Source organism: Mercenaria mercenaria, chromosome 12, assembly GCF_021730395.1.
Source record: "Mercenaria mercenaria strain notata chromosome 12, MADL_Memer_1, whole genome shotgun sequence".
NCBI classification, from domain to species: domain Eukaryota; kingdom Metazoa; phylum Mollusca; class Bivalvia; order Venerida; family Veneridae; genus Mercenaria; species Mercenaria mercenaria.
The window spans coordinates 78,754,426-78,826,514 of NC_069372.1; positions in this window are offsets into that span (position 1 = coordinate 78,754,426).

Here is a 72,089-nt window from a genome sequence, read left to right on the forward strand (position 1 = left end):
TACAAAGTGGTAAGCGTTTTCCGAATAAATTCCTATGGGTGACTGGTATACGCTGCTGTTTTGTATGCGGACAGATATACAATTTTATATTTGTATATAAATACTGTTTACAAATCCTTGAAAAAGCTACATAACATTGGAAAATGAGTTTCCAGTTGTTTCGTAATGAATAGATGATTTTGTAAACATACTGATTCCATGTCAACGAACAATTCCTAAGTACTTTCATACGCACATATATATTATCTGATAACAAATATATATGCTTGTTTTATTAAAAAGATTTTTTTAAATGAATAGGTTGTCTGCACATGCGTTTCGTACTTTATACAAATGCATGCTATAAAAAGCTATTACTCTGATGCTATTTTTCGAAAGAAATGTTAATGAAAAAGAAACTATATTGCAAATCTTAATATCTTTTAACATAATGTCTCTTTCTATACAAAGTATACAAATAAGTGTGCTCGTAGATATTATTGGAAATAAGCTCTCAGGACTTCGTTGCTATGAAGTAAATCAAATAAGTCACAAGTCGTGTTCATACTTCCTCTATTCATTGGCTCTTGTTATTTTACAAAAAGAACGTGTTGATGAATATCTCATACCATACCGTGGGAAAATTGTTACCTTCCAAAACTTCAGTGATAACAGTTGTAAACTTTACAATTCAACTAGTCATGTGATCACGTTAATGTGTTCATGGTTAGATGTGATTATGTCTGTGGAAAGACTTATAGCCGTGTGCTTTCTGTTGAAGAAAAGAGACAGGTGCCACGGTAGCTATTTGACGTATACATTTTAATAGGGCATCTCCTCATGCTTTAGCATAATTATACTCTAGACGATCAGAATAATATCCGGGACTGTTAGCAAAATACAAATATAATAACTTTCAGGTTTTCGTCAGTCGATATTCTTGAAATTGGACACATTAAGAAAAGGAAGATAAATTCTGTTAATTTGTTATATCTTGAAACCGGTTAGAGATATCGATTCTATGTTTACGACAAGTTTGTTGAATGTATCATATAAAGGATGAGATACATGTATTGTAAAAACATGTATTTTTCTTTTATTTTTGAAAATAACCACCCTAACTTTTCCACTGAATTGAACTTTCTATTCGGATATGTCTAGTTCTGGAACAAAATTTAGGGTACATTTTGTTAATATTGCGTACAAAAATGCGTAAGTAATCGTCTTTGCTTCGGTGATATTTGAGGAAAATCATTTTCAGCCAAATGGTCCCAAATTACGTTTAATAAGATAATACAATCGCAATACCCTGCAGCTTTAATGTTTATACAAGAAGAATTAGAGATGCATTATTTATCAATGATTGATTTTTAAACAAGCAATGAATAGATCGGTTTGTTAGTAAATATAGAATACATTCACTGGCTGATATAGTACTAGAGATCAATCATTGACACAAAAAATAATCCTACCTTGCCTTTACCTATAAACCTTATGACACAAGTTAAAAGGAATCATGAAGTAACTGTACGGTTAAAATGTCAATTGTCATGGTAATTACTGAAGAGTTTTTTCTTATTTCTATGCATGTTACATGATATGATACAAATAACATTATATCTACATTTCCGTTTAAAATGTAGATCCTTCTCTTGAGAAGAAACACTTATGGTTGACATTTCACACTGGACTCAACAGGTAATGGATCAAGGGTACTAGTACTGTCAAAGGCATCCAATTACCAGTAGTGCGCTGCCACCTTAGGCTCATGCATATTCATTACAAATACCCTATGCCAATGTGTGTTCATGCGTCTATAAGTCAATCTGTTTAAAATGCAAGATATTAACAGCAGGCCGACAAGGAACAATACCTCACATAGCGTATTAACCAGTGCATTACATTTGATAAAGTAGACTATGTAATTAATTGGCATTATCAAACAATAGACTCCCGCCAAATAATGAAATAGTCGCTTGTCACGTGACGTTTGTTATCTTGAGATATATCTATGCAATTTGGAAATGCTTCCTTCATTCATTTTTTATCTTTTTCATAGTGTTCGGTTTAGATGCATATATGTAAAACTTTGTGTCTACATATATGCAGGTGTGTCAATCACGTGAGGAAAACTTCCGGGAGTGCTACCTCGGCTATTAAACATCTGCAACATGGTGTTAAAGTCAGATTTTCTTAAAAGACAGAATATTGCATATACGCTAGAAGGAATTTTTGCTAAGCCAAATCTTGTGTTAGGCAAAATTCCGAACATCAACTTAGGCGCATTCCATCTTATATCATGTTTTACAGGTAACAGCAAGATGAAGTAAACAGAAATTTGATCAAGTAGAAGAAACGTTTAATGTTAATCATATTACGCAAAAAGTTAAAGTGTTTCAACAAGTATAAAAAAGATGTATGTAACTTATTTTCGGAAACATGTACATGTAACTTGTTTTAAGTAGGTGCATATTATGATATATTAATTATTAAAAGCACAGGAAATCATTTTATAGTGTTTGAAGCTGACGAGCACAGATACAGAAATGTAAAATTTGCCGATTCATATTCATTGATATTTTATTTGGGTTTAAACTGCCATTCACAGAACATTGCTTCAGGCGGACATTATCGGGTTGGTTTAAAATGTAATTGATCATCCCCGCTTTAGTAAATCGACGAAAGATAACAAAAAAGGAAAATCGAACTTTCAGCACACACTGGTTTTTGTTTGTTTCTTAGTTTAATATGTTGTTGTTTTTTTTTAATAGTTTTGTCTTCTATCATCATCGTCTTTCAATAATATTCGACCGCAATATCTGTCTGTAAATCAGAATTATAACAACGTACTTCAAGTTTCCTGTCACAGATGCCTTTCTCTTTTTTCCAATTCTTAAAACACATTTCGTTATAAGAATATCGTAGACACCAGTTATAATCTAAACTGAGAAAAATACAATATGATGCTTTATGATGCAAGTTTTAGACAATGAACATACAAAATCCCGTTTCGTGCAAATGAGTTATTTTGTGGATTAGACAAAAAATGTAGTGGGGCAGTTTGTAATCTTTCAGTTTAGCTGACGATGAAATTCGTTTGAAGAACTGTAACTTTAAAATATTTGTTTTGAAAATAATAAAGAATTATTTAAACAGAAAGTAAATGGTTATATACAGTCTTCAAGGATATCTCGAACAAATCCGTATTAAAATCTGTTTGATATGAAATAGCTAGTACAAGCAATACTTTAATTACATGCAGGCTGATTCCGTTCTATACGAGCCGACAGACAATTAATTAAGTTCAATATCATTTAATTAGTATTTGAAGACGGTACAAACCAATAGGTATGCCTTTAAATAGAAAACATATTCCCTTATACTAAATGGAATTGGTTTTGAACATGCAACTGATTAATCTCTTTTGTACATTTAATGCATCATAATGGTAACTTGAATCTCGGAAGGACCTCATTAAGGATAATGTACGTAAAATGTAAGAATGGTATAAGCCAACAATAGCGATGAAGTAATTTGTTTAAGTTAATATCATTTAAAAAACATATCACATATAACCTAGTGACCTGCTTTTTCCTCTCCATGAACGTGTTGAAAATCATTCCGATAATATTGTTATAATACTGCTACATTCTACAAACTGACAGGTGGACAACCTAAGGCTGTGTTTATACCACTTCATCTTCTAACACAAATTTGTATTCTTAATTTCAGTAAATCTTTTTTCCAGTATATTTCAAAGATTTAAAATAAAACTAAATTTCAGTATTTCAAAGATTGAAAATACATCTAAATAGATATCGTTCAATGTAGAAATAAAGTGGATCTAAACTTATTGCAATACAAAGTACTCTGCATGCTACTACATTAATTTAAGAAAACGATGAAACAGTTAGCACTGTCTTGGCGTATGTGGTGTATAGACTAGTTTCGATCGGTTAACGATTTGATCCGATTTACACTCATTCAGTCGGGTAGTGTTGTGCGCATCAATTTGGTACACCTGCTGGACATTCTGAATGGCCAGATCGAAACTATCACGTGATAGGGAACAATATGAAAGTACGATGATGCAGGGCGGCTCAAATTTCCCAAATTAATTAACTAAATGATACCTGAAAAAAACAACATAATTTCTTCTTCTTTCTTTTTTTGCAAAACAGATAAGTATTTTATTACAAACTTGTATTCATAAAAGACTTTCCGTGCTGTTATGCATATCCTTACATGACAAAATGTACTCTTAATAAGTAATTGATTATCTTGGTCTCTGGGTATTTCTATTATTGGTACTGAGACAACAAAATAGACTTTCACTTCTTATTAGGTCAATTGCATGCGTGTTGTGTTTAGCATTTTACGCAACAATTTTCCAGTCACATAAACGACTTATCTTCTTATGTACTTGTAGCACTGAAGATTGAATCCCGAACTGTATAGTGCTGCCACACAGGTAGAACACGTTACATTATGCTAAGCGACCTATGACCTCCAGCACTCGAAATAGGTTTTCTACAAATAGGCTACTGAAGCAGTTTGATGTGACCATAAGAAAGCGGCAAAAACTTCTATGGGCACGTTATAATTTACGGTCTGATCTGGTCTGGCCTTTCCTTGCCTGGCCTGACCCGATGATCAAAATTTACGACCGGACCAGGCCAGTGGAGGCCATTGTTTTCAATGTTCAAATGTTTTAATGAAACCGACATTGGCAACTACAAGTGTTGCATCTGGAACTGTTTTATTTTCTTACTCATTTAATCAAAAATGTCTGTCATTTTAAGAAATTCACTTTCGGGACTATGTCTGATCCAAAATATTTATACCGATACTGATCCCAGAGGGATTCGCTGTAAGCAGAGGGGTAAAATAATTGCCATTTCTCTACAGAAAGGACAGATGAAAGCGTACCTTGTCTCAATGTTCATGTATTTACTACCTGTCAACTGATTTATACGAGAGGGTCATGATGGCCCAAGGTCGCTCACCTGAGATACACTGCTTGCTTCAACAGTTTGGAAGATAATTATGCAAAGAAAAAAAAATGTCTGTAAAATTATTATTAACCAGTATATTTATACAATCTGTGTAAAGGGTCAGCAGTCTCTGACAATGAATTTAAAATTGTGCCTGTTGGTTCTGACAAAAGTATTTTTAAAGTTTGCAATATACACATATAGGGAAGACTTGATCACACCCCCTGACAACAATATATTTTGACAAATTAGAATAATTTGCATAATCTTGATAGAGGATCGCACAAGGCCCATCTATGTGAAATTATTTTAAAATCGGGCCAGCAGTACGAATCAAAATAATTAAACATTCTTAGCAGAGGGTCACATCTGGACCATTTATGTGAAATTATTTTAAAATTGGGTCAGCGGTTTCATACAAGAAAATCTTTAAAGTTTTCAATATACTTATTGGGAAAAGTAACCACTGATCTTAGCAGCCATGTTTTATGACGAATAGGAAAAACATGAACAATCTTGGTAAAGGGTCACACAAGCACCATTTGTGTGAAATTATTTTAAAGTCAGGTCAAGCGGAGTTTTGATAACTACGTAAACAATATATTGACATTCACATATGCACATTATGTTACAAGAAACTAAGCCATTACAACTATTACAGCTCAAATACAAAAGCGTTAGCAACTATTCCCGTTAAATTTCATTTTCTATTAGTAAACTGTTGTTTTACAAATAGCAATTTTTCATTAATTTCATTCTAACAGAAAGCAAGTATCTTATAAAAGTGTATATCACGTTCCTGGTTAGATGAAAATTTGTTAATGCAATCCGTCGTTCTAAAAAAGATATATATGATATTAGTTCGGTTTGATTTGAAATAAGATATATTTACAGAGAAGTGATGTTACTTTAATACGTTCACGAGCTCGCAGCGCAAAAAATGCGGAATTTTGTCTTGCTAAGTGGTAAACATATTCCATATTCACGCAAAGCATTCAAGTTCAGTCGATTTTATGATTATTTACGTTGAAGTTTGCAGTTAGCAACAAATTATAATCTCAGCGCGGGAAATAGATGCAGGTAAACGAAGTTTTAGTCATGCATATTTTGCCTTTACAAGGACGCACACAACAGAATGTTCCATTTCATTTTTGTAAAGTAAAGGAAGTCTTCTTTTAATCTTTACAACATGTTTATCGTGGTATTTTTGAAACAATTTGTAATATAAATGAGAACTCGTATATTTATCATATTCAACATGGCTACATATATTAATCTCAGTCAAGGACATCGGTTAATATCCCTTGTGGAAGCCCTTCAGTTTTTTCGCTGCCCATGCATGACGAATTATTTTTTATCCATTAACTATTACATGTACAGTGTACAAGTAGATCAGCGAAGATGAGTAATTTGACATACGCATTATATCTCTCTGACAAAACACAGTATCTTTTGATAGACTGATTCGTGCACTAACTCCATAACGGTGATTCCATTAATTTCATTTCAGCATTATTTGAAATTGAGGCATCATTTTATGAATCTCAAAGGTTTGTAATAGAAAATTCTAGATTTAGAAATATTTATTACTTTGGAATGTCAGTTAGTTTGGGTTTCTCAGCTACTTGTAATTACTCAGTTCAGAACTGTACATTAAGCTTCATTTTTATTATTAATGTTAAATTGCCAGTATTGCTTTAAATTATAGCAGTAATCACCCTTTTCTCGCAAAGAAGTCTAGAAGAGTTTTCACATTTACAGAAACCCTAACGATAATTACAAAGTGAAGTTTGAAATATCACTGTATGTCTAACCTTTAAAGCCATAGCTTTTCAATCTGATTGAGAAAGTTGAACAAACTTGACGAAAATATTTGAAGACAATTTTCGAATAAAAGACATTTTATTGAAATACTGCACCATTTTGTATACAATGATGAGCAAAGGAAAATGAAAAGTCGCATAATAAAACTTTAGAATGAAATGATTTATTTTTGCTAAGTGGAGCGAATTGTACTGAATCCACCCATTATTTTATCAATGGACCGTATATAACAGGGAATGACAGCAAGACGCAAAATCATCAGCCATTTTAAAAGAAAACAAGAATAAATTTATAAACGACTGATGATATCATCATTTCGTTGGCCGATGAGTTAGCGTCCGACCATACACGTCTGTCATACCCACTTCAACTAAATTATCAGTATAAATGAAAACTACAACACAGTTTAGTGGGAAAAGGCCGCGACTTTATTTAAAGATTTCTCATGGCAACTGGCAAGGTGAGATAATGTTTAAAATGCACATACTATACAAACAGCTAAAGATGTATATTGAAAATAACCGAATTTCATTTGCCCCAGCGACACTGCAAAGGTACAAACAAAATACATTAAATAAATAAGATAAAATTTGAATCAATTGAAGGAACAGTTATCCCCAGCGATGGCTGCAAAATTTGGGAAATACAAACTGTACATAAAGTTACTAGATACCAAACGTATCTTTCTTATAACAGAAACCAGTAATCAACAATTTTACATTTTAATAATAGAACAGCAAACATGCGGCACCAAAATATAAATGTTATTCAAATATGTACAAATGCTTTATGAGATGCCGTCATATCAATTAATATGCATGCCACAATCGAATATGTATATTAAACAATACAGTTAAACGTTGAACAAATTCGATTGTATATTTCTCAAACGGATTACGAGCTGCCCACGAAAAACCCCCTCCCCGATTTGAACTAGGACAGGAGGAAACGTGTTTCCGTAGCCAATGTATAACACATTGAAATGCTCAGACTATTCCTCGAAATACTGAAAAACGGAACGAATTCAAGCATGCTAAAATTATAAATCAATATTCTATGACTATCATTTTTCTGTTACTATTTCGTATAGTTGCCATGCTTAACTTTGCAAACTTGTGGGAGCAGAAGAACACCAAAGTGCATATACACTTTATATAAAAGTGTTATGAATTAATTTGAAATATTACAGTGTTCGTCATAATTAAATGCATCGTATGATGGAAAGATGCAGGGGACAGAGATATACAAATAATATTGGTACACTTTACTCATGACACCGACCATTTATGCAACTAAGGTCCTGAAAATAGGTCCACACTGTGAAACGAAGGCATGTATTCACGTATAGTGGGGGCAAGTAAAACATGCGACCCAGATGTCTATAGCAGACCAGCCATTGAGTAAAGTAACTGAAAAACTGAAATCATGTCGAGTCGCCAGACTACTAAATCCTACTGCCTTTAACCTATGACGTTATCTAATGACACAAATTGAGGTGCAACTTCGACGTCAGGCAATGAGACAGCGACTTAGGCAGCACACCCGACTAGTTATAATTAACTCGTATTTAAACAGTATTCTACAAATGCCTTGGCCATCAGTCCCCGACCGAACTATTTAGTGGCTTCTAGCCAATTTCGACCGAGAGATCGTAAGCATTCATTAAAACACAAGTGCAGACCCACAATTAAGACCTATACGCCGACAAACTATGACAAGACTTCTGCCAACGCTGGTTAGGCTCATGGCATTTTCGTCGAACAAATATAAACCATGGTCGGTGGTCGACAGTTTTTCAAAGTGGCGTGCCCTTAACCAAGGCTAATAGGCTATTTCCTTCACTACATAGAACACTTATTCAATTTACTTGATACCATTCTGAATTAAAATATTACTTCCGAATAATACTGTTACTTTAAAATTAATGCATATGGCCTTGGTACTCCTCTACTCCCATCGTGCATTTCAAATTAGAATCAATATTCAATGAAAACGTTATAAAGCCGCGACAAATAATAACGTTAACATGTATATATATAAACATATATATATCAGTTTGAGTTTCTGACGTTCAACATAACATTTACGACCAACATTTACTAACAGCACTAGCACTAAAGTGCCTGAACGTATGTGTATTCCATTTCATTTCTAAAGTAGTTCTCATAGCAATAATCTCACATAATCCATGTCATTATTTTGATACATCCTCTCAAAGAATGATCGAAAACTTTATTGATACATCCTCTCAAAGAATGATCGTAAATTTCATTAAATGACCAAATTATTGACCAATCACTGCATAGCTGTGTGTTGTTTGTGGGAATACCACCTTCTGCTATTGTCAGTTCCCTTATGGCGTATTCTATGTTCTGAAACAGATCTATTATGCAGGAACCTGAAAAATAGATGAACAGCAGCAGCAAAGACTTCTGATTCACAATAAAGTTATAAACAATATTCACAAATATGGGCATGGGCGGGTGGGATAAATTCAGTGAAAATGTTTTCCATTGCTGACGAGGATTGAAATGGCCATACAAACGTGGCAAACCCAAAAACGAAATTCACGCTTTTTTCATTACAAATAGCGTTCAAAATACGAAGGGAAACAACTAGCGCACGACTAAATACTAAAATACTGTTCTCGTCGCGACCTCTTTACTGGAACAGGGGTCCATGAAAAATAAACAGGTTTATTATGCACAAAGGGCAACATAAAACCCATTATTTTATCAATGGACCGTATATAACAGGGAATGACAGCAGCCATTAGCAAGACGCAAAATCATCAGCCATTTTAAAAGAAAACAAGAATAAATTTATAAACGACTGATAATATCATCATTTCGTTGGCCGATGAGTTAGCGTCCGACCATACACGTCCGTCATACGCAATTCAACTAAATTATCAGTATAAATGAAAACTACAACACAGTTTAGTGGGAAAAGGCCGCAACTTTATTTAAAGATTCCTCATGGCAACTGGCAAGGTGAGATAATGTTTAAAATGCACATACTATACAAACAGCTAAAGATGTATATTGAAAATAACCGAATTTCATTTGCCCCAGCGACACTGCAAAGGTACAAACAAAATACATTAAATAAATAAGATAAAATTTGAATCAATTGAAAGAACAGTTATCCCCAGCGATGGCTGCAAAATTTGGGAAACACTGTTAGCAATAAACATTATCAAAGAACCAATTCGATTTGAATCCTTATTTTCCGTCTTTTATTATTAATCACCTATAGTGCCATACCTGAAATGCACTTATGTGTGTTGAAGGGCCACTAAAATTATTATTTTATATACGTATATATACATTATAAATAAATAAAACTGCTTAGTAAAATAATAATTGCCCCAAGGTTAATATCAAACGTTACTTATATCATATCAAAGTAGAAATTCTTTTAAGGTTTAGCAGTATATTAGAAAAACATAGAACTTATTTAGTGAACGAACAACATCCCTTTGAACAACACATCTGTCAAATCATTTTTTTAATCCCGTAGAATTGGATACTTAAATATTCTAAATGATATGTCCCCCTACAAAAAATAATGCCATTTGTATATAGATAAAATTAAACAATTCAAAAAAGAGATTTAACCTAGTTGTGTAAATATTAAGCGCTCGTACATTGTTGCAAATGCCCCAAACGAACATGTAACATTTTTTTTTTTTTTAACAATGATGAGGTTTTAAAGGCGCCGAAATGACTAAAGTGTGGCCCCTTCACGCAGGCCCTTTTCGAAATTTAAAATATTTATAAATATGAGTAAATTGGCAATAGATTTGTAGAATGAAAAATGTTTTATATGCTACATCTAATTTTCGTGTAAAACAATTATTACTTTCTATGATTTGATGATATTTAGTTGTTTTTTTTTTTAAGCATGGACCTAACTCATCCGAACAAAATGGTCGAATTCTACCCGTGTATAAATGTAAACATCTGTTTTGAAGTGACATCCCTCAATTTTTATTATTATTATTATTATTTAAACACGAAAATGTACTTTCATTATTTAATAATGTAAATGTGCCGCATTTGTGGAACATTTGTTAAGCATGTTAAACATACAGAGAAATAAACATAAACGATAGCAGAGCAATTTAAATGTGATGTAAAAAGGGTGGTATAAATTATTTAATATTCTATAAGCGTTCAAAGTAGATTTTAAACATACGTTTATGTTTCTCATAAATATTTCAAATTTTACAAAATTAAAGCATTTTGCTGTCCTCATGGAGGCAAGCCCCTTTAATGTGATTAGAAAAATGGTCATGATAATGTTTCATTTAACAGCTAAATAAATAAAATGTATATATCAGGGGCGATTCGACCTAGAGAGTTATTACCATTTGTTTATTAGTATATAAACATGTATATAAGATACTTGCCTCTTCTAAAATAGAGATGTTTCACTGCAATAAATGGCTGCAGATACAAATGAGCCGTGCCATGAGAAAACCAACATAGTGGGTTTGCGACCAGCATGGATCCAGACCAGCCTGCGCATCCGCGCAGTCTGGTCAGGCTCCATGCTGTTCGCTTTTAAAGCCTATTGGAATTGGAGAAACTGTTAGCGAACAGCATGGATCCTGACCAGACTGCGCGGATGCGCAGGCTGGTCTTGATCCATGCTGGTCGCAAACCCACTATGTTGGTTTTCTCATGGCACGGCTCAAATCATCTTGTTACACGAATGCTCATCTAGATTTTTTGATCGGACGTCCATCAACACCACAGGTGTACAACCCATACAGACAATCACTGGAAACATGGCGACAGTAGGAAATTTGTAAACCGTTGTGCCAGTCGGTGGAATCTGTGATGACAATTATTTAGCCAATGCCGCTGAAAAATATGAATGAAACAGCAGCACAACGGATGTAAGATTACGGTAATGATCTTATATGTGACACTCCTTGGAAAACAAAACTCACGAAGAGAAAAGGACCTGTAATGTGGCAGGAAGATACAATCTGGCTGTCAGACATGCGTACCATGGAAGTGTAGTTACCCAAATCATTTCTGATACCATATAACAACAACAATTTGTTTTACAATTTTAACTTTTAATGTTGATCTGGAAGTATTTTCCTTAAATTAGCACGAACAATAATGAAAGAGATGAATATTAAAACTATCTATGACAATGCACTTGAATGCTAACTGGACAGGTCAAGATACTATGCCCGAATCATGCAAAAATACCAATTAAACATAAATCCAAACTGCTTTGCCCTTACGTGCGGAACTCAAATTAGCTATAAACACAATTTTCTTGTACGAATTTTGCTATTTTTTAACTAAATCTACTTGTTCAAAGGACCAAGGACCAAAGGATACAGTACATTTACTGCGTATATAGCTATATCCCAATCACAAACCTGCACTGACCAAACAGACGGATACTCTTCAAGAGGGTCATCTTTGGTTGTTAGAGGTTTAGCAAAGACATTTTTTTTTTACTTTTTTATTTATTTATTTTTTATTTTTACTTTGCAACTCTCGACGTTGGGGAAGCTGTCGCAGACGACAACTAGCCGACATTTTTTTATTGTCAAGGCTCCCTCTAACAGTTAAGGGTTATTATTAGACCCCTTAAACCAATATAAAGCATGTACTTGTGCCCCCACAACAGAAGTACATAGCTGCACAGATTATGAAGACGTGGCTGCAGGCAAGTTTTCTGCCAAACCAGGGATATAAACTAGCTATATTTATATAGGGGCCCGGACTGTCCAAAATAAATGTTAAACGTCGTGTATATGGGCATTTTATACAACATTTTGCAATTTTGGGGCCCAGCCAAAAATATATTGCCAAGGGCTACTGAGCCGCGCTTATTTATATCTCTGCTAATGTACGTTTACACGCTTATAATCAGCCTATATATTTATCATTACATACTCGCACTGGGCAGCAGTATATATGATTCTTTCTTTTTCTTTTTTTTTCCTATTTAAGCTAAAATCTCATATGGAAGCATTCATGCTGACATTTCAGTCATTACACCAAAGGTACAATAAAGTGTACAATAGCTCAATGCTTTAGCCCACAGCGCCGCTGTGAAAACTTATGAAGAACGAAAAAAAAACTCACTGCGCTCCATTAATAATTTGCCCATATATATATATATATATATAGTCGAGAGAATTAATTAATACGAACTAAATCACCACCACAATATACCAAACCAATTACGGCAAAGCGCCTAGCAGTACAAACGAACACGCACATGCCACAGCAAGTCCACTAACCCAATAAGATTAGTTTCGATACTGCTTTATATACGAGCCCGAATTGTACTACACATTCGTACTGGTTCAACATTTGCATATATATACTCAAATCTCTGTTTTCATGTCTCACAAATCAGTAGTGACTTTTTAGTCTTTATAACTGATTGGGACCAGAGAAGCTATATTTTCTCTCTCTGAAAGTTAACAGGATCTCGAGGATACATTGAATATACATAGATAATTTGCGTTAAGGGATATAATTATATTCAGAACAGTTGACTTTCCCATACGTGAGATCCGCTAGGATACAAGTTCGCATTATAAATTATTATATAGTAGAGAGAATTAATTAATACGAACTAAATCACCACCACAATATACCAGACCAATTACGGCAAAGCGCCTAGCAGTACAAACGAACACGCACATGCCACAGAAAGTCCACTAACCCAATAAGATTAGTTTCGATACTGCTTTATATACGAGCCCGAATTGTACTACACATTCGTACTGGTTCAACATTTGCATATATATACTCAAATCTCTGTTTTCATGTCTCACAAATCAGTAGTGACTTTTTAGTCTTTATAACTGATTGGGACCAGAGAAGCTATATTTGCTCTCTCTGAAAGTTAACTGGATCTCGAGGATACATTGAATATACATAGATAATTTGCGTTAAGGGATATAATTATATTCAGAACAGTTGACTTTCCCATACGTGAGATCCGCTAGGATACAAGTTCGCATTATAAATTATTATATAGTAGAGAGAATTAATTAATACGAACTAAATCACCACCACAATATACCAGACCAATTACGGCAAAGCGCCTAGCAGTACAAACGAACACGTTATAATTTATAATGCGAACTTGTATCCTAGCGGATCTCACGTATGGGAAAGTCAACCGTTCTGAATATAATTATATCCCTTAACGCAAATTATATATATATATATATATATATATATATATATATATATATATATATATATATATATATATATATATATATATAATAGAAAATATTAAAAATTACTCCTGGACAAGTATATAATAAATAAAAAAGAAAAACATCCAATGGGTTTTCTCTATCTGTATTTCTGTCCACCTACCGGTTTCATATCATAATCATCAGAGCAGACATATAAAAAGACATTTTTCTATCAATTGAGCTAGCCGGATGCTGTACTTGTAAAAATTAAAATAAAATAAAACGGGCTAAAGAATGGAAAATAACTAATATATATTTGAATGTTTACACTTGCTTTCACAATATAAAAATATTACGTGTGGTTCAAATTAAACATGCAAGCAGCATTTGCAACAGCCCTAGCAGACCAGATATTATGTGCAAGCCCAATCTAATGGTACTTATTGGTACATATCTCTGCCCATATACATATACGCAAATAGGACATTACTTTTTTTATTTTATTTTTTATTTTATTTCTTTTATTTTTTTTTATTTATTTTTTTATTTTTTTTAGCGCTTGGCCTATAGTTCCCTCTTGGAGCTAACCATTGACCTGTTGACTACAATATGATCGCATTTTCAATCATTCTTACAATATTATTAAGATTCTTTCTATCACTGAATTCTGAATTGAATGTAATGAACTTGAATAAAGAATACGACTCACCCCGTTCACCATTCATTTGTAGCTGCCGTCAATGCAGATGCACCTTGACCTTTACTATTCCAAAACACCACGCTAGCTGCTTGGTCCACACCCTTCTTCTGAAGATCTTTATAGCCCTACCAATCATATTCCTTGATGTTGTGGATAACTTCTCACGACGGTATTAATTTGCATTCTCTAAATCTTGTAATAAACAACTTCTACATATACTAAATGAATACCACGCAATCATAGCTTATATGCAAGATAAATTCAGTAAAAGTCTATGTTTTCCATTGCTGACGAGGATTGAAATGGCCATACAAACGTGGCAAATCCACATTCGTACTGGTTCAACATTTGCATATATATATTCAAATCTCTGTTTTCATGTCTCACAAATCAGTAGTGACTTTTTAGTCTTTATAACTGACTGGGACCAGAGAAGCGTAGTGTCCAACTGTAAACGGGTTGAACACTAAACATGCGGTATGTCTCAAAACAGTTGGGTCGTAACCTCTTTTAATAAAACGTTTGATAATCTTTTCGAATACATTTGGAAAATTACCATGACCCAAGATCTTACGAAGTTTGTAAACCACATCCCCATAAAAAACGGGTTTAGAAATACCTTCTCGCAGAAGTGTCTTTAAATTACTATTGAATTTTAAAACTAAATCAGAATTACGATAATGAAATTTAGTAAAATATTTACGCAATTTGTAATAACGGTAGCCTTGCTGAAGAAGTTTACTTGTAATATATTGATTACGTTCATTGAAATGCTTGACATGACTACACGCTCTGGCAAACCGAATTAATTGAGATATATATACCCCATAAGATGTAGCCTGAGGTATATCCCCATCCAAATGGGGAAAATTTACAATACTAAAATTAAAATCATCCCTCTTGTCATAAATTTTGGTATGTATAATATTGTCATAAATAGAGAGATGTAAATCTAAAAATGAAGCATCAGTATCCGAATTGTTAGTTTTAATTAGCTGAAGCTCCCTAGGATAAATAGTACCCACCAAATGACCAAAAAATGGATTATCCATATTAAGAATATCATCCAGATAGCGTGATGTATTATTAAATGCAGTTATAATATCTGCTTGCGTATCTGGAGAAAGGCTCAACATAAAGTCTCTTTCATAACAATATAAAAACAAATCTGCGACAAGGGGTGCACAATTTGTTCCCATGGGAATACCAGCAACTTGTCTAAAAACTGCATTCCCAAAATAGAAAAAGTGGAAACTCCACAGGTCGCTCAACACAACAAAAACGAAAATGTTGCAGGCTCGATTTGGTTGAGCCTGTTCATGGACGGTAATGGAAATGCATGCTACCGTCCACGCCTTCTAGCTCCGGGTTGAGCAGAACTCAACATTTACACATGCTAAAAGTACAAAATAAACAATTTAGAGACATCCGCAAATGTGTTCATACGGCGGTGCACATGGAACCTTCAATGCTACACTAGTGTGTAATTCCATGAAAAGCGGCGTATGGTCCCCAGTTAAAATAATGGGTTTGCCCTAAACGAGAAAACAATGAGCAGAACTAAACAAACTGGAATTAAGAAAGGGGATCTGAGGGTATGGAGCCTGCATATCACAGGAACTGCCAAAAGACAAAATTAAAAAGCAGGCACCATATCCAAGGGGTGATTAAACAATACCCAAAGCTATGAAAGCGGGAGTATTGGAACCACCCAGGCCGAAATGTTCATGCTGAGAAACTAAACAGTACCAGTAACACGACATAAAATTCGTGCTGAACGATCTGAGAAGATCGAAATATAACAGCCCTGATCTGATGTAAATGTTGTTCAATAAAAAGGAAAGGGCTTTACAAACTTCGTCACAGGTCCACATAGTATAATGTTTAATAATATTGCTAGTAAAAAAAGCTTTATCAAAATTGCAAGCGATAAATGTAGCATTCTCTCTGGCAAAAGTCTTTTGAATTAGGGCAGTTAATTTGTCATTTATTAAGTTATGTGGTAAAGTGGTATACAAAGTAGAAAAATCGTATGTACTGACTGTAGATACCTTGTAATTATTAATTTTCAACTTATCCAGGATTTCGCCAGAATTTTTAATCGACCAAAATAAGTGTTTACCAGAGGTTTCGTATACTTTATCGCAGTATCTTTCCACGTGGGCTTTCACAGCAGTTAGACATGATGTTAATAGTTTTGAAATATTTGTAGTTGTACAAGAGCTTGAATTAGCGATAAAGCGAGCTTCATATGGTTGTTTATGCAATTTAGGAATCCAGTACATGGTCGGTAGTTTAATTTGTTGATCGTCTATACGAACTTTTAAATTAGAAACTTCAGTGATGTGATCAGTAACCAATTTGTTTTCAACAGAAGGACTCAATGTATAAGTTTTAGTGCTATTTAGTTCGTTTTGTAAAACATTAATATAATGCAGGCGTCAAATGATGGTAATATTGTTGGCCGCCTTGTCTGCTGGAACTAAGACATACTTAGAATGAAATTCTTGGATTTCCTTTTTCAAATGTCTTAAAGTAAACTTGGGTTTTGGTGGAAGTAGGTGTACATTAGTTTGATAAAATTTTATTCGAGAATCAACAATGTTAAAAATATTTCGTTTCCAAGACGTTAATGCATTGGGATCAGCGTTCTCACGACGACACCATTTAATACAGAAGGTTTCAATGGATTTTGTAATGTGACCACGACAAGCATTAAAATCAATAGTTGAAGAAATTCTGTATTTAGGTCCTTTAAAAAATAAATTACGAATACGTTTGTCTTTAATAATATCAAAATTACCAGTGATGACATGACCTGCATCTGAATAGCAAAATTTTGAGTTTTTACATTCGCAGTAAGAAGGAGTATTTGTTTGAACATCTAAGTCGGAAACAATTTTATTGTAATTGAAAAAAACATTTCTTACAGGTGTTTTATATTTATAACAGATAATAGGAACTTCGGAGTTTCTGAAATATTTAGGCACAGAATCAATGACACGTTTATCCCGAAATATACTAGGTACATCGATGAAGTCAATACCTTTGTTCATGAAATATATTTTAAGAAAATGTCTTGAATACGTTTTGACCAAGTGTTGGTACGGATTGATACGGATTACTACTTTGAGGTGGACGGATAGCTCAGTGGTTTGCACACTGGCTTTCCAATCCTGAGGTCGGGGTTCGATCCCCGGCAGCTACTCGGGAATTTTCAGAAACGCTTTTCAGTGTTCTCACCCAACTAGAGGTGTACTGATCAGGAACCCAGGCAATCCTTGCGTGTATCAGTGCTATACACTGGGCACGTTAAAGAACAAGGCTGTCTATTCGAAACGAGCTAGGCTAAGTTAGCCGGATAAGCCTGTATCTGATTTCTGATCTCTGTCGTGGGGGCTTTGTCTCACTCTGTCCCTCTGGTCAGATCGCTCTGTGTCTGTACTAGTAGAGGATGAATTATGCGCCCTGTGTGACTGCATGTGAACTATGTAAAGCGCCTTTGGCGCTATATAAATCTGGTATAATTTAATGTACAACGCCGGTGAATATACTACGTGTAAAATTAGGCGTTTAATCAAATAAAGCAGTTTCAGTTTCAGAGGTACAGCTCAGATACGGATCGATACGGATTACTACGTTTCTATCCATGGCTAGATGTAGCTGTCTGCGCCGTATGTGTGACTGGGGTATTAAGTTCCTTTACATCTAGGAGTCACTCCTATCACTTGATAGTACATTAAATATATAGCACAAAAGTCCCTTTTCAGTTATTTCTGTGAGTCATTCTAATGCTTCATCATTCCACCAAGTACATCCACTGACCTACCAGAAAAATCATAGTATATTCCTTCATGGCACTTTTGTTTTCTCGCTATCCTGATATGAAAACTGGCACCAGGTCAATTTTCGAGTTCAAGGGGGAAGAATGTTTCGGATGACCTCTACTACTCCAATCATCCGCTATGAAGATGTAATCCTGTAAAATACAAAACAACCCTTTTTAAATTCTTCAAAAGTCATGTTTTAACGGTTCAAATTCAAAGATTTATTGGCAGAAATCAGCCATCATAATACTAAAGCACAATAACTATGGCTATGCGAAAAATGTTATTCTTCTAGGTACTATTTTAGCCCTCTACGACTCGGAGTTGAATTTCCTGTGGAATGATCCCTTTACTTTGTTTTTTTGAAAGAATATTTCTGCAGGAACTACCAAAATTTCTGTTCACGGCTTTCTAATAATGTCAGTTTCACAATGTATCCGTGTTTGAGCTGACGATATAACAAAGGTGTGCATGTATTATTAAAATAAGGTTGTTTCACGAAACCTGTTTATTCAAACAAACGACAAGTCCGTGCAATGTTCCAATGTTCTGAAAGTTGTCATTTTAAACGTTTATTGAAATAAGCAACAGAATTCTACAGGTACGGAAAGTCACAACCTGTCTAATTCAAAAACGACAACAGATATGCTTGGGCAGTTTTCAAGGCCTGATATTGACATAAGCAATAACTTTAACATCCTTCGAAGACAGGTTTGCAACAACAAAATTTGATAAATTGTTTATCTCTACAACAAGGTAAATCGCACGCCAAAATAAAGTTGTGATATCAAAGTAAATACTTCATGATATATGCTAGGTATTTTTGATAACAATAGATATTTGTATTTTGTTTAATCTTGTTATTGACAACTGAAAACATGACTTAAGCAAGAACTTTCAGATACACAAAAAAGGGAAACATTGCTATAACAACTTACATAGGCTTTCTACAACATAGTTACCCATTGAAAACAATAGCAGCAAATTATTTTTACGACACAGATTAACAACACATTTGCATATACGTACACATAAGACATCAATTCATTTTAATTTAGACATACGTTTAAGCAACCGAATAAAGGCAAAAATGAAATCCATGTTCCCGGAAAGCAGCCCTTTGAATATAGACAGAAACCTTTAGTATATTTATGGTTTATTTACCTACCGGACAAACTAAAACAACTAGACAAATGATAAAACACTGCTGTGGATTTTAATCATTTTAAATTTGCACATGATCTGCTTTAAATCCAAACCACGTTTCAAACGTTACAGTGACAGTGTAAAAATAGTTTCGCGGCAAGGTGGACCTCTAACACAAGTAATGGAAACAAAGCAAGGTTATGTATAACACTGAAATAGCTAGATGGACTAATAAAAAACGTGTATACAATGGCTTTACAGAACATTTGTAAATGTCGATGTAGATATAATTGTGTTACTCATTTTTTATGCCCTCGAAGGGAGGCATATTAGTTTTCAACTGTCCGTCCGTTCGTTCGTTAGTTTGTTCGTTCGTTACAACGTTAACGTTTTGCATGAAGGCACTTTACTCGCGAACCACTGCACCCAGGACCTTCACATGCGTATAGTCCTTATTGAGTACACGATACCTACTGACTTTGGGGTCACCAGGTCAAAGGTCAAGGTGCTGCGGGGGCATTTGTCACCATTAGTGACAGCTCTTGTTCTGTCTCTGAATTGACACCTTTTATCATAATAGGATGTGCGAGACGTTTTCAATCAGACTGATTAGTTCTGTTGTTTCACCCAGTAAAGCTTAAAAGGGATTCCCAGTTGAACAAATCTAATAATCGACATTACGATAAGAGCCTTAAATTCAATTACAAGCGTAGTTTGAACACAAGCGTCTCGTCTTGAAACAAATAAAACTATTATCATAAGTAAGGTTTAGTAAGAGTCCACCAACAAAATTAAGGTTACATTTTACATTTCCAAGTGTTTGATGGTGTCAGAAGACTCAATGTGCCCTCTATTGCATTGTTACACTCATGTGCTGCCACCTTGGAAGAACCATCCACCCCTAGCCGGATGACTTTCTAACATACAGAATTCTACATTTGCCGCAAGGTTTCGAACCCACATCATTATGAGGCAAATGGTTTGAAGACAGTGAAATTTACCAATCAGTCAGTGTCACTTTGCGTCTTGTGTTTTGACAAAACTCTGTAGAAATTTATCTTATCTTGATTTATACCTTAAAAGTGAGAATAATTATTCAGCATAAATGTTTCTACATTATATTTGTCTCACGAACCTGCTTCAAAGCTATTAATCCATACATTATGGCCATTTGTGCCATGATAAACTGTTAAACATTTAGTGATTGTGTTAGAGGCGATCAAACAGAATAAGCAAATAATCGGAAACTTTAATATCCAACTAACACAGACAAACATATTGATGTAACCTAATACGAACACTAAAGAAACTTAAAATAAATAAGTGGGACGGTACTCCTGTGACGTTGACATGTGAGCCATTGATCCTAAAATATTTAGTATAAATACCCGATTACTGTGATCTTTACTGTAGACATGTTGACCATAAAAACAATAGAGGTTCTTAGTCATCTTGTATTCGGAAAAGTGTAAAAACTCACTCAGCGCCGGGACGAAAACATATCAGAACTTAAGTAAGGTCCCTGTGACTTTTACATTTGAGCAACTAGCCCCAAACTCACTAAAGATCTTCCGCGTGTAGTACTTAAACATAAGCGAGATTAGGGTGTTGCATCAATTACGATCAATACAAAAATATTGCAAAACAAAATATTGCAAAACATTTGTGATGCATTTATGTTTTCATATTTTATTTTCATTAGCAAGTGCAGGAAAAAGTTTAACGATTCGCTTCTAGAAATAAAAGACAGCGTTATCAACGCAATACATACAATAGAATTTCAAGACAAATCCATGACTCGCGGTTCTTGCATCTGAAGACAATTACGTTCAGTCATGTTTTGAAAATTAAAACGCTCATTGATATTGACCGGTGCATCTTAGTTAATTGTTTCACCAATACCACATTTTAAAATACCATATTCTATAAACAGTCGCACTGTGGGATAGGCGAGAAACATTGCGTTACTGGTGATTACGAATTTAATTTATATGACAGTTCTATAATGACGCTAGGCCGCTTTAATGGTAGTGATGTTGCCTAATAAACGATAAATGACGTTTATGTTCCACTGTGTTTGAAATTCAATACCTTTCTACATTCAACTATGATATTAATTGCATTAAAACAATACAGGAAATACGAATATACGATATAATGAAAATTTCCAAATTGCGAAAAAAGTCAAAAGAAACATAATGTAAACAAAACTTTAAGAAATAGTTCATCCTGACAGCAAATCAATTTTGCTACCTTTAAATGTGTCCAATTTTAGTCGGTAGGCCAACATTTACCAGTGTACGTTATGACAGGTTGTTAGCCTTAATTCATTGAAAGCGTTATCTACCGAAAATAATATGCCATATTGTGTTGCTGAATCCGTCTAAAAGAACGGACTGGTCACTGCACGTTCCAATGTTTTAATCTTCTATATATATATTGTCTTGTTAACACTTTCTGTCAAAATATATCCTTTCCTTCTTACTTGCACACTGTGTTCGTCATTTTAAAGTAACGATTCCACAATTACCAAATATACGGTATCTAAGTTTGCCGGATAATAATGCAGACCAGACTGACCTTGGTATAATTCAACAATAATGAAAACAGCAATTACGATACTGTAAACCTAGAAACATTCGCGTACACTATATTTCGCGTTTTTATGACGACAGACGATTTAGCGGAATACGCCGGTCGCGACATACGCTAAAACTTAATAGCTTAAGCACATAAGAAACGGTCGCAGGCCTATTATCCTTATCCTTAACACATTTTTAATCTACCGTACTTTGTGATCGTGAGTGAAATTAACGTTTCCCAATATACCGTTTGTAATCAATAATCGCTGTATAGTAGTACAAGAAAGCAGACCAATATGTCTATACAGATTTTTTTGTGATATCAATTTTGATCAAACAAACACATGCATTTTGTTCCTGTGATAACTGGACCATGGCTGAGAATGGTAACAGTGTTTTAAACAATGAAATTTATTGTTTGATACGGAAAAATATAGCCATGGTGATTGAAATAACAGGTTCAAACAAATATTTTACTATTGTCAGTGTGTCACATAATTTTCGCTAATATAAAATGTTTGCATATTCATATATTATTGTCCCATATACGATGTATTTGTTTATATCACATCTTTGCTTAAATTATTTGATCTGTGATATAAGTATATAATATAAATATATAAGAAATTTCTACATTTCTAAAACAACACTATTAATAAAACAATCATGTCAAACTTTTCAGGTGCCAAGCATGTTTCTCTAACCGGCTTAGAAGATAAACGGCAAATCACAGCATTGTTATCATGTATAATGAAAACTGCAAACTTTCGCGTTTTCATGGTAGCTGACTGGTTCGCGGCTACAAAACTTCGCGGATACACATCAACCGCGAAAGTCGCTAACTTAAATAGCGCGAAACCCTTTCTAGGTTTACAGTATTTGCTTCAATTTAAAGAACATAACAAGAACTCAGTGACAGAAAGTATTGGAAGAATAAATACTTCATATTCAACAAACAACTGAGGAATACGTATTTCGGTACATTTATTTATTTTTTATTTTGTTGGGTTTAACGTCGCCCTGACACAATTATAGGTCATATGGCGACTTTCCAGCTTTGGTGGTGGAGGAAGACTCCAGGTGCCCCTTCGTGCTTTACTTCATCACGAGCGGACACCTGGGTAGAACCACCGACCTTACGTAAGCCAGTTGGATGGCATCCTTACATAAAGAATTCAACGCCCCGAGTGAGGCTCGAACCTACATCGATGAGGGGCAAGTGATTTGAAGTCAGCGACTTTAATCACTCGGCCACGGAGGCCCCGTCAATCGGTACATCGTCATTGCTTGGAAAATGATGCTAACAGTTCAAATGCAAATGTCAATAAATCATTTTATCTATAAAACTACTTAGAACACGTTAGTTATCATTTCTGTATCAATCATTACTGTATATGGCTAATTGTTGGTATATGGCATGATAACAGATGTCATAAGAAGTACACACGCAAGTGGGTAATGAACATAGATGTATCATACACAAAGCGGGCCAAACAGCTGAAGTACAGAATAAACATGTTATAGGTGGAAAAACGAATCACGCGTAGTTCTTCAGAAGCCAAAAAATATATTTCGTCAACAACTTTGTATCAGTTTCGACAAAAGAGATGATTCTTAAAGATGTGCACACAATTTGGTGGAGAAATTTGAAATCGTATAGTTCTACTATGATATTTGTTACTCTTACAACTTGTCATAAATCATGAATTATGTTGACGTCTCTAAACTGCATGCATCATTCGCTCAATACGGTTTATGTTTGTCATAATAAACGTAATATTTTCAAACATATGGCGAAAACGTTTGAATATAAACGCCATGACGATGCGTGTCAGTAACCGCATTGTCTTGAAGGTAGTTGATTTTGAGCATTGAACTGTAATTATTTACCGATTAGAATAATGTTTGTGTGTTTGTTTTGGATTTAACGCCGTTTTTCAACAATATTTCAGTTATACACCGGCGGGCAGCTAACCTAACCGGTGTTCCTGGATTCTGTACCGGTACAAATCTGTTCTTCGCAAGTAACTGCCAGCTTCCCCACATGAATCCTTGGTGGAGGATGAATGGTGTCAGACACAATGTCTTTTATCAAATCGTCATGGTGAACAAACGCCCCGCCCGGGGATCGAACTCACGACCCCACTATCCGTAGATCTGCACTCTCCCTATTGAGCTAAATGGACAGGCTGCTTAGAACAATGATAAGTATTTTACGGCCTTTATGTACTTACGGAATATAAGAAAACGGCTGACGATAAGTGATTTTATGGGAAGGTAGACCGTTGCAAAATTAATTATCACTGCCATTTTCAAATAAAAATTTAGTTAGATTTGTAATAACTATTTGTCCATTTTCCTTGAAAATTTGGTTGTTATATATATTGTAGCTATCCTAAAATCGTTCATATTTCAGTACAAAATAGTGAGACATTGTTTCGAGAACTAAATTGATGTTAAAACACGCGGCCTCTATATCTAACATTAGAATCCTGGTAATCTGTTTTTGTTTCTATTCTAAATTGCCACAGCTATAACAGAAACCTCTTGATATTGATTACGTAATTATGTAATAATGTTACAGACGATTATCAAAATGAGCAACTGAAATACGTTATATTCATAAAGTATTCATGAGCTATATTCATAGGTATAAAACATCAAATTATATTTATTCAAATGTTGCATTTCAAGGGAATGAAGAACTTGGTTATTCAGACAAATCTTATACAGATACCGCATTTTCAAAATGACTGTCCGAAATATGTTCCCATACATACATATAATATATCTGTCTAAGTAATCATTGCTGCAACAGATGTCATCTGATTTAACCAAGATGACACCACTTTTAAAATGCCAGAAAAAGACGTTTAAATAATAGAATTTACATGCTGCTTTTATTTCTTTTAAAAAAAAAATATTCTCTCAATTTTCATTCAAACGGTTTTCTATCATGACGGATCTGTTTTTCAGATTTTATTTACTTCGCGGCCCTAAAAAGTCGCCCCAACTTCATCTCAGTGCTGTTATATTTTCTCGTCCTTCGAGAACATTGATTTCAACTCATTTAGATTTGAAAATTGAATACTGTTTAAGCCGGTGCTAGTGAGTCTGCATTTTACACTATTTGCTTCCGAGGGATCTACTTTTCAGATTTTATTTACCTATTAGAGTAACGAGCAAAGGAGAATCGATGATATAATTAATGTGTCACTGTCATCTAACAGTCAATTAAAATACGGAATTCTGTTTTCAAATTTAAAAGATTCATATAGTTCATGTTTAAATGCGATTTGCTTTTCTGAGTGTCGCACTTCACTTGAATTTTTACGACGTCGTTTTAAATATAAAGCCCTATCTGATTGCATATAGAGCAGTCTGTCTTACACAATTATTCGATGATATCATATGAAAAAATAACTTATTTAGATAATTATGGTAATTATTAAATATGTGAAAATGTAGTTCGGGTGGGTGGGGTATTTTAACCCATTATTTTGATAGAAATCATCACAATTTGGCATAAACTGTTACAGCAAGTCTTTCATTGTTTAAGAACATTTACACTACCTTAATTTCAGTGTACAATGTATAAAAAAATCTGCATTTTTCATAAACCAGGTTAACTAAAATGAGTGTTTAAAGCGATATCTTGTCTTAAACGATCCAAGAAAGAATGTGGTTACGGCTTAAGTAAATAAATCTCTATCATAATCTGGGTTATGAAAATAAAAACACAGAGCTATTACAGGCCCACTATGACCAACAAACAAACATGAGATTGTAGCAGCTAAAACATTTAATTACCGGAAGTGCGGTCAATTAACTTTGAATCTGAACTAGCTATCTCCACTACATACCCAATACTCTTAGAGAGCTCAATCAAATTTAACTCATTGTAGAAATCTATGATTTCATCCATGGTTAACTTGTCAAACACTTGTCAAACTAACCCTTAACGCCATTCAGTATTTCTATACTATTTAGATACTTACCTTAGATGCACTTTACACAAGAGAAACAATCCATTTATAGATTGAATGAAATAATTCAGTGAACACCGTCCTGTAGTTGTGATGTGAGTGAAAAGGAACGAAATAATATTTTTTTACCACAGTCTGAATTTATTTTCTATGAATTTCTAAATATTTTCCCATACTCTGACGCGTCGTTTCGAAACATTAGATATTTCTTAATCAAACGTAACATATCAGCAGTTTATTAAGACATCATTTTACATTTTTCATAGATCTACCATGTTTCTATAGAAATTTCCTTATTGTAGAACTTGTTCAAAATGCAAATCAACATAGTAATAGAAATAATACTCTCCTAATTACACTCCTGGGTCTTCAGTCGGGATAATAGGTTACTGGTCCGGCAAGGTCGTTAAGATGTGTAAAGAAGAAAAAAATCAGGAAAAGTCACAAACAATAAAGTCGACCTTTTTATGCATTTATTCAATTTGTTTGTGCTTTGAGTGCCATTAGGTAACTGTTATTGTCAGCTGAATAATAATGACTCTATGAACAATTACTGTATGATCAATTATTTTCTTCACGTTAATGTTTTTATGACTGAGAGAAGCACGTCAAAAACAAATAATTTTAACACCATATATAAACGGGTTATGTCAATTATTGAGAATACACAGGCGGACAAAAGCGCACTGACGTCTTCCTAGAAAATTTGTTTAACGGCTGTTTTTTTTTCTGTAAAATGTTGAGGCTGACCCCGAAGACAATACCGAACAGACGGACAGACAGATGGACACCGGCGTCATAACATAATACGTCCCTTCGGGTGTATAAAAACGTGTATTATCCCCACATAGACTTAGAGAACATAGCTTCATATTATATAAAATTGTGAACACAGCACGACTGATACACTTCCTGTTAAGACATATTTCTTTGGTCAGAAAAGTATAGTAAACAGCCATATATTTGAAGGAGCGTTCTGCATTACTAGGATCTGTCCGTGTCGTGTCCCAGTTCACGAAATTATGTCCTTATGACAAGGTGGGTTATCATACGTGACCAACTACAGTTTACTTTTATGTTTGTGTTTTCTAAATGAAGAAAGAATGTTTTGAAATACTGACTGACATTTCTTTAATATTGTTGTGCAAAAATCACAACTGTATTCCGTTGTCATTACAGTAGACTTTTCTCAAGAGAAAGAAATTTTGGTGGAGATTTTCCAGACATGGGTGTTAATGTGTCCATACAACAAGTAAATTAAGTAATAAGAGTTTTTCATTAACTTTATTAACGTGCGAGAAACCTTAGATTAAATTGACTAAAGCCATCGAAGCTAACTAAGATGTATGGTAATTATACAAAAGCCGGTAAAAGCGATAACGAAACTTCTTTATTAAAGATCAATACAACTTGCAAATACATTTGTCGTAAAAAGTCGCATAATACATTACACCAATATATTTAGAAGGTCAAGTATAATCTGAAAGGCTCTAAAGAATTAAGAAACATTCATCGTTGTAGTGCGCATTATATATTTGCAATTTATGTATATTTTTGAATAATTATTTTATTTTATTTGCATTAGGAACAATTAACGATCTTTCAAACTATTATCCCCGCACAAAGAAGTTCCGCAGGATTATTGTGGAATTAGTCTGTCCATATGTCCGTTCAGTTCCGATTAGTAAGTTAACTCGAACACCACAATATCTTGACGTGATAATCAAATGCACTAGTTTAAAAGTCGATCACTGTCTATAATGCTCTCCTTTATGTCCAATGTTCGTAAGTATTTACTTTTTAGACAGTAATTCTAGATCTTGCATAGGCAATTTAATGTAACTTGACAGTATAATAATAGACTGAAATGAGGCACACTGTCAAGCACTGGGATCACAATTCTGTTTTTAATGATATAGAATTATCACCCTTTCTGTATTTAAGTTTCATACTTTTTAACATTTCGGCAAACAATTTAAATGTAAGTGTACTTCTTACCTTGATAGATGGCAATGAGACTAGTTGTACAACACAGTTATCATAACTTCATCTTCAGTAGTTATAGAATGGTCTCTTTTTTGTATTTTTAAAACGAACTGAAGGGCAACTAATAGAACATGATTCTATTATATTGTTAAAAGTCAATGATGTCAAATTACTTGCCTCTCACTAACGTGTGTTCGAAGCCTTGCTTGGCTGTACAATTCTTTATGTAAGGAAGCATCCAGCTAACCTACGAGAGATCAACCGATCCACTTAGGTGCCCGCTCACGCACAAAACAATGCTCGGAGGGAAGGAACTGTTTCGCATATAATATAAAGTTGGAATAAATTGCTATAATATGACCTAAATCATGATTTAAAGACAGCAAAAGGAGCATTAACTCTTTCGGTATTGCTTTGAATACATTTTACAACTTTTACAATATCACTGATTCCATTACACAAAACAAAACTAGATGTATTGCGTCTAATGCTTATACTATTAGGTTGCTTCTAATTTATGCGTCAAGCCTGTATGTGGCACAACACAGCAGAAAACAAACAAGGATAAATATCCAACAGGGAATACCACGTTCCAAAAACGTTGCCTCCCAAAACGTTAACCAAGCACGCGGATGCGCATAGGACAAACACACACACACAGAGCAAACGCACCAATACACACTTTCACACATAGCAGACACACTAGGACAAAACGAACAAATAAAGAAACACAGTGGGGCACCGCCTTGGAACGGTCGGCGGCAAAACCACCACTTCGGAGCTTTAACCGGTTTATGGTGCGCACCTAACCTCACTTTTATCCACACTATGTTCCAAAGACACGGGACAGTGCAAATAAAAGAAATTCCCGTCAGGTGAATCTTTAACACACTGAAATGGAAACAAAAAGGCAACACTTCTTAACATTAACGCTGTTTTTAACGGCGCTGGAAAACTGTCTTACACAGCATTGTTTAATAAGGCATTTCTGCTGCAAAAGACCTCTAAACGAGCGTAACTGGTATTGTAGATCCGTATTATATATTTTATCAAAACATGCCTAAAATACTTTTATAGCTGTGCTTCGTTCCTGATAGTATAATTCTCAATTTAAAAAGAAATTATTATGCTAAACAATTATAATATTCCGGTACATATAGTAAACAAAACCAGAAAAATACGTTTTTGTGTACACAAGAAACATTATTGCTAGTTACGGACATACTTTTCCCCAGAGCTTTGTTTATATAATTATGATTCACTGAAATGAATTTACTTATTACTATTCTTACTTATTACTATTCTACTTTTAATTTCTATTATTCATTTATTCATTAATACGGATTGCAATGAAAAGTGTCTTTCACTAGAAACAGTCGCCAATGGAAAGGCCTGTCTCTCGGATATAAATGTTCGTAGTAACTCAGCAGATTATAGATATCACGTAGACAGTTACCCTCAAGCCGGATATTCCCAAAGCAACTACCTAAAGTGAACAATTCTAATATTTTCGTTACAATAATGTAAATAACAGGCTCGAAACTAGGTCAAGTATAAAAGTGTGAATAAAGTTTTTTTTTTTTTGTTTTTTTTGTTTTTTTTTGTATCAGCTACCAGCCATCTGAAAGTTCAATGGCTCTACCTAGCAATCTGCACCTGATTTCATCCTCCATTATAGTTAAACTCTACCAATATGACTTTATGCAGTGCTAGGCGACTTGATTTGTGAAGCACATATCAATAGCTTTCACAAGCAGATTCAATCAAATCAACTGTCCACTTAGTTCATGTATTAATTTGACATACTTTATCAATGTATTTAAGAACCATACGTAACCTACTGCAGGTTCTCGCTTGTTGAATGGCGACTGTTCATTGAAATCTCGTTTCTCCTTAAATACTAGACATGTGTGCTTGTCTTTAAGTCTGACAAGAGGAAATAACTACAGGTAATTTTCCTGCATAAGGAATCAGTTACATAGATGTTTTGAACCACTGCTTCTGTCATGACAGTAGTTGATGTACTTGTAAGTTTATCTTGACGAAATTTGCATTTGGCACAACCTCTTTACGTGTTTGAAGTCTACGGAATACTAATGAAAGGTCTTTGACATCTTTATTCATGGTTTCCTACGAAGAAAGAAAAAAATCTGAACAGACTTTGCCTCTTAAGTAGCGTGTCAGAAATTTTATTGACACACAATTTCCCTGTTTGTGAACTTAAAGTATGTAATTTATGACCACTTTCTCAAAATATTCATAGCAACACTCCTTAGGGCAAATACCCTGTCAATAGTAATAAAACAAGTCGAGATATTTAACCGCCATTTCACTTCACCACCGTATCAACTGTATCAGATGACCATATTGGTACAATCTCTGACATGATTATAATTATAAGAGATTTCGAAAGCCGATAAAGTTAGACCGAAACGGATACTTGTATCATTCTGCTTGGTTTCTAGATAAACTAAACAACCCATATATACGTATGGCAAATATTTTGTCCATTCTTAAGTCAGAGGTATTTGTACCCATTAAGGATTACGTGTCACTTACGTTTGAAAAATAAAACAACAACATCATCATCATCATCATCATCATCATCACTACATGCCTCACTCTAAAACAGTATACTCGTGATCTGATTAAAATACTGTATATACACAGTCATAAGGGACAACTATTTATATCTACGATAGACTAAAAGTCTCTCTTTCTACACTCTTTAAAAACTTATTAAACAAAGTCTGGCTTGCTTTAAAGCCCTTCCTCATGTCCCCACTCCCTCTTGCGTAAACTTAATTACGGTATATTGAGGGAAGCGGGTCCAAAGTAAAACAGTGACATGAAATACGCTGTGGTGATAGGCATATTGTTTTTGGATCTGGAACAACATCAACATGATTGTGCCTAATTTTGTACAGCATGCGTGCTGAATTGTTTTCCATTGGAGTTCATGGAGCATATTTGAGACCGGGCTTGTTCGTTGGTTGTCGTTTTTGCTGCACCATGTAGCTCTTCGCTGAATCACCTACAAATGGCTGATGTTGCTGTCATATAGGGGGTCCACACAGTGGACGAATACTCTACCTTGGGACGGACAAATGTCATCCATGTAGGCTGTTGATTTGGCACAGAGTGGAATTGAGCGGATATTCATGCGGATTGATGCCTTGTTGGTTTTTTCGTGGTGCTTTCTTATTGGTTTTCCAACAGATATCAAATGAGATGGCGGCTACGCGATATTTAGCGCCTTCTGTAGGTTTTTATCCGAATATCATAGATTGTGTATGTAAAGTCGAATAGGTTTGTTTGTTGGTTATGTGGATAGCACACTTGTTGGAGGTTAAATGACATGTACAGTCTTGCAAATAATCAAGATCGTGTTAGAGTTAACTTGCGTCCTTCTGGCTTTTGAGTTGTCTGTACATTAGACAATCATCTGCAAAAAGGCAGGTCGTTATTGTACAATGTGAAGTGAACAGTTCGAATATAATTGCCCTGTAGGAAACCAGACGAAACTGGGGAGTCAAACTATTTGTTGTGTGCGACAATGCAGGAAATTGACGGTCTGTGAATCAAAACTGCCATTGACTACGTAGTAATCAAGATTCTGTAGTCAGTAGTAATAGTGCCTTTACTAAAATCTTGAAGAATAGCGCCTATTTGTTGATTTTTGTTGATTCTTCAGCTAGGGCATTTATGGTGAGAACAATTTAAGTATCACAGGATTTTTTTGTTTTTGAAAGATAGGTTTGAAATCAGTGAGTATATCGTTGGAAAAGCGGCAATGGTTAGAAGTTAAGACGAGATATTTCATGGCTGAGCAGCCTTGTGCGGTATCAGCCCCTGTAATAAGGTTAAATGCGCATTTCTATATGATGTAAGCTTAGTGGATCATTGCTAGACTGCAGATTGAGACAAGGAGTATCATCTGCATTGAAGAGCACAGATGACAATTGCTCGTGTAGTGTATCAGCTTTGTTCCTGGCTGTGATAGGTAAACAATCTTTCTTCAAATGAGAAACGCCAGATTCGTCCTTCCGGTATTTGATATATTTCCAGAAGACTTTTAGGTTCTTGTTGTCCTCACAGGCTGTTCTACAGGCTTTCTGGGCTATACGCATGTTGGCTGCATACTTTTCCAAATCCAAAGGGGAGTTTGACTTCTTATTGGGGTTTCAGTCTAGTTATACGGTTTCTGTTTATCCAGGGGTGATGAAATCTCTGGGCACTTTTGTGTGAGGGCACTTTATCGTCCACTACTTCTTTTTTTGAGCTAAAGGAGGTAGTTTACCATGTCACCTGGGTAGATTCAAATTAATTGAATTGTAGCAAGTTATTGTATTTCGTGTAAATCAATGTTATAACTGTTACAATCTAAGGTTCATTCATCTCTTATAATTTTTATCCAGGTTTAAGTACATGACACTCAACAGTTATTTTATATTGAAACAAGAAGGAAAATGCGGTTATTTAACACTTTTTAGTGTTTTTTTTTTTTTTTTTAATTTTACTGTTACCCATTTTTAGCTGATACTTTTGTTAGAACGTGCGTTAGCTTTCTAAAGCTTAAAATGTATATGTCGTAGGGCTTGCATTTTCATGGTTACACATTTTTTCTCATTTTTGAACAACAATGTATGATAACAGGTCTTTTGACGGCTTCAATACCATTCTTTTTATGACCAAAACGGAATATTTGGCTACTTATATAAGGAGAATAGCAAATATTTACATGGTATCCTATTATCTTAAGTTTTAAAGTAACCATGGCAACAGAGATGTTTAACATATGATACATCTTGCTTTTTATCATAATTTCTTAGAAAAATATAATTTTTCTCGTATAATACAGCTTCAAGACATTTCATTTTCAATGTAAATAATATGTTCGCTTCATTGACATTTATTCAAACAAATATCAACACATTAAATACTTACAACAGTACTCCTCATTTGACTGTTGTATGGAAAAGTCATTGTTCGTGCAACTATTATTCTCGAGGATAATGTTGAATCACTAATAAAAATGTGAAACTGTGGTCCTGTCATGGACCAGTGCCAAAGCCTTTAAATTTTACATTTACGTATTTAGAGCACGGGATTTGTTTCCATGGTAACATGAATTTAGTTCAACATATCACTATTGGCTAATGAAATATGAACAATTTTAGAGCATAACATTCGAAAGGGCTTACAATGATACTACCAAACAGTTTGAAAAAGTTCTTTCAAGTGCTTCTTAATGAGAAAAAACAAGGATAAATATCAAACAGGGAATGCCAATTCCAAAAACACAGTCTCCCCAAAATGAAACTCACAGCACGCACTTGTGCACACTATCAACACACACACTCGCATACAAAGCAAACACACGAGGACAAAATGAACAAATAATGGAACATGGTGGACCAAGTGGTACCATTAGAACAATATTGGGAGAGGACCTTCAGGTGATGTTACAAAACTTAATAGATATCCGTCAGGTGGCTTATGACTATAAGTCGTTTAAATGTGTTTCTATTCTCAACTAGTTTCCCCTTGAAAGGGACCAAGCTCCCCTGTTAAAATAAATGTGTGAGAGGACCTTATAATAATGCTATAGATCAAGTCTGATGAAGATCCATCAAGTGGTTCATGAGAAGAAGTATTTTAGAGTATTTTTATTTTTAGCTTTGACATGCCCTAAAATGATTTGAACAAAAATGGGAGTAGGCCTTATCATGATGCTACAAACCAAGTTACAAATGAAGATCCATCAATCGTTTCATGAGAAGAATTTTTTTAGAGTTTTTCTGTTTTAAGCTCAAGCAGCCCCTAAAGAGGACCAAACGCCCCAGTTGGTACAAACTGTTGCATGGCTCTCTGGCTGTGTAACGAGTGCTCTGTGCATCCGGAAAATCTACCTTAAGGTTTATTTTGTTTTAATGAGGACCTTATAATTATTTAATGGATCTTTTTGGGGTGTTCATGCGAAATAGGGTCGGCAAATACACGAATAGCGCTAGCAATTCATATTTAATTTGCCGATCCTATTCTGTCGTTCGTTTCACATGAATTCCGAAAAAAATCATTTCTGATATTAACATTATATTTCTTTTCAATTTGTAAACAAGAATATATTATAAATTGTACACATTTTGTTGCATTTAACATTAAAATCTGCTTTCAGACCATTCTGTTCCCCGGACGGAACAACTTTGACATCATCTAAGGAACTTTCTCCCTGCCTATACGCGGACATCGTCAAAACAGAGGCCCATTATTTCCAAACAGTGTTTTTGTTGTTCATACAAAATGAACGTCATAATGTTCAATGGAAATGTATAGGGCGAATGTAAATATTGATGTTACATACCAAGTTTGATTAAGATCAATCAAGTGATTCATAAGAAGAAGTCATTTACACTGTCATGTTTTATCCTAAGCTGTTTAAATGGCTAAAACAATTGAACAAACTTAATAGAGGAACATGCCAGAGAACTACCGACCAAGTTCGGAGTTATTCTGACCAGTAGGTATAGAGGTATAGAGGATATGTTATTTGAAGGAAAGTGGATGAACGGACGGATGTCGTACGGATGCTGAATGGACGCTGAACGGTGATTCACCACAAAAGCTCACCAAAAGCACTTCGTGTTCAAGTGAGCTAAGAAAGCTAGATTCATTTATTGCTGAATCTGCGTCTCTCCAAACTTACTGAATCTTATTTATTTACGATACTGTGTTTAAACAATTGGTATCTTTTATCGTGGTATATCTGTTTTGAAATGTTAGTAAATATTAAAAAGCAACCAACCGTTTAACGTTTTTTACCTGGCGGGGATAGCTTTTATTTACACTGTCTTGTGACTTTGGAACATGGTGGGGGTAAGAGTGAGGTAAGGTGCACCATAAACCGGTTTAAACTCCCCAGTGGTGGTTTTGCCACTGACCGTTCCAAGGCGGCGTCCCACTGTGTTCCTCTATTTGTTTGTTTTGTCCTTGTGCGTTTATTTTGTGTGTGTAGTGTGCGAGTGTTGTTCGTGTGTGTCTTTGGGGAGGCTGCGTTTTTGGAACGTGGCTTTCCCTGTTGGATATTCTTTCTTGATTTTAGGCATCCGGGTCGGGAACGACAGGCCGAAGGTTTGAGTCCCACCATGATTCGCTCTGCTGTGGAAACTTAGTTAGCAAATTAATGAATGATAACATATTACTTTCCTTCTTGCGCCTGCTTTACGTGTACAAACCAAATGTGCCTAGTAAGTCAAAATCGTCTCCCACGTGTATATACTTAAGCATTTGATAAATTTGAATTCTATTAGCAAGAGAGTGATTTAAGCTGGTACTAGAGCCGTGAGTACGCAGCTGTTTTCATAACTTCTCACGAACAGACTCAATCAAAATGCGACACTAACCGCTTATTGTTCTTATCTCCGCTGAATTTTTATTGTACAGTTCGATTACTAGATCATGCGTGTTTACACGTTTTCAAACCAAAATTTCTCTACTTACAAAATGACCTTTTCACTTTTTGATTATGTTTTGTTTTAGTTTGAGTTCACGTTTTTCTTATACAAGACACGCTAAAATATGGAACCCTGAGTTAGGGTTACAAAATGCAATCTTTAATGTTTACAAACACGATGTTTACAAAAATGTAGTAAACCCTTGTGTCTAGTTGTTTACTTTGTATTCGTGTATACACTGTGTCGATGAAAAAAGTGTGAACAAACTGATTAACTTTACATAAACCTTATACAAAATACAGAGTAACACATACCTACAGAGGAGTAGTGAAATCTACAACTCGCTCAAATAGTAATTGTAAATGTACTGTGATTCATATAGTTATTAACCCCTTGTCCAAGTAAATGGGTAAATAATTATAACTCAGGTTTAAATGTAAATAATGTATCTGGAATAATGCACAGATCCACCCGACATACTTGAAAAGAGATATGTATAAGTCAAATGTATATATCCGCTAGTAGAATGCCTGATGTAAGTAATTATGTATATTGTGGTTATATAATACTGTCGCTATGGATAAGGCTTTATGTTTTCTTTTCTAAATTTTAACACGAGGAATTATTTGATGTTGTGTCTTTTGTTACCAGAATGAAAGCTAGAAATAACTTCAATTTACAGATTCCTTAACTGAGAAAGACATTTACATAAACTGCTATATGGCTCTATTGGATCTTTCTTTGTTTAATGAACTTCAAGGTAAACAACATGTATATGTATGGCATCAGCATCCATATATTATTAAAGAATATCCATATATTGTATTTAATAACTTAATTTATATAGCGTTTACAGAGTACGCATGAATTCGTTTCTCTTGTTTGGTTAATGATGCGAACGCATTTTCTTGGCTACCATTAAAATAGAACATTATTTATTATCGCTCTTGTTAGGAATATTTTGTAGATGCATGCTTGAACGAAAAATGAATGTGATATGATATCAATATTGATAAAAGTGAATATTTTCCGGCAATTCCATCCTTTTCAACAAATAATCGGTACCAGGGTATACACGTGGAAGACGATTTCTGACTTGTATAATCACCCATTGGATATGGTGCCTGCTTTTTAATTTTGTCTTTTAGCAGTTCCTGTGATACGCAGGCTCCATAACGTCAGATCCCCTTTCTAAATTTCAGTTTCTTTAGTTCTGCCCATTGTTTTCTCGTTTAGGGCTAACCCATTATTTTAACTGGGGACCATAAGCCGCTTTTAATGGAATCATTGAAGGTTCTATGTGCACCGCCGTATGAATACATCTGCGAATGTCTCTAAATTGTTTTATGTACTTGTAGCATGTGTAAATGTTGAGTCCTGCTCAACCCGGGGATAGAGGGCGTGGACGGTAGCATGCAATTATACTACTGCCTATGAACAGGCTAAATCAAACCGAGCCAGCAACATTTTCGTTTCTGTCGTGTTGAGCGACCTGTGCAGTTTCCACTTTTTCTATTTTAGTTTGTGTAAACTTGTAGATCTATAGATCTGAAGGGCCTGGGCCATCATTTATTACTTTTACCGATCACGTTGATGATATGATAACATTACAGTAATTGATTTTTACGTTTATTAGTATATAATCTGTTGATGTCGGTGAAACTTATTTTTTTTATCTCTGTCCAAAATGCAAGATCACTGGGTCCTGAGTTCGACCCTCGGGCGGGGCGTATGTTCTCCGTGACGATTTGATAAACGACATTGTGTCTGAAATCATTCGTCCTCCACCTCTGATTCATGTGGGGAAGATGGCAGTTACTTGCGGAGAACAGTTTGTACTGGTACAGAATCCAGGAACACTGGTTAGGTTAACTGCCCGCCGTTACATGACTGAACTATCCAAAATGTCATGAAAAACATGCAACCAGTTATGGTTGTTTTACGCAAAATAGGAGGTCTTCAAACAGCTCCTATTGCAGCTACCAAAATGCATTCGTTATCTTAAAAGTAAACAAATTCCGGCATAGCATTTTGTGCTAAACAAAGTTGTTCGTCAGTGAAAATGATATTTAACTTAGGATAATCCTGAAACATTAACATTCGAAAACGACAGATTTATTTTTCTTTTAAACGACGAAGACTTAAACTATATTATTATGCAACAAAATGACATTTTTGTCACAAAATTTTCGTCATAAAATACGTGTTAGAAAAGAAAACCACACACATCAGACAAATATGAGCCGTGCCATGAGAAAATCAACATAGTGGGTTTGCGACCAGCATCCGCGCAGTCTGGTCAGGATCCATGCTGTTCGCTAACGGTTTCTCTAATTGCAGTAGGTTTTAAAAGCGAACTATGTTGGTTTTCTCATGGCACGGCTCATATATTGTTGTGTCGTCCAGGATGAAGATAATGATTTTTGATATAGTGTAAAAATCGAAATAATATAATTATCCAAATTTCTCTCGAATGAAAACAATGTTTAAACTTAATTTTAAATGACACGTTTACGTCGTCTATCGGATTAAATTTGAACTATTTTGTTTTTGCTTTGTTAAAGTTGCCTTTAGTATGAAAAATCTTAAATCTCTTTCGAAACGACGAACAAAATCGATAGTGTACATATATTTTTAAAATGTGCTTACGTTCCATTTCTTTTGGTACTTTCAAATGCTATTGCAAAATATGTATCATAACTGTGATCGACCGATTTAATCATATTGCACTAAACATGTAATTTATTGATTATGAGGATTTGGGAAAATTTACATTTCAAGTTCGCTAAGAAGTCTTTAAAGGCTTTTTCAACAGATTTTTTATTTGATAGTTTAAGTTTGTTTGTTTGTTTTGGGTTTAACGCCGTTTTTCAACAGACCCCGCGATCCGTAGACCAACGCTCTACCTACTGAGCTAAGCGGGCGGGTTGATAGTTTGAGTGTTGATAAGCAATATCATATCTTTTGTATTCAGCGATAATGAAAATGCTAAATAAGGGAAATGAATAGAAATAAAAACTTAATACATTCATCATATATTACCTAGCAGACATTAGTTAATTGTTGAAGACGAATATGCTTAATAACTGCGCCCTAAAGTTGTTGTGCATAATTTAAAAATGCAATATGAATCGTATTGTAAAATTAAATCTTTTTGACTACATAACATTAAATGCTTACAGCTCAATTGCCTGCAAATCGATAATGAATTAAGTACGTTGAGATTTACAGGCATAACTTCACGACATTAAAATGTCATTTTCGGGCAGGCAATTCTCAGCGGAATGTTTACGCAGTCAGGGAATTTGTATTATAGCACTTTAGAATTAATTCCTGATTGACCTTATTTACATTTGCGCTGTTCGACCTCAATGCGTTAGATTGTTGACTTCGCACTCTGTTGAGGCTAAATGTTATTTTGTGACACTGTTTAGACTGACCATTTTGAGTAAATCATGAACACAAGTTTAATGTTAATATTAGATGATTTATGTATTGTATAACCATGGAAACTACCTGCATGACTGTATATATGTACATGACAAGAGTGTATGTTTGCTTATTAAATTTGTTCAAGTATCATATTATTTCCAATTGGTTGTTATTTGCATCGACAGCAAGTTCGTTAAGCAATTCTTCTAATAGTATTTAAAAAATGAAAACGTCAAATAAAATAATGTGAAATATCGACTCATCCTAAAAGTATGTAAACATCTTATGTATCTAAAATCATTTCCAATTAGTACAAAGAATTCTGAAGAGGCATTTTGACATCTCAAGATCTAAGAAAAAATGGAGTGAGAAGTATAACCCCAAGTATATCAATACTTGATCATTTTGATAACATTTTGTGTTTTTCTCTGTATTCCTCACGATTTACGCAATTTTGATTCAAGTCAAATTCGAAATCGGAATATTAGTGTCATTTAGTACTGAAACATTAGCTTTATATTCCATGTGAACACGAAATGTGCTTCTCGTAGTTTTTATTCAGATTAGTCATTGTTCAAAGCATTATTGTTCTTACCACAAATTATGAATTGTCCTGAAATTGATAGATCTGCGGTACAATCAGACTAAGATTGTATCATGTTATTTCATTGGGAAATTTTCATATGGGAATTTTTTACGCACCATAATGCTTATGTGATACTTTTAAGCCATATGGATACATAGCAAGTCTTTCACTGAGGTTTTTTGTGGCCCACATGAGTTGTGGGGGCATATAGATTTGGTCTTGTCCGTGCGTCCGTTCAAAGTTCGTGACGCACCTAGCTCAAAAAGTATTTGATATAAATTGACGAACCTTGCACGAGTCTTCATCATGATATGAACTTGCGCACCCACTATTTTTCGTCTGGCTCCGCCCCCAATTTCAAGAGTTATGGCCCCTGACGTAGTCAAAAAAGCATATTTTCACCTTGTGACACGCCTAGCTCAAAAAGTATTTGATGTAGATTCATTAAACCTTGCATGAGTCTTAATCATGATATGAACATGCGCACCTCCTATTTTGCATTTGGGTCTGTCCCCTATTTTCAGAGTTATGGCCCCTGAAATAGTAAAAGTTCACATTTTCACCTTTTGACACGCCTAGCTAAAAAAGTATTTGCTGTGGATTCCTTAAACCTTGCATAGGTCTTAATCATGATATGAACATGCGAATCTCCTATGTTTCATCAAGGTCTGTCCCCCATTTTTAGAGATATGGCCACTGATATAGTAAAAAATACATATTCTCACCTTGTGACACGCCTAGCTCAAAAGGTATTTAATATAAATTTATTAAACCTTGCAGTGAGTCTTCATCGTGATAGGAACTAGCGCACCTCCTATTTTTCATCTGGGTCAGTCCACTATATCCAGAGTTATGGCCACTGAAATAGTCAAAAATGTACATTTTCACATTGTGACGAACCTAACTCAAAAAGTATTTAATATTAATTGATTAAAGCTTGCATGAGTCTTTATCATGATATGAACTTGCGCACCTATTTCTCATCTGGTTCAGCTATCCCCCCCACCCACCCACATCCAGCGTTATGGCCCCTGAAATAGTCAAAAATGCACATTTTCACCTTGTGACGCGCCTAATTCAGAAAGTATTTAATATTAATTTATTAAATTTTGCATGAGTCTTTTTCATGATACGAACTTGCGCATCTCTTATTTTTTGTCTGCCTCCGCCCCCAAGTTATGGCCCCTGAAATAGTCAAAAATGCACATTTTCACCTTGTGATGCACCTAGCTCAAAAAGTATAAAATAATAAATGGATGAAAACTTGCATGAGTTTTTATCATGATATAAACTTGCACACCTCTTATTTTTGGCTGACAGTGCAAACTGCAGGAAAATTTTAACCGCAGAGTCTATCATTTTTGATCATGTGTTCATATTACGTTACACAACTTTCAATATAAATGTTACAGCTAACACAAATGAAACGCCCTTGATTCTTCTTTCGAAATAAATAAATTTACAAAAGTCGGAAAAAAATAATAAATTAGCCTGACAACTCGAAACCAGCTATTAGCTTTCCGAAAAGTAAAACTTTTACCTTATTCTTTAGAATGAACACAAAATTTACTAAATGAACTCACAAATCAAAAATAATACAAAAATCTATAAATAATATAGACATATATAATAAAAATAAAATGAATTTTTTGAAGATTAATTAAGAAAGTATTTTGGTTATATCAATATAGAAAAGAAATAAACTTGTCACTAATGTATTTGTTGTAAATGTGCTGTATATATTGGAAATAAAAATATATTACAAAAAAAAATCTAGCAAAAAGATATCTTACCTCGATCGAGCAAAATTAATTTCTACAAAGAATAGAATGAAGTGACATTCTGTCAGTCAGTATTGCCGTTTGTGTCATGGTATAGAAATATAAAATGTGTAGGCGGTCGGGTAGCTCAGTCGGTAGAGCATTGGAACGGTATTCATAGACCCCGGGTTCGAATCCCGGTCTGGCTGCACATTTGGCGTCCAACATGGGACCGTGACGTCATTACACTGATTAGTCTTCGACGTCTGTAATTGCTTATATATAAAGTACGCGCTGAAATTCGAGGACGAGGACGAATTTCAAAATAATGGGGAAATATGTCACGGTTTACAGCTTGAATATTAAAACGGGGCAGCCGGGTAGCTCAGTCGATAGAGCATCAGAACGGTATTCAGAGGCCCCGGGTTCGAGTCCCGGTCTGGTTGCACATTTTTCTCACCCTGTAACATGTGCACTAATCATATCTAGACGTGTCAGTTTGTTTGGTTATGTCCCGCAAAAAAATTGCACGTGAACTAAAGGCTCGTTACAGTGGATTGGGGAATAAAAACATAGATGTTATTAACTTCCTTATTACTGAACCGAATTTAATTGAAGTTACATGGAATTCTAAGATATCAAATGCAGAAAATTACGAATTCTAAGCGTGAATTCTGACATTTACCCCAATTACTCAAATATTTACGAAAAGACCTGTCTTTATACTATGGATACTTTGAGGCCCGTATGTCAGTTTGTGTCAAAAACTTAGAACTGAATTTTGTCGCTGTGGCACTAAACGGAGCAAATTGGAAATAAAATAAATCATACGATGTATTAATAACATTTTTTTCTTTGTCAGTAAACATCGTTTTGTATATCAGAGTTAAGCCAGAATTACATTAAAGTACAGAGGAAAGATGTATTTATAAACAGAGAAAGTCGCTAATAGGATTGTGTTCTCGTGTAATAGGATTCCCGAACGTTTCCGTATAACCCACAGCTAGATATAGTATCATTATTAGATCAAATACCCTAGAATCGATGGTTGCCACTGTGTTCCTTTGTTTGTTCGTTTTGTCATAATGTGTTGGCTTTGTATGTGTGCGCGTGTGTGTGTATATGTGTGTGTGTGTGTGTGTGTGTGTGTGTGTGTTTGTGGTGTGCGCTTCTGCGTGCTGTGGGTTTCGTTTTGGGGAGTCTGCGTTTTTGGTACGTGGCATTCCCTGTTTGATATTTGTCTTTGTTTTCTATACATGATTAAAACAAAGTAGATAGTAATGTTATTAGTTGTGACTGCTTTTTGTAGATCATACGTCCGCCGGAAATGAAATTTAAAACAAGGCAAACGCTAAACAAAATAAAAATCACGTTCTTAAAACTAAGTTTCACGTAAAATTTAATATTGCATTAGCTGTTTAAACCAAATTTAGATTTATACCGAATATACAACAGGAAATAAAAGTGTTTTTTTCTGTCAAAATGTTCTCCACAATAATGGAGTCGTTACCTAAAATGTTGTAAAAAACAACGTGTATTTCTGATTTTTTAAAATCGGGTGAAGCTCTAGGATGAATAAAAATATATCATAGCATCACTTTATTTTCTAGAACTTTCCATGTGTCCTTTTAAACATATTGTTCTTAATATTTGAGAAACTTCTAAAACGTACTTTTAATAGTTATATAAAACCTCTTGACAAGGACAAAACGCCATACCCTCTCCATCATCTTTATTAAGGGATTAAGCTACTGTATACTATGTTTCATTCTCTATTAATCATGTTAATCGTTCGCCTGTCACCATGAAAGTGCATGTCCACTTCTGCGCATTGGAAGTTTTATTTCTATAACCTATCATAGAACAGTTTCGTTATGGTATATTAATCACCAATGTTGTCCTTACAATGATCCAATCTTAACTTGATTCTGGTTATATCACTTTGATCGTTGTGTACAAACATATATCAAGTAGGTCTGGCTTATAAGAGATTTCAGGAAATCATAATTGTAAATTGATTTAATAGTGCAATAGGCAATTTTTCCTGTTACACCTAAGGGTAACAAAAACTCTTGATACTTAAAATACTGAATATAACAAAAAAACAATCGAACAACCATATATGAGGGTCCTGCAAAATATTCTGTCACTAATGGGCTTCCGTAGTTTTATCCCAGGTATTTTTTAAAACGCTTCATTGCACTTGAACGGTGTGTTAAATAGCTAACTATATCCGTTTATTTTGTGCAATTTGCTTTTCAAATGACAGTTAATTTAAACTTAAATACATGCAGTCATATACACTGACCAATTTACTTGTCACATGGCAAAATGGACGAAAAGAAATTCGTAGCTATATTAAATGCCTCATTAGGCTTGAATTAGATTCAAACCGCAGTAGGCTTGATATAGAGAACCATACGTTCGAAAAAGATGTTGTACGCAGTTTTCTTTAGTTCTAGTGAACCAGTCGTTAAAGTGCCCTGAGGGGCCTCCGTTGTCGAGTGGTTAAGACCGCTGACTTTGAATCACGTGCCCCTCGCCGATGTGGGTTCGGGCCTCACTCCGGGCGTTGAATTATTCATGCGAGGAAGCAATCCAGCAAGCTTACGGAACGTCGGTGGTTCTACCCAGATGCCCGCTCGTGATGAAATAATGCACGGAGGGGTACCTGTGATCTTCCTCCGCCATCAAAGCTGGAAAGTCGCCATATGATCTATGGTTGTGTCGGTGCGACGTTAAGCTTAACAAAACAAAACAAAGAATCAAGTGCCTTGTACATCTGGTCATACAGTCACTGGACGATTGTACTATGTACTGAAGAAAGTGAAAATGTTTTTTAAAACAACGCCTCCACTCACAAGGGCGTGGTTGTTAAGATTTTTTTCTTCTGAAAAGGTGAAAGTTGTAAACCATACGCCTTATTCACCTGACTTGAGTCCCTGTGACTTTTTTTATTTCCAGGGCTTAAGAAGATACTTTCTGGAAGGAAATATAAGTCAAGAAGTTCTATTAACAGACCATTAAAGACTATCAATCTGATTTTCGCGATTGGGTAGAAAGGTTTAATGTGCTTCTGTAAAAGGGGGAATACATTTTGGGTAATGGCAAGTTTCCACTTGTATCTAGTAAAGTTATTAAACGTTTTGTTAAAAAAGTTTTGACCCAACTGTTTTGAGACACACCGCGTTCAGCCCATTTTACATTTGGACATGCATTTATATTTTTTAAGATTAAATTATCTCGTGCGCACTACATCTTATCTCAAGCGCACGACATCTTATCTTGAGCGATCATCATCTTTTCTCTTGCGCACGACATCTTATCTCCAGCGATCGACATCTTATCTTGTGAGCACGACATCTTATCTTGAGCGATCAACATCTTATCTCGTGCGCACGATATCTTATCTCGAACGTTCAACATCTTATCTTGTGCGCACGTCATCTTATCTTGAGCGAACAACATCTTATGTCATTCGCACGACATCTTATCTCGAGTGTTCAACATCTTATCTGGTGCGCACGTCATCTTATCTTGAGCGATCAACATTTTATCTCGTGCGCACGACATCTTATCTCGAGCGCACGACATCTTATCAATTTATATTTAGGCCCTTTGTATGAATTCAGATCATCAGTAAACACATACGACTGCCACAGTTTTGGCTTTTGTATCGATTATACTTATAACCGTTTCACGTGTTTGCAGGGTAAAAATTTATATACGCAAACTGATAAAAAAGGCAGCAAAAATTAAGTAATGACGCAAAGAAATAAATTTAAGTCCTTGACAAAAAAAGAAAAGATTTAGTTTGTCGGTCTCGCCTATATTAAATTCATGCATACAATTTTATAACTTTTCTGCGCGAACTGCGATTTGTTGCTATTCTAACATGCAGAACGCATCTTGATTATATTCATTTAATTTTGAAGATAGGATGACCAATTATGTGCAAAGCTCTCCCAAATGATGTGATAAACATGTACTTGAGGGAAGTTTAAATAATGTCGGAAAAAGAAGGGACATTAATTATCAACCTGTACGTATGTTTTACTGATGACCTAAATACACACAAAGGGCCTTAATATATATAGATAAGATGTCGTGCGCTTGAGATAAGATGTTGATCGCTCGAGGTAAGATGTCGTGCGCAGGAGATAAGATGTTGATCGCTAGAGATAAGATGTCCTGCGCACGAGATAAGATGTTGATCGCTGGAGATAAGATGTCCTGCGCACGAGATAAGATGTTGATCGCTGGAGATAAGATGTCGTGCGCACGAGATAAGATGTTGATCGCTCAAGAAAAGATGTCGTGCGCACGAGATAAGATGTTGATCGCTCGAGATAAGATGTCGATCGCTCGCGATAAGATGTCGTGCGCACGAGATAAGATGTTGATCGCTCGAGATAAGATGTCGTGCGCTCGAGATAATATGTTGATCGCTCGACATAAGATGTCATGCGCACGTGATAATATGTTGATCGCTCGAGATAAGATGTCGTGCGCACGAGATGAGATGTTGATCACTCGAGATAAGATGTCATGTGCACGAGATAAGATGTTGATCGCTCGAGATAAGATGTCGAGCGCTCGAGATAAGATGTCGTGCGCTCGAGATAAGATGTCGAGCGCTCGAGATAAGATGTCGTGCGCACGAGATATTTTAATCTAAAAAAAAATAATTGCATGTACTAAACATACCACCGTACTACAACAGATCAGAACAAGTTTCTAGTTATGTAAGAAAAAAAAAGAAAACATTTAATTTTGTAATATATTCTACCGTGCCTGATCAAACATATTGACGTCTGATAGTCATTTGATAAACAGACATGACGATAAAGCACAACATCTCTTGTACCAATACATGTTTATGCTGAGACATTAACAACAAAGCTGCCAACGCAAGTTTGTTGATACAGATACATAGACTATATAATATTTGTGTCTTTTAGCCGCTAATTGCTTTGACATGCATTACTTAGAATACTTTTTAGTAATGCGTGTTTTACCCTTTTAACGTTGAATAGAGAAGTTTTACGAAATTAGACATAATAAATATTTCATAATAACAAATGTCAGTATCATTTAAGACATGTGATGATATATCTGATAATGAATGGAAATATTATATTAAGATAGCATTAATACCTCAACATGAAACATATTTACGTTGCGTGATGAAGGTAAACCAATTAATCTGTCTGTCTGAAGTGGTTTTAATCAATAAATGGCAAATGCAGTGTGCCGAATAAAAAGACAAAGATTCAATAGAAAAAAACACACATTACAAGACGGAGACCTTTATGATGGTTCACAGTGCATTCAGATCTGCGTTTTATTAAAGACATAAACTACATAAATAGCTAGCTATAGTACAGAACATGTTTCTAGACTATGAGCAACAAAAGCAGTATTTATTGACAAAAAGCACTCATTCGATAAAGCTAGTTTATATTTTGATGTTTTATTTTGAGTAACGACCGATTACAGGGAAGCCTGAAAATATCTCTGTATATTCTGAAGTGACTTCGATTATGTTATCTGATGTAACAAGAAAAAATGGTAGATTTTCATATTGCCAAAAACCAGATGCTTAAACTGTCTAAATGATTAACTACAAAATAAATGTAGTTTTAAATTCCACGTCTATAAGAAAGATTCAGTTCGTCGCAGAAAAAATACACTATCATATCTACCATTTCAATTCCAGTATCGTGACTAATAGTAATACACATCATTAAAAGAAATAAATGGGGCATTTCATTGATTAAAACTAATCTGAAGTATGACATTTATTACTTCAAATGTTCAATGATTGTCAGACCAATCTTTATTTTTCTCCAAGCATCTCCCATAAAATATAGGAAAGTTAAATCACTCTATCTGTCATATTTAAATATTCTGAACCTTTTATTCTGTTTCAGCATATAACATTTATATGTAATCGAAAAATGTATTTATCTAATATGTAATTAATATGTACCTTAAGCTGATACCTTTTCAGTGCAATCTTGTATTTCAATGGAGAAGTTTGCAAGTTTTCTTATCGAAAGTCTGTTTTTAAAGGTATTTAATGGGCAATTTTCACTAAAAGGGTATATTTACGTACATGCTTTTAAATGTAGAACATTATCATCAAATGATTTTAACTTTACTACGTATATAAAACTGGCTGTATTTGTATAGCTGTATTCGCAATTAAATGTTATATATAACATATTAAAGAAAACTTCCAGCTTTTTGTGCGCAAGCTACATAGCACGGTCTTAACAACGGAATTCTGCCAAGCATAAACACATTAAATCAAAAGTTCACTTACTCCATGTCTCTTATGATTGCGCAAAATAGTTATCAAAAGCATTAATTTAGTTTTAACTGTCAGTTCGATTTAAGACACTTTGAACAGTAAACACATAGAATTGTGAATACATCTTATTGCCCTTTCCATTTTTAACACGTTGTCATTATTTCTAGTAGACATTTAGTTCCAAATCATATCAAAACTTAAACAAGACAGTCTGAAAGACAGCTAAATCCCCCGCCACTGCTATGGATAGTGAAAGGGTAAACCTTTGATTTTAGCTTTGACCTTGACCTTGAACTGATATGGCTGACTCATGAATTCTGCACAACGTCTTGATGAGGTGATCATTTGACCCAAGTTTGATGAAAATCTTTCAAGGGGTTTAGGAGATACGGAATGGACACAAAATGGAAGGCTCAAACCTTCGACCCTTAGTTTTGACCTTGACCTTGAGCTGGCATGGTTGACTCAAAATTTCTTCACATCGTTTTGAGGTAATCATTTTATCCAAGTCATAGAAAATTCCTTCAAGGGGTTTAGGAGATATAGAGCGGACACGAAATGGAAGGCTCAAACCTTTGACCTTCAGTTGTGACCTTGACCTTGAGCCGACATGGCTGACTCATAAGTTCTGCACATCGCCTTGATGAGGTGATCATTTGACCCAAGTTTTATAAAATTCCTTCAAGGGGTTTAGGAGATATAGAGCGGACACAAAATGGAAGGCTCAAACCTTTGACCTTGGGTTGTGACCTTGACCTTGAGCCGACAAGGCTGACCCATGGGTTCTGCACATTGTCTTGATGAGTTGATCATTTGACCCAAGGTTCATGAAATCCTTCAAGGAGTTTAGAAGATATAGAGTGGACACAAAATGGAAGGCTCAAAATCTTTGACCCTAAGTTGTGACCTTGACCTTGAGCCGGCATGGCTGACTCATGGGTTTTGCACATCGTCTTGATGAAGTGATCATTTGACCCAAGTTTTATAAAATTCCTACAAGGGGTTTAGGAGATATAGAGCAGACACAAAATGGCAGGCTCAAATCTTTGACCTTGAGTTGTGACCTTGACCTTAAACCGAAAAGGCTGACTCATAGGTTCTGCACATTGTCTTGATGAGGTGATCATTTGACCCAAGTTTCATGAAAATCCTTCAAGGGGTTTAGGAGATATGGACCGGGCACGATTTTGTTATGGACGGAAGGAGGGACGGAAGGACGGACGTTCTAACGAAACGGTATTTATGTGACACCCCCATTGTTCTCTCTATTGTTCTAAAAGTCACATAAAAAGAAAAAGGTCACATAAACAGAACGGAATGAATGACATCAAAGAGAAAGTACCGTTATGCAGTCACTTAACCATCATTTCGCGGGCACGGAAGGACGCACGCAGACCATTCCTATAATCCCTCCGACACGGCGGGGGATTAACAATGCCAAGTTTGAATCGACAGGAGCGGAATCGGCTTACATTGATGAATCTTATTGGATGGGTATAGCAGACTTCAGGCTAACAGTATGTTGGTTATAGATTCAAATTACGTTCTGGTTTGGACAAAAACATTGCACAAACAATAATTAATTGTTGATTATTGTTTGCGCAATTTAATGAACTGTGTACATACTGTTTATAATTCCAGCATATCACTTGGGGTGGGAGGAGGAGTGTTTATTTACTGAAATGCAACTTCAGTTATATATTTAATTTCAGATCTTCTTCAAGTATTCAATCTTTCTTTTATAACGTGGTTTACAATAAATGTGTAGACTAGTTTTCTGTGATAATTTATGGGGTTAGACATATCAAAGGTACCATTATTTAAAGAAAATGAGATGTCAAGATTCGTTCTATATTAGTGGTCTGAAATTCCTTCTTTTGCAAGCGTTATAACGTAATGCCAATATAAAAACAATGATGAATATCCAACAGGGAAAGCCACGCTCTAACAACGCAGCCTGCCCTAACGTAAACCCAACACGGAGACGCGCACATCACCAACACACACACACACACACACACACACACACACACACATAAAGACAAAACAATCGAAACTTGGACACAGTGGGGCACCGCCTTAGAACGGTCAGTAGCAAAATCATCACAGGGGAGTAATACCAATTTTCTGTTGTATATTAGAAAAGGGCAAAAGAACGTCGACATTTCAATACTTGAACGAGCAGCCGCATATTAATTGACGATTTGCAGTATGCAACATGTTATCAAATTAATACGTATAAACGAAAGAAAATAATTGCAAATATAAGGAATAAATCGTGGATTTATAATTACCATCTGACTATACAATACATTTGGTTGTTGTGAGGACGCATGAAGCGCTTTCTGTATTCATCTGTACATTGACCAGTTTACTGCAATATGGTATCGAGCGACACTGACGTCAATAGAGGATATTGAGACGAATACATTTGCATTAAAAGCATTGAAAAATATTTTGATAATCAATCAGTTTTAACTTCTTCCGCAGGGCTACCGTTATTACAAATTGCGTAAATATTTTGCTAAATTTTACTATCGTAATTCTTATCTGGTTTTAAAATTCAATAGTAATTTAAAGACACTTCTGCGAGAAGGTATTTCAAAACCCGTTTTTTATGGGGATGTGGTTTACAAACTTCGTAAGATCTTGGGTCATGGTAATTAGTGTTCAACCGGTTTACAATTGGACACTACGCTTCCCTCTTTGATTGTATCTGATGGAAGAGGGGGAAGACTCTATGATAAGCAATTTTTAAATCCCACCTGGACTGAATTGTTTTGATATCTGTCTTCTGGCCTGTTTCGTCGTGCCCTTAAGGGTGTTTCTCTTCACTACTGGATGCACATGCCATTAAAAGGGTAATGAAATTGGCCTTAATTTTTTCAAACGTTTTTAACAGAGTTTTAACAGGTCACCATTAAAATTCACCCATTACTTCTTACTATTTAATGGGATTTTCATGACCAAAGTTTTAATGCCATACATTAAAAAGCCATGAAATAAGTATATTAAAACCCTGGTAAAATATACCTTGTTAAAATGACTTTGATGGCCATGAAAAGCTATAAACCATTAAAATAAGTTAATAGGCTCCTTAAAACTCCATGAAAATTTTTAATTGGCATGAAATTAATGTGCCATTAAAAAAGTACCCCTTAATTTCACATTAATTAGTAAGAACTAATGGGGCCATTAACTTTTTAATACTCTGTTAATGGCCGTTAATTATTAAAAAATTGATTAATGGTCTCATTAAATATGTCAGATTCAATTTTAATGGGTTCGTAATATTTTAATAGTATATCAAATTAAGGGCCATGAAAGTTTGCCATCAGAATTAGACATCTTAATAATCAACTTCATATTTATATTTGCCGTATTGATTTAAACTACGTATTACTACACATGTAAAAGTATCTATACATATGTACTGTTTTGTAAAATGCTAGTAGAATATTTGTTTCTTTTTTCTCTCATTATTTTGTAATGTAAACACATGTAACAGCCTCGTACAAACATTTGTCAAGTTGTATCCTTATTCTGTCATATGTTCATATGAAATGAGAAAATAAATGGATATTGTATTGTATTGTGTTGTACTGAGAAGGGTTTACAGGTACCGGTTTAATAGGTCAAGTGACCATGTGGGTAGTTTTAACTATTCAACATTATAATATTGACAAACATTCTGACCAAGTTTTTATTGGTACAGACATTAGGCATCAGGTGTTTTCAAAAAGCAACTGTTGATGTCAATGTCAGCGCACAATGGGCATTCACAATTTAGCTCTACTTCAGTACTTTGTGCTCAGGTGCATGCATTTAAACAGCTAAGAGCAGATGTTTGAGGGACTGCATCACAAGTAGCTTCCCCCTCCCCAATAAAGCGTACCACACTCTTTGATTCATTGGAAGCGATTGATCTGCCCATGCCCCAAATAAATTTAAATCAGACTGTAAATCTTCACAATCATGTGTACTGTTCACTTCTCTATAAACCTTAGTTTCTACTACGGGATTAGACAATTTGAAAATCTAAACTGCTCTGAACACATTTTATAATGTAAAATCCTTACCCCACCCATTTTCTTATACAAATGCTGATTATTTGGACAGGAAAAACAAAAAAACAGAAAAAGTGTCATGCATCAATACGTAATTGCTCTTACCAAAATAATGTAGATTGATGTAGGAAAACAATTTGGCAAACATTTGAAAAAAATGGCGGAACTGCATCAAGGGGAAATAACTTTAATGCAACTAAATATAACATCACGATATATTATAGACGATGTGTGCGTAATATGTATTTATTGTGATTAAAGTCCATTTTAGAATAATATGGGACTTGAATTATAAGCATTAAATGGAAGTGCAAGCCAAAGACAAAAAAAAAAAAAGAAAATATACGAATCACATTTTACAGAATGTAGGATTTAATGGGTATCACATTGCTGTTAAGGGCCATTAAGTTTACTCTTAAATGAAATCGTACAGAACCTGAACATTTAATGGGCATTAAATCAAATTAAGGGCCAAGAATTATCCTGTTAAATTCAAAATATACAGAATTTCACTATTTTTTTCAAAGCCATTAACTTTTTTAGCGACCAAACTAAATTTTTAATGGCATGATTCATGGTCAAAAATGGGTGTTTTAATGGTATTTTAACATGTAGCCCATTATTATTGTGAAACCTGTTAAATAAAGTGATGCCAGAATTAATGGGGTTAATTAACGGTTTTTTCCTAATTTAATGGATATTTTACAGGGTTTTAAACCATGTTTAATGGTATGTGCATCCTGTAGTGCTTGTTGCTCTGTCTTCTGCAAAGGCATTGAGTACATACGTTTTTGATTCTTAAGGTTTGCTTTTTATATAATTATACAAGAGCATTTTTGTGTTTTACATGCCATGCCTTTTTGTTTCCATTGCGTGTGTTAGGGATTCACCTGGAGGGGATTACTTTTATTTACACTGTCCCGTGTCTTTGAAACATGGTGTGTGTGTGTGTGTGTGTTTGTAGTGTGCACGTCTGCGTGCTGTGGATTTCGTTTTGGGGAAGCTACGTTTTCGGTACGTGACATTCCCTGTTTGATATTTGTCTTTGTTTTTTAAGTAAGTATATTTTGAATTAGAATATAGGAATGACACATTTGTTAATGTCAGATTTTATCAAATTATTATAAGTATGTTTGTTAAACAATTCGTTTTAAAGATAACTGAAAAAAAAACGTATTTAAGAAAAGACACATTATCAAAATCTGCGAAATATACTGTTTATATTTAATTCATATAAAATATTGTATAAGCAGTTTGGTAGCATTATCTTCCTACAGTATTTTTCTAAATCTGTATTGGAATTGAGCATCCATCAATATGAAAAGCATCTACATGTAAAAAGTCTTCACTCGGTAGTTTATTGTTTACATTTCATGACCTGTTCACAAAAAATATATACATTACTTCCTACTTTCTCCTTTCAATATCGACGTACAAAACACATTCCTTCCATAGGATTAAGGTCATGTTTAATATGTGTCCTTCCGTCAACGTTATGAGGCAACAGATTCTTTATCGTAATTCTTTCCTAGGTCTTGTAATGCACCGATAAACGCACCGCCCTCTGAATTGCCTGACAAGCGTGTTACAAGTAGACCACCGAGCCACACCTACTTTGGCACATCCGTTCGTACAAAATCAGAATAAGTTTCCCTCTCATAAAGGCCATATCTCAGTTATTATTTAATGACTGATACTTCGCACAAGGCTGCCAAATCATCAAACCTATTAAATATTAAAGTTGAAATAAACGAAAATGATACCATAGTTTAGACTTTTCAAACCTGGTAAATGTTAGCGTGCAACTTATTGTCGAGTAGTATATAGTAACAGATTTATATATCGAACTGAACTGACACTTCAACCTGACTTTTCAGTCAGCGCTAGGTGAAAAGAGGGACGTACAAGACTGATCCGAGTACAAAACTTTAAAACTTTGTACTTAATAAGTTTAGATAACACTTTTATTTATTTTTATTTTGTTTTAACATTAAAACATTGTTTCAAGTTTCTGTATTTTTTTTTTTTTTTTTTTTGTAATTGCACAATTGTTATAAATTTGAGAGAAATATATGTAACATTAGCTTCTGAATTTGCGTTTGAAAAAAAACGAATTACCTCGAAAGAAATAAATCATTATTTTCATCTGCTAGTGAGTGGTAATGGGAAATTGATTAATAAAATGCATTATCAATTTTAAGCAATTTGCTATTTCAGTTCCTGAAATTGCAGGAAATGATTACGTTAGAAAGCACTCAAAATTACATTTGCATTTAATTTTATCATTTTTGTTTCAAATCGAATTTCAAAAGTATGATATCGTTTTAGACACGTCTAGATGTTCAGTTTAAATTCTCCAATAATCTATATCATTAATGTAAATATTTCCAGTGTATTCTGTCAATGCAGTTAACTGTCATGATACTTCTTTTCCGATTCTGTCTCAAATTCATTTATATGTTATATTTTCAGAGAACAAATCGATATAACTTGTTATCATTAAAGTGAGGCTGCTTTGAATTTCACTTTTAAATTCTCTTGATGCTTCATCAATTTTAATCACTAACATATACAAACAAATCTACCCAATATCAAACAAAAACTGGTACGTGTAATATAATTACATCAAGTATATGGATGATATGCTTATGCGCAATGACTACAGTCATCTGTTGTGATCACCAAACTGTTGATGTATCATATGTTAAAAAACTAGAGGTAAATATCAAAATACAATGGTCATAACATTCATCTGGCGGTTCAATTTACATGTCAGTATGTATAAGAATTGCAAGCGAGATATAAATTTTACGAGTTTAAATGTGTAATTTTTCGTTAAATTTAAGCATTTTGGTATGAAAAAAGTTGATGGTACTTTCATGGAAAAAATACAGTACTTTTTCTCGCCTTACACTTGTATGCAACACAAATGTGTGGAAAACTAGGTGCTTATTTCTAATGAATATAATGTAGTTCAGTAAATTAACCAGTGTTACGTGACGATGTAAAATTATGAAATATAGAAAGGCCTCATATTCTCTCCAGTAATGTATTTAATTGAAGCAAAATGAGAAATTAAGGCACACGCATATGAACAATCACTTAACGGTAAAATGTATTATTTGTGGGGTATAATATTGCTTCTTTTACGGCTATCTACGTCCCTATCAAAGGAAACCAGTACTGTATTCATGTCAAGGGATGAAGCAAATGCCGTGACACGCACTGTACGTATTGTACTCTTTTTACAAATATCTATTTAAGTATCTAAAGGCTTCAGGTACCTCCGTAGCTTTACAATAGCAATCCTATATCACTAAGGTTGCTTAAAAGCATACCATAATTTTTCTTGTTAACTTTATAAAAATACTTATTGTTCTTTATACAAATGCCATGAGTAATAACAGGCCTATTCAATAAAACAAAATTATGAAGTCCAAATGATTTCTTACATGGTAGTGCACGCAATTACAACATTTGCGTTACCAAATCAGATGCATTGTAGTGAATTTGCGATCATTGATACTCACGTCTGTACCACAAACCTTCTTAAAAATACATTACAATTGTTGTAGTTTTGATACTCCTTAGCGGCAGGGGTGAGGTTGGATACAAATTCAATAATTAAACTCCTGCGTATGGACGATGTTCGCGTTATGTTGGAAAACCTTGGAATTTATTTATGTAGCATTTTTTGGATCCATATTTTGTTTTTTTCTAATTATAGATGGCTTCCTGCGCCTATTACTGAAACGGCTGAAAAGCGGAAGTAAGATATTCTTCAGATTTAATCTTTGTTACATTTTGTATTATCGGTACAACCTATTTAGCAGCAGTCAGACCAGATGTGCTAAATAACAAATAGGTTGCTATATCATACATGAACCCGTATGCACACGTGTGTAACAGACTGACAAAATACTTCAGCCCTGACTGGGAATCGAACCCGGGACCTCTCGCACCTAAGGCCGACACTACCACGTCGCTTTTAACGCTAGCACAATAGCAAGTAAGTATAAATGCACCCTATTACATGTGTATGCCAATTAATGTTTGGTGATTACCTACATGCAGACATATTAATCCTTGACTGCTTAACATTACGCTTTTGTGTTATTAGTTTGTATGAACGTGTACGGCAACATTGTCACACCAGACGCTTATTGAAATAAATATAAAAAATCCTACAACCTTGCGTACTAGTACACGTACAAAATTGCAACCTCTCCTATTACAGTAAATACAGACAAGCTTGTATTAATCTGCCAGTCATACAGACAGGAAAGATCTGCGTAATAATAGCGGGGTAGCGGCATCATACTGTACGTGTATGTACACGATTTCGCAAAGGTGTAGTAAAATCTACATATATATATAATCTTTAATCAATCTTTATTTACGTCTCATTCATGTACAATATCACAGTATAAAATTACATTTCAAAACATAAATAAAATTAGTACATGACCGTTCAAATTTGAACTATAAGAGACTATTAAAAAAGTTACAATATCAATTTACACAAAACACATAGTTATAAATACATTAAGTTAATAAATGCATGCATAACGAGAGCTGTCCGTAGGACAGCGCGCTCGACCTTTCTCAGTGCTCGACTCTGAATTAGAGCTTTGCCAGTAAAAAAAAACTTCATAAAACTTAAAACAACAAGAGGACCATGATGGTCCTGAATCGCTCACCTGTTCCCATATGACCCAGTTTTGAGTATGACTTCGTTTTTTCTATTATTTGACATAGTGACCTAGGTTTTGAGCTCATGTGACCCAGTTTTGAACTTGACCTAGATATTATCAAGATAAAAATTCTGACCAATTTTCATGAAGATCCATTGAAAAATATGGTCTCTAGAGAGGTCACAAGGTTTTTCTATTATTTGACCTATTGACCTAGTTTTCGAAGGTATGTGGCCCTGTTTTGAACTTTCCCTAGATATCATCAAGGTGAACATTCTCACTAATTTTCATGAAGATCTCATAAAAATATGGCCTCTAGAGAGGTCACAATATTTTTCTATTTTTATACCTACTGGCCTAGTTTTTGACCGCACGTGAGCCAGTTTCAAAACTGACCTAGATATCATCAAGTTGAACACTCAGATAAATTTTCATGAAGATCCATTGAAAAATATGGCCTCTAGAGAGGTCAAAAGAGTTTTTCTAATTTTAGACCTACTGACCTAGTTTTTTACCGCAGTTGACCCAGTTTCAAACCTGACCTAGATATCATCAAGATGAGAGATCACAAGGCTTTTTTTATTATATGACCTACTGATCTAGTTTTTAAGGCACTTGACCCAGTTTCAAACTTGATCTAGATATCATCAAGATGAACATTCTGACCAATTTTCATGAAGATTCTATTCAAGGGTATGGCCTCTAGAGAGGTCACAAGGTTTTCCTATTTTAAGACCTACTGACCTAGTTTTTGACCACACGTGACCCAGTTTCGAACTTGACCTATATATCATACAGATCCCATGAAAAATATGGCCTCTAGAGAGACCACAACGTTTTTTCATTATTTGACCTACTGACCTACTTTTTGATGGCATGTGACCCATTTTCGAACTTAATCTAGATATCATCAAGATGGACATTCTGACCAATTTTTATGGAGATCCATTCAAAAATATGGCCTCTAGGGAGGTCACAAGTTTTTTCTATGTTTATACCTACTGACCTAGTTTTTGACCGCACATGAACCTGTTTCGAACTTGACCTAGATATCATCAAGATTAACATTCAGACCAATATTCATACAGATCCCATGAAAAGTATGGGCTTTAGAGAGGTCACAAGGTTTTTCTATTTTTAGACCTACTGACCTAGTTTTTGACGGCACGTGACCCACTTTCAAATTTGACCTAGATATCATCAAGATGAACATTCAGACCAACTCTCATACAGATCTCACGAAAAATATGGCCTCTAGAGAGGTCACAATGTTTTTCTATTATTTAACCTACTGACCTAGTTTTTGAGGGCACGTGACCCAGTTTCGAACTTGACCTAGATAAAATCAAGATAAACATTCTGACAATTTTTCATGAAGATCTTATGAAATATATGGCCTCTAGAGAGGTCAAAAGGTTTTTCTATTTTTAGACCTACTGATCTAGTTTTTAAAGACACATGACCCAGTTTCGAACTTGGTCTAGATATTATCAAGATAAACATTCAAACCAACTTTCATACAGATCCCATGAAAATTATGGCCTTTAGGGAGGTCACAAGGTTTTTCTATTATTTTACCTACTGACCTAGTTTTTGTCGGCACATGACCCAGTTTCGAACTTGACCTAGATATCATTAAGATGAATGTTCTGACCAATTTTCATGAAGATCTTTTGAAACATATGGCCTCTAGAGAGGTCACAATGTTTTTCTATTTTTAGACCTACTGACCTAGTTTTTGATGGCACGTGATCCAGTTTCAAACTTGACCTAGATATTATCAGGATGAACATTCTGACCAAGTTTCATGGAGATTTTTTGAAATATATGACCTCTAGAGAGGTCACAAGGTTTTTCTATTTTTAGACCTACTGACCTAGTTTTTGAGGGCACGTGACCCAGTTTCGAACTTGACCTAGATATTATCAAGATGAACATTTTGACCAACTTTTATAAAGATTCCACAAAAAATGTGACCTCTAGAGTGGTCACAAGCAAAAGTTTACGGACGCACGGAATTATGTAAAAATTCAAATCTGAGTTATAGGGTGTAGACTTTCATAGTAAACAAGAGCTTCGTATCATTTACTATAAATAATAGTAATCGTCTGATAAACACTGCGCGTTTGTTTTGATCGTATGCAATTATAACTATGACAGTCGTTAGTATGATTCAAAGCTTATCCTTATTACAGACATAAACAGGCTATATTCGTTGATATAAAAGAAAACGTATCTAGCTTTAGAGAAATGAATATATACATAAGAAATACACAAGCAAAGTGTCAAGCGATTTATATGTAACACAAAAATCAGATGCATGTTTTATAATCTGATAACATAGCATGTAATTTAAACTAAAGCAATTTTCTATAAGTTTTGATTCCAATATTTTAGTCTACAGTTTGACAGATTTATGGGTGATAGGAACATTTTCTTTATTGCAATTTCGTCTATAATACATGTAACATACATTTCATTTATCGGTAAACGGATTAATACTAATAAGTAGTTAACATTCTTCAGTTCAGGTTTGTGAAAGTTCATATCAGAATAAACAAGAAATGTCTTTAAAAAGACAAACGGCGTAGAGGTAATTATGTTTGGCGCATGAAAAATTCAGAATTAAACAGAATGTACAGACAGAAAATATTTGGATATGCATATACGAACACATTATTCATTTGCAAATATTTCAACTAAGCAGCAAATTTAAATGATCAAGAGGTATCCTTTCGGTGATAGAAGGTCAAAATTATTTGAAGTCCTGGGCTGATTCTGAAATAATTTCGTGTTGGGTCAGAATCCCCCATAAGTAACCCACTAGCACAATATGTCGACCAGCGTAAAAAAACCCTAGCTTTTAAATCACTAGTAGTGACCCCCATAACTCTAATTACTTGATTAAGTTCTCAGTTTAAAAAAAAATTACAGCAAAAAATCAAACATTTGCAGATTGGGATACCTTCAATAAATGTTGAAACGTTTTTATTTGGGTAAAGTAAAGGTAAATACTAACATAATATATGATGGAATAGTGATTTTTAAATTCAATTTGTACATTGTTGTTGTTTGCATAATCATTATTTTCATTGGTGTTGTTATTGTTTTTGTCTGCACTTGCCAGAGCGAGGCTCCAGTGGGGAAAGACCCCTGATGTCATATTTTATAGGAAATAACTCAGTTTCGTGAAATAATAACAAAGAGTTGTTAAATTTTCTGCTTTATTTTCACGAAGAACATGAATTTGCCGTGTGTGCGAAACCGCGTACAGTCCGACACCGGGTACACTGACTCTACAGTTACAACCGCCACAACTCATTCATCCATTAAGCGAGGTACACAACGGGGGAAAAGTTTACTTTCAATTTCTCCAGCGGTGATAAATTACTAAAAACTTTAAATTAGAATATATCATTTTAGTTTAGGGTAACAAATCTACTAAATATGTTCCACTTAATATGTGCCTTCTGATAATCAATGTCATTTAAGACTTAATAAATGGTTTATCTTCTCGGTGCGCACCTGTTCCGTGTCCCGATTACTACAGAATCTAGGTCAAAATCCATGTTATTTAGCTAACGCCGAAAATTCTCTCAGTTGTATTATTATCAAATAATGTTGAAATATTTTTACCAGTATCTATTAACAACTTCTATGACTCAGAAATGGCTAGTGGTGCATGTTCCATCGTTTTGATGCTAAATATCATGGATACGTTTTATCACAGCATGTTTGATGTGATTGTTCCGGTTTGTCACAATTGAACATACTGTTTTTGATGACAAGAACAATATTGGAGACTGCTTAGCGGTCCAAGAATACATAGCAAAACAAGGATAAATATGCAACAGGGAATGCCACGTCCCAACAACACAGCTCCCCCATTCGTAACAGCAGATGTGAACACTACTAACACACACACGCACGCACACGCACACACACACACACACACAATAAATGTATATTTCTTTTTATCGTGTCTTTGATTCACTAGTAGATTTCCTTATGTACATTACGAACATGTGTGTACAATTGTAAGGAAATTACGTTCAGTGTTAATAGATTTGTTTGTTTGTTTGTTTTGGGTTTACGCCATTTTTCAACAGTATTTCAGTCATGTAACGGCGGGCAGTTAACCTAACCAGTATTCCTGGATTCTGTACCAGTACAAACCTGTTCTCCGCAAGTAACTGCCAACTTCCCCACATGAATTATCAGAGGTGGAGGACTAATGATTTCAGACACAATGTCGTTTATCAAATAGTCACAGAGAACATACGCCCCGCCCGAGGATCGAACTCGCGACCCAGAGGTCAGTAGACCAACGCTCTTACCTACTGAGCTAAGCGGGCGGGCACTCAGTGTTAATAGATGACACGAAGCTGAGAGATTTTGAAATAAGATTACTTGTTGACAGTTTAGTGTAACTATCATAATGACAAAGTCACAACGCATAACTGGTTGATATAGATATATCTTTTAATATCATTTAATTCAAAATACTCATTTTATAGTATTGAAATACATTCAACTATTTTTTTCATATTATTAATTATATCATAATATACCATTTCAATAACAAACAGGTCATATACGGGGTAATTATTTTATGCTTTTCAGTGAAATACAGGAATATATCAGTCAACTAATATACCATTTTTATTTTTCACTGTTACGGAACTACACTTCAGTGTGAAACAATTTGAATTAACCTTTACAAAATATACTTTAATAAAGATATAGACATGTATAAAGACCTACACGAACGTAAGACATATGCCGTAATAAATTATAAAACAAATCTGGAAACTTCAAAGAACTATTAGACAATTTCGTAAAATAATTATCGCGAAGTCACGATATTGTGACGTTAAGAAGCAATGCACCTGACTTTGAACTATAGAAAATCATAAAATTAAAAGAGAATGTGTTTGTTTTCTATGTAAGATCTAAATTTGTTTGTGTCAGAGTAAGATCGAAATATATTTCACTCGTGAACACCGTAATTTACATTTTCACTCATCGCTGTGCCAATCGTGAAATTATTACATTTTGTGTTCACTTGTTGAAGTATATTTCGATCTTACACTGGCACAAACAAATATCCGCTACAATATCAAATCGATGTTATCCCATTTAAATGAATACTGCTCTTTATCTGCCAATGGAAAATGTCATTGATATGTGATTCTTGCAAAATGTTACTTTAGGAATTTTTTGCAAAGACCGAAAGGGAAAAAGAGCCCTTTTAAACAAAGCATACACGAATGCACACATAAAGCAAATGCACATTAAATACGCATACAAATTCCAATATGACAACAAACAATTAGAAAATATCTGGATACGTTTTTACCGTATTATGATAAATAGAAATAAACGCCAAAACAAATCAAATATTTGCCTCCAAATATGATGTTAATCATCACATCTTGAAAGTAGGAAAACAATAACAAGATATAACAAGTAGACGCCTTTAATGTATTATGTCTGGGGTCCTACATTGTTCATATGTCAGAATTGTCTGCATCTTTGCAATACTTTATTTCTATAAATAATCCAGTTCTAAAAGGCGACTATTGATGAATATCAGATTATTGTCTTTCTGAACATGAGTTCATGCACCCGCGGCTTTTCGAAAATAATAATCTAATATTCTATTTATTCGTCTATTTCTTTATGGAAAGGATTTTCAGATTACAAAAATGTAGTCAGTGTTGTTATTTTTTCTGGGAAGGGTATAATCACTAATTCCATTACTTCTCAAAAAACAGACTCAATCAAACCGGGTGTCCTGGCCCCGTATTCACAAAACATTTTTTGGTCTCAGCTGAGTTGAATTGAAAATTTTGGTATCAATATTACTAAAACTGCAAGGTTAAATTCCAACTGAGACTGACCATCAATACTGAATAGTAACTTGGAAATAATTATTAACTTCAAATTTAGTTTTAAACATGCTATTTAGATATAAATAACAAATAAAGTTTTGTTATCAAACTCAGCAGAGATTGAAAATGTTTTGTTTAGCTACAGTCACACATACGGATATGTCCGTGCGTTGAGGTACGGTGCTGATGTGACTGATCTGTGGGGGAGTGGACACGGATAAGTATGGAACAGTATGTCATAGTACGGGAAAAATGGTGAGAAACGGGGAACAAAAAGATACAGGACGCGAATAAGTACGGATAGGTACGGCGTACCAAGTTGAACTACGTTTAACTGCGTCTAACAACTTGCCCAGCGCGTTGACGGATCTGCGGTAAACTACGTTGAACTACGCATAAGTACAGAAAGCCTCGGATAACTACGTTAAGCTACGGATCAGTACGCATGACTACGTTCGCATTAAGGTTAAGTAACGGGTCGGTAAGTTTCATGTAAGTAGGCCACGTGTAGTTAGCGTTTTCATTACGATTTTCTTTTACATAATGTCAAACTACGGCAAGGTACATTTCAGTACGGATAACTACGGATGAATAAGTTTCGGCCAAGTTGGACTAAGTCGCGCTCAAATGGCCACGGATCTCTCAAACTTTTGTGCATGTTCAGAAGTTGGAGAAACTTGCAAGTTTGGAGTACGTCTTGAATACGTTTTGACCAAGTGTTAATACGGATTGATACGGATTACTACTTTGAGGTACGGCTCAGGTACGGGTCGATACGGATTACTACGTTTCTATCCGTGGCTGAACGTAGCGATCCGCGCCGTATGTGTGACTGGGGTATAAACACGGGGCCTGGTGTTTTTTATGCTTGGTTGCGTTCTATGCCTCTATACATATTTGATTAACTATCACAGCAGCAGTCTTAAATTGCTGTATGGCGTCTGTTATAAGTCTACCTTGTTGTTATCTTGTCTGGCACTTTAGGATCATGGAGAAGTCATTCAGTGTAAAGGATAATACCCCAGTCACACATACGGCGCGGAAAGCTACGTCTAGCCATGGATTAAAACATAGTAATATGTATCGACCCGTATTGAAACGTACCTGGGACGTACCTTAATGTAGTAAGCCGTATCTATTCGTACCAATTCGTACGGCTCAGGTACGGATCGATACGGGTTACTACGTTTCTATCCGTAACTCGACGTAGCTATTTGCGCCGTATGTGTGACTGTGGTATAATAGAGTTCCGCTTAAGCCTGAGCTAGGGAAGTGAGGGGTGTTGCACATTGCCTTACTTCTAATGAACAAACCCAGTCTGCTATTTTGTATGCGTGGTTGCGTTCCAAAGGATCTTCTTATAGATTTTGTTACATTTAATGTTTATTTTCTATTGACGTTATATTTTCGTTATTATTATAGCGCATGACTCTATATGTTGGGAATAATTCGCGGGAAATAATAATAAAAACCATTTAAAAATATAAATCTTCTTCCTCTTAAAGACCTTTGATCAAGGATTTTAATATTCTTGATGAAAATCTTACATGAAATCCTCATAAAAATGTATCCGACAAGTTATATCGTATTATTGTGCAAATATCAAGACAGAGACTATCGGCCGTAAATTATGGATGATTTTTAAAGATTTTGCAGTTGCTGTTGAACAGTTAAATGGTATTTACTTTACATTTTATAATTATTGTCTTGACTTCACTAACTTTGTGAGATCATCACACTCTTTTTTCGTTGTATTCAGTGTTTGGTTTTATCAATCTTTGTTTGAAAGCACACGCAGATCTCTACACGGACTATAGGCTATTAGAAAAGAGCGTGCACTAGACGAACTTTTGATTGCACAATAACTGGTGAATCTTTTTTTATTTCAAGACTATTTACCTAGATGCCTGGCAGTGGCAGCTTACTGCTCGATCCCAGGGAAGTTTCACAGGATATATTGCCGATGAAGTCTTTTATTTCATGTAAACTCACGAAAGTAAAAAAATCATTTAACAGAGAATATATACATATAAATAATCGTTTCGAAACACACTAACAACGCTCAGATTAGTAATTCACATAAACGCCACCACCCTTCAACTCTCCTTTCCTAATTCTTGTACTACTTTTCTTCTGTAATCTGTAATCAATGTCGATTTCAATACATTTCTGTCAAATAATTAGATCGGTAACATCGTCTTGTACAACAGTGTAAAAAAATGTAGAATATTGAAATTTGTGTATTGCTTTGTATAAGTGAATATTAAATAAATAAAAACAATCATGCGTTTGGCATTCCATTTTTAATATAAATCATTTTTTAAAATTGAAGTATCATCAAATAAAATTCGGTTACGTTTGCATTTATAAATGTGGACTGAATGTAGCCCGTCGACACCTGTCGTTTAAAGGCAGTGTGACGTGTAAAAAGTATAATATAGACATAAAGGAATAATACTAGGGTAGACTTCCGTGAAGCACAGATAACCCCAAACCCAGTCAGGAAGCCTTTAATTGTAAAATAGGTCCGCAATAAAACGAAACTATAGTGGAAAGATATAGCAGACGGGTTCCTTCATAAATGCAACAAGATTTTTTTTAATTATATACAAAATAAAACAAGAGGGTCATGATGACCCTGAATCGCTCACCTGAGTAATATGAGGCACATGTTTCAAATGGCAAACTGATGCTAATATATTAAGAAAGTAGGTCATTCATGGTCACTGAAAGTCAGTTTTTAAGATCGGTATGCAAAACTGTACATGACATCCAAATTTCAAGGCTGTATTTTAAAAAAAACAAGAAAGTAGGTCAGTAGGTCAAGGTCACAATCAGGTTACCCGTAATCACTTAGGTACATCAGGTAAATATAATTAAACAGTCTAGGAAATATGATCTGATAATTTTTGAAGTATGCTTTTCTTACATAACTCATATAACAAGTGACCCCCAGGCTTTTCACCCCAGGGGCATAATTTGAACAATCTTTTTAGAGGTCCACAAGGTAATGCTACATACCAAATATCAAAGGCCTAGGCCTTGAACTTTCAGACAAGAAGATTTTTATTTTTTCCCCATATAAGTCTATGTTAAAATTGGGACCCCCAGGGCAGGGCCTCTTTTCACCCCAGGGTAATAGTTTTAACAATTTTGGTAGAGGACCACATGACAATGCAACACACCAAATATCAAAAGCCTAGGCTTTTGATATTTGAATGTTACACAGAGTGAAAAGCTCCGCATGGTCTCCAGATACAATAATGACTTTGCCCTAAAGGAGAAAACAATGGGCGGAACTAAACAAACTGGAATTCAGAGAGAGGATCTGAGGTTATGGAGCCTACATATCACAGAAACTGCCTAAATACAAAATTAAAATTCAGGCACCAAAAAACTTGAAATGAACGACAAAACACTTGTTTTAGTAAATGTTTACGGTCCAAACAATGATAATAGATAACCTTTCTTTTGATATTTGTGAAAGTTCACTTTAAGAAAACAGCAATAAAACACATTAGTCGGCAGCGACTTTAAGTTAGTGTTAAATTTTGACAAGGATGAATAAAACACGAATAAAAAATCGGATAAGAGATTCAGATTCAAATTAATTCAGAGAAAAATGCGAAAACCTTTTTCAGATATAGAGCTAAAACGATCCAGAGATAAAGTAATACACAGAATTAAAGGCAAAGGGTCAGTTTTAATAAAAAAAGACATTACTAGTAAAGTACATTCTTTTTATAAAGAAGAGAAAAGTGGAAACTTCACAGGTCGCTCAACACGACAAAAACGAAAATGTTGCAGGCTCGGTTTGATTTAGCCTGTCCATGGACGGTAGCGGAAATGCATGCTACCGTCCACGCCCTCTAGCCCGGGCTTGAGCAGAACTCAACATTTAAACATGCTAAAAGTATTAAAAGTAATTTGGAGAAATCCGCAGATGTATTCAAACGGCGATGAACATGGAACCTTCAATGATACACGTGTTGAGGCGTGTAATTCCATGAAGAGCGGCAAATAAAGTAAAGGGTTTGCCCCAAACGAGAAAACAATGGGCAGAACTTAACAAACTGGAATTTAGGAAGGGGATCTGAGGTTATGGAGCCTGCGTATCATGGGAACTGTCAAAAGACAAAATTAAAAAGCAGGCACCATATCCAAGTGGTGATTATACAATACCCAAGGCTATGAAAGCGGGAGTATTGGAACCACCCAGGCCTAAATGTTGGGAAACGAAACAGTACCAATAACACGCCATAAAAGTCGTGCTGAACGATCTGAGAAGATAAAAAAACTTGTTATAGAAGAGATGAATAATCCACGTATGATAGGAACTTATAAACAGTTAAGTAATGAACAAAAACAAATGGGTTAAGGAATATTGACCGAACAGGAATGCGGATAGCTTTAAAAGAAATGAAAAAGGTGAATCACGGTTCCGACGGTCTAACTAATGATATCGAAAGTACCTTCTAAATTCCACTAATTATTCAATTGAGAATCAGTAACTAACTGAACTACAGAAACAAACTATTATCTCACTTCTTCCGAAATAGATAAATTATTTACTAATATCAATAGCTTGCGACCAATATATGTCTTTAACGTAGACTATAAAGTAGCATCCAAATCAATAGGAAATAGAATGAAAAAAGTGCTTAATGATATTATTAATAATCGAGTTTAAAATAAAACATACCAAAATATATAGTACTGAGAGTAGGCTTTTTACGGCTTCAAAAGAGGCCGCCTCAACACTAGGTTTACATTTTACATATTCCCCAATTAAAGTACTAGCAATGAATTTAGACCCTAAGATAAATGCATTTCAACATACATTGTATAAATTGAGAAGATGGAAACTCTTTAAAAGCTAAAATTACAGTAATTACTAGCAGATCATTCGCATATCCAAAAACTGGTACGCTTACACTTGTTAACAATCCAACAGAACATAGATCAAAGATAATTAGACATTTCATGTTTTACTTCTTTTTTGATTCTAAACCAGATAAAATATCTAAATATTCTTTTAAATAAACATATGAAAATGGGATTGTAAATGTTAGATATAGACTGCTTCTTAAACTCAGTCAACGCTAGCTTGATTAAAAGAATCTTTAATAGAAGTGATGCTAAATGAACTAAAATTTATAACATTGATCTAGAAAAATATGGAGAACATAATTATATTTAAATATAATACTTGCAGAGTAGACTCAATTTCAAAATCACATATCTTAAAGAGATAGTAATATCCACAAAACTGCTGAAAGAAATATGGAATAACTCGAGTATAAAATAGACAAATGACAAATGTTTCTTCACAAACCTTAGATGAAAAGAGGCATTTTATACATGAAACATAGTTTTGACTTCCAAACCAAACATCTCTGAATTTTTGAACAAATGGTTTATTAGTATGGCATTGAAAATGGTGAATTAATTAATTATTTGACATTGAGAAAAGCAATCTACAAAAACAAATGTAAAAAAGCACTTAGGCGAAGAGCAAATCAATTAGGCACTTGGAATGGGATATGTAATAGATGACATTAATCAAACTAAAAGTAAACAAAATATTGTATCAATTACAAAATTAAACAAAACCACATTAGCAACAAAATTCTAAAGAAATTGGATCCAGATTATTTAGGGGAACAGATTAGAGATGGAAACATGTTTTACAATACCAACAAAGTTTACTATTGATACAAACGTATAAATATCTGATGAGAATAATACCAAATAACAATAGTTACAATACCAAATAACAATCATCTACATAAATGTAAATTCACAAGTTTTAGGTTATGTGGTTTCTGTTTGATGATCTCAGAAACCCAGTGTCACTTTTTGGGAATGTCGAATAATACAACAATTTTGGGTTTATCTACAAAGATTTAGGGTCAGAAGAAAAAAATATATGAGAAAAAAATAAATTTAATTTCATGTTGATAATAGTCAAATATAAGTGCAAGCACAACAAAAATATACTCGAAATTGAATCTTTCAAACTTTATCTATCACGGCGTATTAGTATTAAACGGGTAATAGCAATTTTGAAAGACAAACTAAATATTTATAATACAAAAATTGAATGAATTTATAACTTGAGCTTATATATTTATATAAGAATATATATGTATATGCAGAAACGCAGAACATAATTTCGTGGTTTTCAAACATTCTTGCTCTCAGTCGTTTTGGTATTTTGGTATTTTGTCCAAATTGTCATCCACACATCATAAAACAAGATATTTTTAAAGTCTATCGCTATATTAGTATTGGCTATAGTATGTTGGTTTTCCGACTTTGTAACATACGTCTTTAATATACAATATATGTAAGTGTTAAAACTGTATACCATGTGCAATCTTGTATAATTGTGTGAATAAAAATGTAAAAACAAAACCTTTTTATCTAAAAATTTATCTATGTCCTATTGTTTCCCCAAAGGTTACTGAAGTATCACTCTGTATAGAAAACTCAACAACAGATATTGAATTGAATAAAGGGTATTTATTATTAAAATACCATGAAAGTAAAAGAGGTTAAACATCAGTGATAGTTATCTATATCCGGGCGACCAGAAACCACCAACCCGTATGTAAAACACAGTATAATGATAATTGTCATAAAACCAGATTTCGAATTTCAAGCAAATTAGTAAATGGAATATTACAACGTTTTTAACATGAAGAGCCGAGGAGAATCTTAAAAAAAAACTCTGGACCGATTGTCTTGACGAATCCAAATGTTCAAGAAAAAGGCAAATGACAAATTGATAAAGCAATACATACTCGGTAAGAACAACTGAGAAAGTCATTGAATGAGAAACAAATGAGTTTACAAGCGTAACGCATACGGCGTTATCAAATGTCCTGGATACATATGTTACGATACGAGTTATAAACACCCAGGGAAGTGCCTACGTCTTTAGTATCTTGAACAATGAATTGGGTCCAATCGCTATGGTGACTATGTCTTAGACTAGCTGACAAATGATATAGAAAGTCCCTTGTAAAAACGTAGAGTTGGTGAGACCAAATATCTCATATCGTCTCCTCTGTGCAAAAAGTGGATAACTCCATTGACTTAAAGAAGGACTTATTCACTTTTTGCGTTAAGGTGACGATATATAGAATTTTCATCTGGCTACTTTTCCTAAATGATTCGTGTACCAATGATTCGTAAACGATTTCAATTATGAGCTAGAATTTCTGGGATCAGGCAAATCACTAAATGTTTCTAACTAACAATCAATTAATAATAATTAGCTAAAACTCCTATAGGCGGACGTTAAACCCAAAACAAAAAATGACTGTATTACTGGGTAAGGAACGAAATGTTACCCTAATGGATTGTACATAAGTATTCTTTTAAATGGAATCTTTAATTTATCAAGTGACAAAAATTAACACAACAGAAAGATTTACGTATGTTATCGTCTTTCCATTAAACCCTCTTCTATTCATTTTGAGAACCCAAGCAAGATAACTGATGGAAATGGAATTGGTAATGATATTACTGTTAGATATCTCGATTGTTTTTATCAATCTTGAATGACATTCAACCCTGCTGTTGCGAAATATTATAAAGCAATTGTTGCAATACATTACGTTCTTATTAAGCTTATGAACAATACGATTCCGTGCCAATGAAAGAATTATAGTCAGTCCCACCTAATTTTGGACCTCAACTTTTGACTGATACGAAGAAACGGAACGGGATCATAGAACATAAATGTTTTTGTGAATTAAAAAAAGTCACCCTCGAAAAATTCAAGGATTTTTGCAACAATCGTCTTGTTTTCCCGTGCGACTAAATTTCAGTTTTCTATGGGAATTCGCTGTTGTTTATTTCTGGTCGCCATTGCCAAATATTCTCTCTTTTGGAGATATTCGGGAAATATCATGTGATAGTGATATTCCTCGGGGACGTTTCACACTTATTGTTTTACACTTTGATCAAGCTATTTTTCCTTCCATAAACCAGCTTGAGTTTGAAGTTCAAGAATAATACAAAATGTTCTGTATTAATAGTTGTATCTCACAAAAATTATACTTAAACAATTTCATCAACTATCTCAAACGACGCGTGTAGTCATTTACTTTTTAAATAAAAAAAGGACGTCATAAAAATGACAAAAATTAATTAATAGTAGTAATATTTGCGTTGAACATCAATATATAACTAATATATTGGTGAAATGGTCATATTCATACAATTTATCAACACAAGGTCAGTGTCAAATCTAATGGGAAGTTTAAGTTCTAATCTATTTATCCCTTTATTTGTATTAAGCGTATTCAAAGGGGAGATTTATTTGCCCTTAAATTAGAATATTAACAGTTTTGGTACATTTAGAGTGTAAATTGTATTTCAATTGACTGCCGTTAAGGAGGCTTCTCTGCCATGCGTTTGGGGCCGCATACTTTGAATCACTTGCCCCTAATGTAGGTTCGAAACATCCCTAAGGATGTAGAATTCTGTCATATTAGGAAGCCATCCAACTGGCTTTTGGAAGGTTTGTAAATCCACTTTGGTTCTCGCCCGTGATGAAATAATGCCCGATGGGGCACCTAGGGTCTTATTCCGCCATCAAAAGCTGGAACGTCGCCATCATGACCTAAACTGTATCGGAATGCCGTAAAACCAAGCGTAAAAACCAACAACACGAACACTAACGAATGTATTGCCGTTAAAAGAATTTGGTCAGCTTCATGAGCTTCGGTATGATATATACATTGGCATGTTACTATATCTCGGCACATACATGACCGCGTACATTTTGCATTAGTTTTACAAGTTATGGCAAGTGATAGTACCGACATTTTTGCCAGAGTTTATTTCTAATGAAATGGGTTGATGTATTAAATAGGCTAGGTATGGTACAGTTTTCTGCAATTACGAAATTTTAATATCTATGAAGTTTGAATTGTCACAAATCAATTTTGACGGAAACACTGTTTTGTCGCTGTCAACGCGTTTTAGGCGGAATTACAAATTGTCAGGATACTGGTTATATGACCCAGGGAAGTGCCTACGCCTTTTGTATCTTGAACAATGGTTTGGGTCCAATCGCTAAGGTGACTATGTCTTAGACTAGCTGACAAACGATGTAGAATGTCCTTTGTTAAAACGCAGAGCTGGTGAGACCAAATATCTCATATATAGAATTTTCCTCTGGCTACCTTGCCTAAATGATTCGTGTATCAATGATTATTCGTAAATGACTTTAATTATGAGCTAGACAATTTCAGGGATCAGGCAAATCACTAAATGATTCAAACTAACAATTTTCAATTCTAAACTCCTATAGGCTGGAGACTCTATACTTGACTGGTCTTTTTGTTGAAGTTCCCGTCGGACAATGTCTTTGGATCAACAACATACGAGTCCTATCGCATAGATGCTCGGCCTCTGTCCTCTCAATTCTATATGATTGCCCTGACTCCTGGATGCTCAGCGCCTATATGCTATCATATGTAGCATTCAACTACCACATAGGTATATCCCCGATGCCTTGGCTGTACTTCGCCAGTAATGCTGAACCGTCTGTAAGCTGGAACTCTTACTATCTCAGTAGATTACCAAACTCTGTGTATCTGTCTCAGCTTTTCGATGCTCAGTCTATATTTGCTATCATCTATAGCAT